Below are 72089 nucleotides of genomic sequence, written 5' to 3'. Positions count from 1 at the left end.
GGTAGACAGTGGAACGGGCACCAGGGATCCCACGGCAAGCCCACGCACTCCCTTGGCGCGTGGTGGTGGCACGGCGGGCATGTTTGTGACCCCGCGGCCTATGTCAGTTGTTTTTGAATGCTTCTATATGTCAAACTTCCGCCGATTTTTTTCTAGATTTTTGTAAGCTAATAAAAATGTTTTTTTTCTAAATAAGCAAAATCATAGTGAAAATAGCAAGTGACACTGGGCGCCGAATTAATATGTTAATCTAGAAAAATGACATAAATTGGTTCCCAAACTGTGTCAAAATGATATACATGGCATGAAACGATAAAAAATCATTGACATGTTTCATTACAAAAAACTCCTATGTTGCAACAACAAAATTGAGATACCAAAATATTTGCCTTTGAGCCTTTGCATCGAACACCTAGTGTGCACAGAGGTGGATTCTGATCGACTGCTCATTGGGCCGGGGTGGTCACCATGACGGGTTGGAATGGCCTTGGGATGTCCTCGTTGACACCGTGTAGGTCGAGGTTGCAGTAATAGTTGTCATCGTCGCGCCGGCTAAGAGCTCCGAAGGAGTAGTAGATTGACTCAGTCGTGGTCGTCACATGGTTACCAGCAGCGCCACGAGGGCAAGTAGTCACCCTCAACGGCCAACAGTGGCACTGTTGCGGTCTTTACGTGCAGCAACATAAGGGGAATTTTGCAGGGCTGAAATTCAGGCCGAAAGATATTTCGATTCGTAACGCAGAGGCTGGGGAGCGAGAATTTGAAGGTTTCTGTGCTTAAGTGGGAATTTTGCAAATAAGTGTCACCATTTTGTTTCTTTGGTATGCTTAATATGCCTACCGCACACGCGCAACACCACCACGACACGAGCTTGCTCCGCTGTTGGGTGTGCTTCCATTTGGAAATGCAAACAAATCTTTTGCTTAGTTGGCAAACGAATCTTTTTGTTTAGTTAGCAAAGGAATCTATATGTATTATTATTTTTCAAAAAAAAAGAATCTATATGTATTACATGCTTGTATTTCCAGTCAAATACATGGTCGTTCGGGAAAATAATAATTGATTTACCATGAGTTTTTGAATGAGAGAGTGATTGTGTGATATAGTTATTTCCAATTCTAACTTGAATTTCACGTTTCATGATATCCACATTAAGTTATGTCAGAAAATTCAAATGTATATGATAACCCCTAGGGTGGCTAGAAAAACTTTGTATGTATTCATGCATATGACCGCCCACATACATACATCACAACAACTGAATCAATATAGATTCTTGTTTGACACGAATTCAAAAGTTCAAATCGTGCCATCTAGATATGAATTACGAAAGCCATGCATGGCCCCACTTCATATTTTACAATCCCCACTAAATTGAGGCATGGATATTAAGTCTAGTACTATCTACATGGAATGTTCCAATCTCCATTGAATTCAATATATACACACGCACTCTCTGTGTTTAGGTCTCTCAATCGATCTCCGAATCGGCGCCGCTGCCCGAGTCGGGGCTTAGCGCGGAGGCGTTGGTGGCGAAGAATCCACCAACCACGATCGGGAGGGGGGGGGGGGGGGGGGGGGGGGGGGGGGGGGGCAGCTGTCCTATTTTGCATCATCTGTTAGAGATGCTCTAACAGAGAAAGAAGAATCATGTTTGTAATGTGGTGAATACAACATATTGACTTCCCTGGCTGTCCATAATAATTGCCACATATACAAACTTTGAAGATCATCTTTACCCTTTTTATGGGGCGCTCACAGATGCACGTTAATTATGTCACCAAATATTGATTCTCATCACAATTAAGTACATCCAGCGCTCATGTAGTCATGTTCTCGAGATTGGTCTACCTTAAAGAAACCAAAATCTTCACACGATCATGAAAGGTGGACTCTCACGACACAGATCATCAGTTTCAACAAACACGCTCGAGACGCATTTATCCAATCTGCTCCACTATTTTAATTCGCCATCGGTAGTTCTGCTCCAAGGATGTCCTGTCATAGTACTAAACAAGAACCTAAACCATAAACAATCACCCTGCGATAGGATTATATTAGCATTGATGGATGCTTGGCCAGTCCTGCGTCGACAGCTATCGGTCTGACCCGGTCGACGGGCCCTCGCCGTGCCCCGTTCCACGAACCACCGCAAATTATCTTCTGGGGCAGTAGAACTGTGCACAGGAGTATGCTCTACTGCTAGCGCCATGTGAGCGAAGTGATACTTAAATCTCTCCACCAGGAACGGACCAAAAGAGGAAAGCCTAGAGAAAACAGAAGGGTAAGACACTAGCAGTTTCCGGCCACTCTTGGAACTCAAGGAAATGTACTACTGTAGCAAAATTCTGGAGCTGCTACCAAACAGCGTGTGGGTCCTGCTGCTCTGGCTAGCTGTTAAATGGAAAAACAGAATGCAGAACACTAGAAATGGTGATGACTGTCTAGGATGAGCTTAGCTGAGGTTGGTGCAGATCCCTGGTCAGCTTTGCAAGAACAGTCCTTTAGAGCATCTACAGTCTGACCTAAGTGGTCCGGTCATTGACCAGTCAAAAAAACATGACCCAAGCAGACCCCTTAAGCCACCTCTATACGTCCGAATTGACCGGTAGCCTCCATATCCAGCCCATTTATGGGCTGCACATGAGATGGCTCGGACGAGCACGAATGTTTCTGCCACGTTAGACGGGCCCATGCTGGGCCACCCCGTTCCCACATATACCCCATCCCGGATGAACCTTACACCCCAGTCAACACTCTTGGACTCTCAAAATTCCGTCTTGCCTCTCCCCTCTCCATGTCAAGCTCAAGTTGCGCGCCCGACAGTGGATTCGACAGCGAGGTAGACACCGTCGACTACGGCGCCCTGCTATGCGAGGAGGACGACGAGAACCTCGCCCTTCACGTCGCACATGTGCGGTCGCGAGTAGGCAGGGCGGGCACTCGAGCTCCGCATAGTCCCCGGTCACCCGACAACACAATGGGGACGAGGGCACCGGCTCGTTGCACTGCGCATGCTCCGCGTTGGTCCAAATATCCCTCCCCTGCGCGCCACTCTCCCATCCCTCCATCTGCTCCTCCTCCTAGCCAGCGGTGGGTACTCGTGCTCGTGCCAACCGAGATCAAGGATTCCAAGCACCTCATGGAGGAGAGGGTAGCCGATGACGCAAAAGCAGCTTCGGGAGCAGGCTCGCACCGCCCGTCGTCTCGTAGGCCTCATCTTGCTCTCCTTCGACAATGGCATGGCAAGCACTGAAGATGACGATGATCCTCCGGTCATCGACGCCTATGAGGGCTACTACCGCCGGTCCAGTGACCGCAAGGGGAAGGGGCCGACGAGGAAATGATGAAGTCCGGCGCCTCACCCTGTGTGTAGTTTATGTTTATATAGATTATAATCTATCAATTAGGCTAAGTCCGGTTGATTAACATTTTGCGTTCAGCGATATGCTGAACATGTTGTGTTTGTTGATGTGATGAACCTGCTATCGCCCCAATAAATATGTGTTCTCTATTGCTATGTTCTTGTTCCTACATAAAATATTGATCATGTTGCACGGGTTGCATGGATTTGAGGTTCCGAATTTGAGGATGATGTGATGAAGGCAGTCTCGAAGTCCAACCAGGTGTGGATGGAGCTGGGCAGAAGCCCGTTGAGCCACGTAGGTGTTGAACCCATGAGGCACATGGGTATGTTGTAGAGGGTGTTTCCTATGTTGTCGTTTTCCATGTCGACCGCTATGAGGTAGTCGTCGAGCAAGTGGTCTAGCTCGGATTCCCCGAAGTAGTTTTGGATCCTATATTGCAAGTTGTATGCACTTATTATGTGTTATGATCCCATAGTCCCCAAGGCGACAATAATTGGGATTCACTCTGATGATGACCGTATTATTAGGAGTTCATGTATTCACCATGTGTTATTTCTTTTTTTTATGTTTCTCCATTAAAAGGAGGCCTTAATATCCCTTAGATTTCCTTATGTACCCCGCTGCCATGGGAGGATAGGACAAAATATGTTATCCAAGTTCTTACTATAAGCACGTATGACTATATATGAAATACACGCCTACGTTGAATTGATGAATTTGAGCTATTGTGTATCGCTCTAGGTTGTGACCGTTTTATGATGAATGTTATCCAACAAAAATATCCATTGTTCATCCAATGCCTATGATTTTCTCATATTGATCTTTCCTAAGTTACTACTGTTGATGTTATTGTTACAATCACTACAAAACTGCTATTGTTACTGTTACTACTGTTACCACTACTATCAAACTATCAAACTACTGCGCTAATAAATACTTTGTTGCAGATATTTAGGTCTGCAGGTGTTGTTGAATTGAAAACTCAACTGCTAAGCTCGTAAATATTATTTGGCTCCCCTTGTGTCGAATCAATAAATTTGGGTGAACTACTACCCTCGGAGACACGTACTTATTGTAAAAGTTTATTAGCCCTCGAAGCAAAGTATTACTACACATGCACCTTGGGGGTAGATTGGTAGGAAAGACCATCGCTCGTCCCCGACCATCGTTCATAAGGAAGACACTTAATAATAAATCATGTTCCAACTTCATAGCATAACTAGAGACTGTACGTGCATGCTTCGGGAATCACAAACCTTAACACCAATATTCTTACTAAACCACAATCATTCACTAGTACCTCCCACATATCACCATCTCAATATCGCAAAATCTATTGCAAGGCATCAAACTTATCATATTTAGTGACCTACATGAAAGTTTTTATTATATATCTCTTGAATACCTAGAATATCAGGACCAATTTCACAACATGTGCATATTGCCATTACCATTTATTAGACTATCAAAAAGATATAATTGAAGCATGAGAGTGCAACTATTTCTTTAAAATATAACCAACACCGTGTTCTAAAAGATATAAGTGAAGCATTAGGGCAACTACCTAGTTCAAAATATATAAGTGAAGCACATAGAGTATTTTAACAAATCGCGAATAAATGTGTGTCCCTCTCAAAAGATGCATGCAGCAAACAATGATTGTGGAAAACTAAAAATCAAACAATGCAAGGACTACTATGAAACAAGATGCTCCAAAGAAAATTCATATCATGTGATGAATAAAAATATAGCTCCAAGTAGTATACATATGTATTGTAGACGAAACAGGGGATGCCATCCGGGGCATCCCGAAGCAGGAAACTTGCACTAGATTAAGGTGAATGCAATTATGTAAATAATTAATAGCACATGGACAAGCAGATTGTTTGAAGTTCACTACTAGGAAAAGGCTTATTAGTGGCGCACCTGTTTTGGCCATTAATGGCGCACTACAGGTGCGCCACTATCATCACGCCACTAGTAACATATACTAATGGCGCACCCCTGGTGCGCCATTAGTATACCAGACTATAGTGGCGCACGAGGCAGTGCGCCATTAGTAAGTCACACGGTGCGCCATTAGTATGCCTCCCAGGGGGCCATATTTACCTTGTGCTCTGGGTTACTAATGGCGCACTAACAGATAATGTGCCACTAGTATTTTTTATAGCAGTGCACCACTAATGTGTTGTATGGTGCGCCACTAGTATGAATATTAGGAATTTTCTTTTCTTTTCTGATATTTGCACAGGTTACAAAATATATTACTGCATAAAATATAGACATCACAACATATAAACAACAGATTCATCAAATACAATAGAAGATTAGTCTCCGAATACAATTCATCATATTAGTCTCCGAATTCAAAAGACAGAACAAAATTAGAACATTACAAGTCTCGAGACCGCGAGTAGCGAGTTTGTCGAAAGTAATACTGCATTCGGAGATAATTGAGAGATGTGTCCTCTCTTATCTCCGTGCTACTGCTATGCCTAAACATGACTTAGATTGAACTGAGGCAACATGTGGTGCATGTCGAAAGTAATATTAATCCTAACTTGATCAAGTTTGCATTGTACTACTTTCGACATGCACCACATGCATGTTGCCTTCACTTCAATCCAATCTATGTTCATTTCATCCATAGATATATAATAACTCTTCATGCTCGCATCATGTATCATCATAATAACATGTCCTACTAATCATCATCATACAACTTCTACTCGTTATTAATAACAAGTCATACGATCATCATCCTAATAGTCATCGAACCAACCCTACTTAATTGTTCTTAGCACATGTTCATCAGTATTAGGTAGGACCTAAATACCCTCTTTAAGGTAAAATAGCATAAAACAATATAGACCCTGACTCTCCATTATGGAGAATGGAGATCATCCTGTCTCCAATTCTTGCGCTTCGCTTCCTTTTGCTTCCAAGAACCTCCTTACGACTGTCCATACATTCTTTCCATCCTTTGATTTGCATGTCTCCATTCCTTTTAGAAATGACCTGGCTATATGTTGAGATTTGTAGGATGACCTGGCTATATGTTCAAAACATTAAGACTACCTTTCTGATACATCAAATGAGGCACACAATTCTCTGGGATTATCTATTGAAAAACATAGTAATAACTTCATAGTTAGCAATGATGTACTACTTTTAGAAGTATGCAAAAGATGCAGGTATGTCGTAATAGTAAAAAATCTTACCAGGGTATCTTCATGGTAGTGACCGTAGTTCAACACATGCACTAGTGGCACGTATTGACCATAATGTTGAGGAGTTTGATTGTAGATATTGTAATTCTCAATGTCAGTACAAAATCCTACCAGATGATTTTTCTCCTTGTAAGTTAATTCGGAGCCATCGGTGTAGTGGGTTTTGTCTACCATCTCCCGCACATTCTTTGAAGAATGAAAATAAGTTGTCAATGGAAATAAGCTGTCAACTATTTTTAAATAAACAATATAAACTAGTTAATAATTAACTATGTTTGAGAAACTCACATAGCGGTAGAACTGGAAGCGTATCAACAAGGACCCAAATATCCATATTGTCTTGGTCAATGTCAGGATCACCAAGATCCATGGTGACAAGCATACCCTCATCAAAACCATACATCTTGCAAAATGCTTCCCAATTTTTGCAACCAAAATGGGTTATGCTCCCAGAATTATACATATTAACTTCAAAATGCACACCATGATGAGTCCTTAGGTGAATTTTCTTTGTTTCATAATAATTTTCATGGTCTGCAAAATCCATCCTCTCCAAGACATAGCGTCTTGCATGTCATGGGATAAGCTATACACGAATTCTAAAAGATGAAAATTACACGTTGAAATAGTTGAAGTCATGCTTAATTATGAAAAAACACTTGTCGTCGTTGCGTACTGTTTCAACTTCGAAGGTCTCCTCGAGCTTAATGTTGAAGCACCGATCATCATCCAGGTGAGGCCTGTCGCACAGACCTCGATCGTCGTGGCACCAGCCGCACTCCCCCGGGAGACTTTCGTCGTCCGATGACGACATTTCATACGTCCATAATTCAAAACTACATCATCTCTTGTGTCTGTACATCGTCGAATATTACCACTAATACACCTCGAATACTATCATACATATAGCATCGCTAGTACAGCTAGAACTGTAGCGCCAGACGGGTATCTAATTAGAAATGGAGGGTGGAGAAATGGAGAAATGGAACTGGTTAAGAGTTGAAAGAAAGGTATCTAATTAGAAACGCAGGTGGAGGGTCTTGTAGAGGATAGATAGGTAGCAGAATCCATTCAGATGGAAAGCCTTAATGAGGATGAATCAAGATTTGGATAATTCATGCCTTTAGGTGAATAGGAAGTTACTTCTGCAAATATCTGTTGGGTCCAATAAGATAATCCACAGTGTGGTGAAAACACGCCCTTCGAACTGGTTTGAGCTATTGGTGAATGGAGATGGTCTGAGATTTTCAGTAATGAGAAGGGAAGTGATAATTTTGAGAGCAAATGGTTAGGATGAGTGGTTCCTCTTTCCTGTTTAGCTTTACAATAGAATATTGTTAGTCATGCACATTTGTGCATTTTTAGCCAGGCCTAGTGGAGTTGGCCTAAAAACATTTCTTTCTTTAAGCCTGCTACATCCATCTAAAGTATTTATGGTCAAGGGTTAGCAGGGCCATCCCAATAGAATATGTGGTATGGGCTTTTTTAGTAGGTCATCCTACCATATTAGGGTTTATCGATGATGAGCAACTGACATTAGTAATAACTATGAGTTGATATCACACTTCTATATGTATAACACAAGAGGCAGTTGATCCTACTTAATTAAGTACTAAGATACCTCGGCCCATGCATTAGTCACAAGTACCCCATATGTCCTATTTTTAGCAAAGTCATGCTAAAATTCACGGAAAATTTCAACATGACCTTTGCTGAAAATAGGACATATGGAGTACTCGAATTTGCCGAAACGGAAGTTAATCGACATTCCGGCAAACTCTAGGGCCTTTCGGGGTACCTGCAAAATCATTATCCCACCCCGCCCGCCGCAACCCCACAACATCCCACAATATCATCATGACACGGTGGTCGGAGACAAAACCCCCCAATATCATCACGACACAATGGTCGGAGACAAAACCTATTAATATATCTTCTAGCCATGAAACCTTACCCTGATTCTCCTTTCTTCCTGGTTTCACTTAAACCTACAAACATGTAGGGAAAGCAATTACTACAAGGCACAAAAAATGGCATGCTATGTAGCCTTAATGCTACAGAACATATGAAATACATGCCAGCAATATATATGATATAAACTCCAATAATTTTTGAATAAAAATAGTAGCTAAAAACAATAGCAAGAAAGCAATTCATTTGACTAACTATTTAAAACAGTAGCAAGCAAGCTGTTTTCATGGCTGTGCATGGCTCACTTGATACCATGCACGGTTTATTAATTCATGGTCAATCAAGTGTTACTCCGGGAACAGTTATTGAATGACCTGCATCATCAACCCCATCATTTTCAAAGGCTGCTATCGAACAACTCATCCAAGCAAAAGTTGGGCATGGCCATCACAGGGAGCAACACAATGATTGAGTTGTTTTTTATCGATATACTGTTCTGATGCCTTTTTGCAACTTCCTCAACCAAATACTACTATACCAAACAAGAAATGCATTTTTTAATTACAACGCTAATACCTCCTATATTCTGGTTCCAGTTGTTCCACCAAAGTTCAACCAGACTATAAGAATGTTTAGTTTGGTCTTTTCACACATGTGCGAGGTCTACCGCTTGAAATGTGCTTGCATTTTTTAGATAGATTTCAATATGATTCCACTTGCGCTACCGAAGTTCAACCAACCAGTTCTACCGCTTGAAATGCACGGATAACAGATTTTCAAAAGAAATAGTATTAAGCAAGACAGTTAGAGCAAATATCACCAACAATCTTAAGTATACAGGAATATACCACTTTTGATCATTTAAACAACACAACTGAATATGACAGTTCATATTCAAATTGCAATAATATCCAAATTTTGTCTTAACGAACTCAAGAAAATAGCTCCACATAAATAGTTGTCTTAGTTGACAGCATGACTACAGATAACACCAACAGCTTAGCCAATCATTTGAGTAGACAAATTTTTTTTTTGTCTAAGATATCTTGATGCCACATTTTCTACTAATTTCACTACTACCACTTTTCAGTCTCACTATCCACCAGGGACAGACATTCAAAGTGGGTTTGAACCTAATTTGACCTAAATTTGAGAGGAATTTGACCTAAACCTAGCAAAAGAGAGAAGAAGAGGGCATGGCCGGGAGGGAGGAGAGGAGGAAGAGAGGAGAAGAGAGGCAGAGGGAGGAGGGCAATGAATATTACCTGACCACGATGAGGTGGTGGCCAGAGCAGAGACGACGGAGGGCGGAGATGACGAGCTTGGGGGAGGCGAGGATAGACGGCGGGGAGGTCTTGCGGCTCGGTTGCACAATGGCGGTGACCTATGGGAAAGAGAGAAGTGAGGCGGCGACCTACGGCGGATAACAGGGGAAATTAGATGAAGGAAAGGTGAGCCAGCTGGAGCGCGTGGCGGCGGTGTACCTCGAGGCGGCGGAGACTGCAGGTGCTGCTCGCCAGCGATGAAGATGGGGCAGCACGTGGGATCTGACGCGTGAGACGAGCACGGGTGCCTCCGATGGCAGTGGAGAAGAAGGGGGGTTGGTGGAGTAGAAGGCGCTGGAGATGCGGCGACACAGTGGGTCGGGGCGGCGCAGGTAGGGGCGGCGGCGCAATAGGTCGGGGCGGCAGCGCAGGTCGGGGGCAGCAGGTCGATCGAGGGTTGTGTGAGATTTGGGATCGATTGGGGATTGGAGATTTTAGTGGGGGGGCAGAGGGTTAGCAATGGCACACAATCTAATGGTGCGCCATAAACACAGTGATAGCAATGGCACACCTTCCCCTGGTGCGTCATTACTAACTTTTTTATTTTTAGTTGCATCTAATAATTTTTTAGAAAATGACGATTGAAAACATTTATGAATGTGAAAAAATATCATCAAATTTGTTTTTTGAAAATATTTATGAATATGAAAAAATATCATCAAATTTCTTATTTGAAAATATTTGAAAAAATATCATAAAAATTCGTATACCAATGGCGCACCTCCTAGGGGTTCGCCATAAGTACCTTGATAGCAATGGCGCACCTTCTCCTGGTGCGCCATTACTAACTTTTTATTATTATTTTTGTTGCATCTAATAATTTTTTAGAAAATGACGATCAAATTTGAAAACATTTATGAATGTGAAAAAATATCATCAAATTTGAAAAATATTCATGCATTCAAAAAGTGCCCATGAAATTTAAAAATATTCATGAGTTCAGAAAATATTAACAAATTCAATACTTTTTCTGAGTTAGAAATTCAATACAGAATAAACACATAAATAAATATTCATGAGGACTAGAACAGAAGAAATATCATTACTAGTTATGCAAAACAAAAAAATTATAATTGTTAGTAGTGGCACACCTTGATTGTGGTGCGCCATTACTAGTTTGAACTAGTAATGGCGCACTGTACCCTGGTGCGTCATTACTTGTTTTGGAAAAAATTTTGTTAATAATGGCGCATCGTGTGTGTGGTGCGCTATTACTAGTTAAAAACTATTAATGGCACACTATGCACTGATGCACCATTAATAGTTTTGGAAAAATAAAAATAAAATAAAATTTGTTAGTAATGACGCACCATGTGTGTGGTGCGCCATTAGTAATGAGGACACTAATGGCGCACCTGTATCTGGTGCGCCACTGCTATGTCCATATTGGCTATAGCCCTTTTCCTAGTAGTGGTTGTTTGGTCATATAGAAATAAAAGTAAGTATGTTAATAATTTTGCCCCAATGAAGCTATTAATGTAATATTTTTGTGCTATGTAGATACAGTTGACATGAACAATTGCAACAATAATGGACCCTCTTCATCACTCATTCAATCACAAATCATAGATCCCAAAGAGCAGAAGAGGCAGCGGGGAAAGGAACGATATGCACATATGAGTATGGACAAGAAAAATGAACTACTAATAAGAAAGCATGTCATGTATCAACAAAGAAAATCATTGACAGGTATCGATTGCACATTTAAAGAAACAAAATATATCAATAATAACATGTAGCAATATTTTTATGATGTCTTTACACGTACATTAATGGACTATTATTTCATACCATTATCATGTCATTTTATTAGAACAAATTGAAACTAGGTGTTCAAAAGATAGAGCACGGTGTGCCAATATGACTCATGTGCAAAAGTGTTCAAAGAAGGCTCTTCACGGGTTAAGGCGCAGCACTTTGAACCAAGAGTCGATGGCCATGGAGAACCCATCATGGATCCCTGTGGATGCATGTGTTCCTCCTGAATCCATACCCACACGTGGTTGGTCTATTCTCGAGGTCAACGGGGCCGCCATTTATATCCATTCTGCTTCAGAGCAAATATCAGGTGTGGAAACCCTAGCTATGGATGTTAGTAATATATCACGAAGAAAACATGTAACACCTGGAGAAAAGCATGCGTTGATAGGTCTTTGAAATGAAACATTCTATCCAAATAGCAAGAAGCATGTGGCTACATCGGCAGATGGAAACCCATCGATGACCATGGAAGGCTGTAATGTTTCTGTATGACCAACACAATTAGTCACAAGTACAATGGTAACATTCATATCTTCACTGTTATAACGCTCTAATATATGTGGTTAACAATTCTAATGACCATTCTTTCATGTTGTATTCATAGGAACTATGTCTCCAACGCCCGAGTCTAGTCAAATACATCAAACAAGCTCACAAGCCAATGATGATGGTATTTTTTCTTGATTCGATTCAACCCACCTGCGCCGCCACCTCGCGTCCCTCCTGTCTCCTTGCGCCGCCGTGGCCCGCCCAGGCCAGGGGCAAGCCCGCGGAGCCCATCGGGGCCCGCCCGGGACCGGAACCGCGCCGCCCCGCTCCCCGAGCTCCAGATCGGGAGAGGAGCTCCCGATCCGAGCTCCGCCGCTTGCCTGCTCTCCGCGCCGCCTCGCCCGAGCTGGCATCGTCGCCGGTGATGAGGACCTCCACCCAGGGTCTCCCATCGCCTTCTCCTCTCCTCCCCATCTCTCTTTCTCTCCCTAACCTCTCTGCTCTCCTCCTTGGTCAGCGCCGTGCGAGGCTTCCTCGCCGTCGCCCCACGACGAGCCGCCGTCGGAACTGGCCATCTTCGGTCTCATCCCCGCCAGATCCAAGGGATCCGGTCCATCGCATGCCGCCATGCCCCTCGCCTCGCCGGTTCCAGGAGGCTGCGCCGCCCTGCCTTCCCTCGATCCCCTCTGGATTGAGGAGGAGGACGACGACAGGCGCGCCAGCCGAGTGGGCCGCATCCAGCGCCGAGCCGGCCCACTGCTCCTCCAACCTGGGCCAAAGCCCACTGGGTGAGAGCACCCCCCTGAGCGCCTTCTTTTTTCCCCTGCTGTTGGGCCATGCTCTGTACGCCCAGTTTCGGCCCGATAAGTTTTTTTCTGGTCGAGATAATTTGTCTAATTTTCCAGAGACAACGGTTTTACAGAAACACCCTTGCACATCATGCATATCATAACTCACCGACCGTGCATCGGATCTAAATAAATTATATATGCAACTTGCTTAGAATTTTGTGTAGATTAATAATTTGCAACTTCCATCTATGTTTAAAATGTTTAAAATGATGTTTACTTATATTTTGCTTAATTTCCAAGTTAAAATGCTTTATTTCATAACTAATTAACCGTAGCTCCGAATTTAATAAACTTTCTATGTAAATGGGGTAGAAAAATGCCTAGTTTAACATGGTGTACTTGCTTTGGATGGTTAAAAACTCTAAAATTGTGTTTAGGGCAGAACAGTACCAAATCCATAATTTGCACATGGGGATCTTCCGGAATTGTTGTTTGTTGTGTCCGGCCTCATTAAACTTGCCTAGATAGGTAGTTTTCATATGATTCACCTCTTGCCATGTTTAAAAAGATTTAATATTGTTGGGTACATAAACACGAGAGAACTAAATAAGTCATGTGGTGTTTCGTCAACATGCAACTCGTTGCATATTGAGCTCCACTTAATTTGTAGTACTGTTTGTGCACTTTGCCCTGCCATGCCTCATTAAACCGGACATGCATCATACTTGTTTGCGCATCATGCCATGCTTATGTGATGGTTGCTTACTATGTTGCTTGCTTCTTTCCGGGTTGCTTCTCGCGTTAGCTTCGGTTTCGTTCCAGAGTTGTGAGGATTCGTTCGACTACGTCCGTTTGTCTTCTTCATGGACTTGTTCTTCTTCCTTGCGGGATTTCAAGCAAGGTGACTGTACCCTCGAAATCACTTCTATCTTTTCTTGCTAGTTGTTCGCTCTATTGCTATCCCGCGATACCTACCACTTGCTATATCATACCTCCCATATTGCCATGTCAAGCCTCTAACCCTCCTTTCCTAGCAAGCCGTTGTTTGGCTATGTTACCGCTTTGCTCAGCCCCTCTTATAGCGTTGTTAGTTGTAGGTGAAGATGAAGTTTGTTCCATGTTGGAACATGAATGTGTTGGGATATCAATATTATATCTTACCAGCAAAAGAGCCCGTGCGTTGCAATGGCAGAGAAAACATAACACACGCTCTTAACTCAAATCACTCAAGACCGCAATAGGTCCATCTTCTTTATTTTTGCGAGGCATCATATTTGTGTTGCCGCTTATCCTCCTTCTCACCCTCGCCGGCGATGGCCTCGGTGTTCACACAAAACAACAAAAAACGTGTGTTGAATATGGTTAATCCTAAGGCTCTCTCTCCCTCTCTCCTCCCTCTCGCCACGAGAAACTAATCTAGACCCTGTTCCGGCACTCCACTGGAGGGGGGAATCATCATCGATGGCCATCTTCATCATCCTGGCAGCCACCACAATGAGGAGGGAGTAGTCCACCCTCGGGGCTGAGGGTTTGTACCAGTAGCTATGTGTTTAATCTCTCTCTCTCTCTTTCTCTCTCTCTCTCTCTCGCTTTCTCTCACCCTCGCGATGAGAAATCTGTTGTTTTCCCCTGCAACATTTTTCAGAGGTATGCATGTGTAGTTATTGATGTTTTGTTTTCCCAATATGGTTATAGTGGGGTGTTTATTTGCAATCTGGATCGCTGCCGGTATGAAAAAAGGATCTTGCGCTATAAATTATAAGTTTGCTTCCAGAACAATATTTTAAAAATATTTAACAGGTAAAATTAACATCATATTTATATTCCACACATTTTTCTAATAAAATTTCATATATAATATGTTAAAATCGAAGTTACGATTTAAAAGATACAGATAATTTAGAAAATCATTTGCTTTGACTCAAATATATTCCAACATAATATTTAAAAATAATTAACAGGTAAAAATAATCTCATATTCATATTCTCATATTTTTCTAATCAAATTTCATATATAACATGTTCAAATCGGAGTTACGGTTTAAAAGATATGGATGATTTTAAAAAGCATTTGTTTGAATTAAATATGATCCGCGGATGAATTACCTAAAACATAAGGGGGGTTTTCGAAAAATGTAAAATAACAGTTCAGGTGTGACTTAAATCCGGACGACGGGTTGATTTCAAGAGAAGACAGGGACTTTTGTGTAAAATACAAAAATAATGATTCGTTTTAACTTAAAACAGGATTGCGGGTTGAATTCTCTGAAATAGAGGGACTTTTCTGAAAAATGCCATGACGGACGAAAGAAACCCAATTTGCTTTATTATTAGGTAAAGATTTACTTTAATGCATCTATATACTTGGTAAAGGGTGGAAGGCTCGGCCTTATGCCTGGTGTTTTATTCCACTCTAGCCGCACTAGTTTCCGTCACACCGGTGTTGTGTTCCTTGATTTTGCGTTCCTTACATGGTTGGGTGTTATGGGGACCCCTTGACAGTTCACGTTCAATAAAACTCCTCCATCAAGGCCTAGCCTTGGTTTTACCATTTGCCTCACCACCACCTACTTTTCCCTTGGGAGTCATGCTCCCGAGGGTCATCTTTATTTTAACCCCCCAAGCCAGGCTTCTCTAAGTGTTGGTCCGAACCGAGCTGCCTGCGGGGCCACCTCGGGGAAACTCGAGGGCTGGTTTGACTCATAGCCTGTCTTATCCGGTATTGCCCTGAGAAAGAGATACATGCGACTCCTATCGGGATTGTCGGCACATCGGGTGGCTTTGCTGGTATTGTTTTTACCATTGTCGAAATGTCTTGTAACCAGGATTCCGAGACTGATCGGGTCTTCCTGGGAGAAGGAATATCCTTCATTGACCGTGAGAGCTTGTGATGGGATAAGTTGGGACACCCCTGCAGGGTTTGAACTTTCGAAATCCGTGCTCGCGGTTATGTGGCATACGGGAATTTGTTAATATCCGGTTGTAGAGAACTTGACACTTAACTTAATTAAAATGCATCAACCGTGTGTGTAGCCGTGATGGTCTCTTTCCGGTAGAGTCCGAGAAGTGAACACAGTTTTGGGGTTATGGTTGTGCGTAAGTAGTTTCAGGATCACTTCTAGTTTACGACCGTTGCGATGCTTCTCTTCTCGCTCTTATTTGCGTATATTAGCCACCATATATGCTTAGTGCTTGTTGCAGCCCCACCTCATTACCTTATCCTACCCATAAGCTTAAATAGGCTTGATCTCACGGGTGTGAGATTGCTGAGTCCTCTTGACTCACAGATACTTCCAAACAGTTGTAGGTGACGCAACCCAGCTCAAGTGGGAGCTCGATGAAGATCTTGATCGTTGTTTTGTTTCGTTTCCCGTTGATCAGTAGTGGAGCCCAGTTGAGTCGATCGGGGATCTAGCATTTGGGGTTTTCTTCTTTACTTTGGTTCCGTAGTCGGACCTTGATTGTAATCTGGATGATGTATGTTTAACTTGTATTTGTGTGAAGTGGCGATTGTAAGCCGAGTCTTTATCCCTTTCTTATGCAGTACATGGGATTGTGTGAAGATTACCCCTCTTGCGACAAACCTACCATGCGGCTATGCCTCTAAATCGTGCCCCGACACATGGGAGATATAGCCTCATTATTTTCGATTGTGAGAATTCTTTTCACCCATTCGGAGCATTTCATGAGTTGTTTCCATTTCTTTCCCCCGAAAACCATCTTTTCAAATATTATTCATTCCAGCTTTCAGCTCTCGTTCTCCAAATCATACCGGTGCATGATTCAAGTATTCTCTTATCAGCTCGTGACCTCTTCGTTCTCATGTATCTAAATTCTCTCAAGTATCTTCATTCGTTCTCTAATTCTTTCCAGTGTTTCTTTATCTTTTCTTCGTTCATTTTCAATTCTTACGGTGTTTTGCTCAAGATTCTCTTCCATGGTTATCATATTAATTCATTCGTTGTTTCAATCCTACCAGTGTTTCGTTGAAGACCTTATCAAGTAATTGATATCTCTCTTAATCCTTTCAACCGGAATAAGTTGTATGCAATCTGTTGATTGTCATCAATTTAAATTGGTGAAGGATATGCATAACATAATTCTTATTCTTGCTTCATCCAAATGATGGATTCATTCTCCCAGAGTTTGTTCACGATGAGTAAATTCTCGGTTCAAGTGCTTCATACTTTTCTCGGAGTTCGAAGATCTCTCAACTATATCACTGCGAAGATTCATCTAAATCTTTGCAAGGATTCACCTTGTGTTCTCAACTTCTTTTTCTTTCTATCATCCTTTTATTACCGGAGTTCTTCATGGAGGCTCTACATGGTGGTTCATAAAGGATTCCTTTCATTCTTCAATTGTTCTTCAAGATTTCGCTCGAAGTTTTGATCCGCCAAGCTATACTCTAAAATAAACACGGTTTTAAACAAATGTCTTGTTTTGAGGACCTCAAGCATTCTTCATCTTGCATTCCAAAGTGCAATTCTTTCTATCTTGTCTCTTGCGGTGGTGTTATGTCATTGTGGGTGTTACAATATAACATAATATTTTTACACAAAGTGTACTCCAAGATGATATAAAACTTATGTGCACAAATAAAAATGTAGCTTATGATTACAAATGTGTAGATGATAATATATGGTACCTGAATAAGTGTGGAGCAAAACACCAACTTGTGATAATTAAACGGATCACAAATTACACCCAAGGTCTCTAGTTTGGGCGCAGAGACGACAGATATTTGCGAAGGTATATAACAATAATGAAGGAGAAAACTTCGAAGTGAAGGGGTATCTTCGATGATGAGTTGTTGTCCTTCAAAACAAATCCCAATGCTTTTAAGGTGAGGCGAGTTTATTTGGAGACAACTAATACGGATTTATATTCCCAAAACAAACAGCAAGCGCACAAGAGCAGGGCAACTGGAGTGAATGATGTGTGAGGCCTCCGAGAGAGAAACCACCACAAGCAGAAGTTTTTTTAGCAGTGTGAGTCAAAGCATTTCTACCAGATCATCCGGTAGATGGCATCGGGCGAAGGTGGTGGTGTGGAGAGAGAGGAGGAAAACCACGATATGGACAACGGTGGTGTGGGCACAAATTCTTGGTGTTCGGTTCGTGGTATGTAACTTTCGTGGTAATGGTAGAACCCAAACTTCTAGAGTTTTTCGAATTCAGGGGATGTCAGCCAGACATCCACCATGTAGGGTATGGACATCAGGTAGCATGTCGGGATGCAGAGGCGTTGAACGGAGCCCTGGTGGGAGGAGATGGTGGCTCTGAGGAGTTCAAAATTATGAACGACAGATAGCTAACGACAGTCGAGATTAAGGGGCGTGGCGTGCCATAGAGGGCGCCACCGAGTTGAGAGGACTTGGGTGTGGCGGCAATCCTTGGTGGGAGAAGTGAAGATCTCCCCAAGGATGTCGTTCGGGAGATCGCTGATGCTACCCACGTGAGATTCTACGGGTTCCTCAGATCCGGTGGGGGGCAAGCCGCTTCTCTCTGCGCTACTGGGTGCGGGATCTACAACCGGCATCGCTGCTGGCGGGAGCCTCATCTTCTTGGCTCTGGGGCCAGCCGACTCCATTTTCCTTGTGGGCGTCGCGCCAAGCTCACAGATTTGAGCAGAGTAGCCAGAGACAAGCCTAGTGGCAATGTGAGTGGGGAAGAAGGAGGGCTTGGGTTTTCTGTAGGAGTGGAAGAAAAGGAGCAGGCGTTTTCTATACGAGTGAGGAAGAAGGTGAGCGGGGGTTTTCTATACGAGTGAGGAAGATGGGAAGCGGGGGGAATTGGGGGGCGGCGACAAAAGCGGAAGAGTCCAGCGAGCTGCAGTATAAGTGGAAGCGAGGAGGATGGAGGGTTTTTCTGGGATCGCTCCCTCTTCAAGAAATATGGGCTTTTCCTTGCAAAAAAAACAAAAGGGCTTTAATATGGATAGGCTTTTGTATCAGCCTAGTCGGCTCGCCGTGTTTCATACTGGAGGGCCTTAACACTAATGGCAACCCATTAGAGACACTCTCCAGCTTATTGCCCATTCAAAAGAAAAAAGAGATGCCTCCAGCTTAATTATGGCTCCTCATCAGTACCATTTTTTAACTCAAAAAAAGTTATAGTTCATTTTCAGGCCGCTTGGCACCAACAAATTAGAGGATGTTGTACTGCATGCAGACACTCACATTGGTCGTAGCGCGGCAGAGGGGTCAAATAACATGCCCACAATATACATAGATTGTAAAGGTTGACATGCTAACATTCACACTAAACTAAGCTTCACAAGATATGGTATGCATACTAGCTAACATTCATAAGCACTTAAGTTCAGCATGTTTACGCATCTAAATGATTCACAAGACTATAACCAAGACAAAGCTGTGAGAAGGTGTAGAAATAAATAAAAAATTATCGATGCTTCTCTGAGCAAAGGGCCTCCCTACGCACACATTAATTTCCTGGGCATGCTTCTTTCTACTCAATGTTGCATGCACTTTGAGCATGTTGGCAACTCCACAGCTAGCTTGATGACTCATCTTGCAATTTACGCCGACACATTGCAGCAAACAAGGGAGGCAATAGAGATCACTCAACATCAGACCATTTTGTGTAGTTTCACTGAAATCATCCTCATTGTCCTGAATGTGAAAAGATAGGAAAGTGCTTTACTTAAACGGTGTTGTAAAATAGCCGCACATATCAATAGCTCGGCATGAAAAAACACGATCATATGGACGAAGGGGATACTGACCCGCATGAGGAAGACTATGCATAATTTTATAGGTGGTTAGTTGATTTCCACCTGGGGATCTCCTATGATGGCACAGAGGAAATTCTATGCAATTGATGAGTGCAATTCCTTCCATGTGGCTGTAGAAAATTTGTCCGACTAACCCCAATATCTTTTTTGTGCAGTTCCACTAAAATAATGCACCATTGTTTGCACGACCCCTACTCGCCGGTGAGGCCATCAATGACTCGGTCTCTTTTTCTTGCATTGACGGTGCGGTTACAGTGCTTGTTTGCTCCTCCACACAGGACAAGCTCGTTCCACACTATAAACAGCAAGTCAATGTACGAATAAGCTTATTTCATCTTGCGCTGGTCATTCTACCTAGTTACGAATGTAGGAATACCTGGAGCGCCGTGAGGTCAGCTGATAGCAGGTTCCACTAAAATTGAGGTTTGTGCTTCCGTTTGCACAAATAGACAATATATGGAGATAGACAACCCTGTTTGCACAAATATGTAACAGGGTTATTTAAGCAGTGTCATTTTTTGTAGTGGCATATGATTAACAGCAACATCTCATATGTTATCAATGGCATTACAATGACAGTATGAAAAAGTCCGATTAACTAATAAGTGCCATCACATCAAATCAACACTGGCACTAGATTAACGGGGACTTACATTAACACGCATAACAATTGCATTATGACTATGTGATGACAAATTGGGAGTAGCACTTGATTAGTACATACGTGCATGGTTAGCAGGAACAATCGTTCTAACAAAGGGTGATACAAAAAGGAGAAACACAATATCTTTCAACCATTGTGTGATTAAATTTTGTGTGGTTCAACGGAGATGCAACTATGTTACCGGTGTCAGAGTTTAGTGTAATGGCCCAAAATACTCTTTATGAGAAATAAAGCAAGACATAAGCATTTCATAAAATGGCGGTGGCATTGATTCATTTTATCAATGGCAATAGATTGACAATAGCATTAGTTAACAGCAACATCACATTAACAGTGGCATTGTTTCATTTTACCTGTGATGTTAGATAAACAGTAGCAGTAAGGGCATAGGGACAGGGGAGACACACACACGTTTTACATCCACCGAGGCATAAAGTGGTGAGGCAGAGGTGTTGCCGAGTGCGGCAAACATGCAAAGCATGTCTGGATTTGTGCATTTTTTGTTCTCGTCAGTGGCCTTTCCTATGTCACCAAAAGACGTCTAGATGTGCTCATTCTCGGTTGCATTGTCGACCCAACACCCCCCACTTTATGTCCTTTTTCGACCAAGAGACCGATCAGGCCAACATCTTTATTTCCGTTTCCAACCAAGAGATCAGTTCGTTGGCCAGTATCTGCAGTACCTTTTTTCCTCTAATAGTAAAAATTTAGGTGGTGTTCGAGTGTTTGACAAGCTGATGGAGCTAGCTACATGGGGAGCTTTGTAATACGAGAAGAATATCCACATACATGATGCAGTGATGTGGGGAGCAATCCTAACTTGATGAAAAATTAAAGGGATGCAGCGATGAGGGGAGCTGGGCCATTAGAACAAGCTCGGTTCTAAAATAAGTTATACCTCCAATCGGCGGGATGTGGCGAGGCAGGCGGCAGGATCCGCCAACTCGACGACAGGGAGCAAGGGTGAGGAGGACCTCCAACGCCGACGCCAGGTCATAGAAGATGGCGCGCGTTGGCTTCCTCCCTCGCCACCGGCGACCACCTGCGGAAGGTATCCGTCTGGATATGTGTCAACCGGTGAGAAGAGAGAGAGAGAGAGGTCACCGCCGTCTTGTTGAGATCTGGAGAGGGTGAGAGAGTGAGAAGAAGAGAGCAACCCTAGAAAGCAAGTCCCAAAGTGGACTAGTGGAATAGTAATTGTTTTTCTCTCCGTAGCGATCCTTTTAAATTGAATATGCATGAAGCCATATTTTAATTTAACGTACGAGTAAAAAGAAACTTGATTAATAACCGTGCCACCGCATTTAGGTCGCATTTGGTATGGCTGACATTTGGTCCCAGACGCCACATTAAGTGGACGACTAGATGTCTCAAATTGCCATGTTACCTACCTTTTCGTGTGCAAATGTACTCCACCGTGAGTGTACCCGCGCGTGTGCGCGAGGGGAGAGTGAAGTCTAATTTATAAACCTTGAGGTTGTAGAGCTAGTCGAAAACAAACCTCACCTTTAAATCCTAGAAGTTTGTACCCTGTCCTCTGTAATCCCGGTCATTTTTAACCTTAAGGGCATGTGCGGTTCAAGGAATTTTAACGGGGATCAATAGGGATTGTGTCGGATTAAATCATGTACAAGACAAATTCCCCTCCATCCCTCTCCAAACCCCTTGGGAGGAGGTTGAACTGAACAAGGCCTAAGACTAACCACAGTGGGAGTAACTTCAAGAGTAACATCGGGTCCAACTCAGCAAATTCACCTATGTGGCAAATAGTTAATGAGGAGAGAGGTAAATTGAGTAACTTATAGATAGTTACTCATTCTATGAGTAACATCACACATACCAAAACAAAATGACTCTATAACCTGCTAAATGAAGCTTTGCATGACAATACATGTGTGATGACCACTGGAGCAATCCACTCAGCTTGTACGTAAACATGTTTATACTCTTCATTCATGATGTTTAGTACAAATAGGATGCACATGGCGATGTCATCTCATACCATCCACTATTGATGGATGGCCACGCAGCGTCATCGTGCTCACATACATCTGCATCCAGAGTTGCGCATGTAGCAACTACGGCTTCAATGGAGTACTAGAGGCACAAGGCATGTTGTTGGTGCTGCTTCATGAGCTACCGAGCCGTCTAGACAAGTGCATGGTAATGGCCATCACCTGCGGAATGAAGGACGTCGTTCTTTCATCGCGTCCTGGCCATCAAAAAGGTGGTGATGCACTTTGTAGGGTTGTCAGAGACGGAGTCCGTCGTCCCACTCCAACGATGCACAACGCTCACCGGAGAGCGTGAAAGTGGACGCAAATTCATGCAAACATGACTGGATTTCATAGAAACATGACAGATTTCATTACACTTACAATAAATAAGAAGTGCTAGTCTGAATCTAAAGATAGAATTAATATAGTTAATCTAAATGGTCACCGGCCGATTTCATTGTCCTCCTCCAGCATCCTGATACGTCTCCAATGTATCTACTTTTTCTCACGCTTTTCCTCTTGTTTTGGACTCTAATTTGCATGATTTGAATGAAACTAACCCCGGACTGACGTTGTTTTCAGCAAAACGTCCATGGTGTTGTTTTTGTGCAGAAATAAAACTTCTCAGAATGGAACAAAACTTTTTGAGGATTTTTTATACCAATAATAAGAATTTCTAGATCCAAGACCCACCGGAGAGGGGCCCCTGGGTGGGCACAACCCACCAAGGCGCCCCCCTCTCCTAGCGTGCCCAAGTGGGTTGTACCCACCTGGTGACCCCGCTGATGACCCCCTGATACTATAAATTCACATTATTCCAGAAGAAAAATCAGGGAGAAAGAATTATCGCGATCCATGAGAGGGAGCCGCCGCCAAGCCCTGTTCTTCCTCGGGAGGGCAGATATGGAGTCTGTTTGGGGCTCCGGAGAGGGGGATCTTCGTTCTTCGTCATCACCAACCCTTCTCCATTGCCAATTACATGATGTTCCCCACCGGGAGTGAGTAATTCCTTCGTAGGCTTGCTGGTCGGTGAGGAGTTGGATGAGATTCGTCATGTAATCGAGTTAGTTTTGCTAGGGCCTAGTACCTAGTATCCACTATGTTCTTAGATTGATGTTCTACGACTTTGCCATGCTTATTGCTTATCACTTTGGGCCCGGGTGCCATGATTTCAGATCTGAACCGTTTATGAATTCATCATTATATCCATGTTTTAGATCCAATCTTGCAAGTTATAGTCACCTACTACGGTTATGATCCAGCAACCCCGGAGTGACAACAACCGGGCCCACTCCCGGTGATGACCGTAGTTTGAGGAGTTCATGTATTCACTATGTGTTAACGCTTTGTTCCGGTTCTCTATTAAAAGGAGGCCTTAATATCCCTTAATTTCTAATATGGACCCCGCTGCCACGGGAGGGTTGGACAAAAGATGTCATGCAAGTTCTTTTAATAAAGCACATATGACTATTTACGGAATACGTGCCTACATTATATCGATGAATTGGAGCTAGTGACGTATAGCCCTAGGTTATAACTGTCTCATGATGAATATCATCCAACAAGTCACCAATCCGATGCTTACAAATTTATCCTTACTGTTTCTGCTAAGTTACTACTGCTATCATCACTGTTACACTTGTTACAACCTACTGCTATCACTGTTACTGTTACCGTTGCTACTGTCACTACTATCAAAACTGTCAAACTACTTTGCTACTAATAACTTTGCTGCAAATAATTAATCTCCAGGTGTGGTTGAATTGACAACTCAGCTGCTAATACCTTCAAATATTCTTTGGCTCCCCTTGTGTCGAATCTATGAATTTGGGTTGAATACTCTACCCTCGAAAACTGTTCCGATCCCCTATACTTTGGGTTATCAAGACCTTTTTCTGGTGCCGTTGCCGGGGAGCATAGCTATATTTGTTGAGTCACTTGGGATTATTATCATATTATCACTATGAAGAATCTGAAGGATCCAAAGACCAAGATTTATCCCTCTAAGACGAGGGGAGGTAAGGAACTGCCATCCAGTTTTGCTTTAGATTCACCTTCTGTTATGAGTAAAGTTGCAACACCACCACATGCTATTAATTCTGATATGTCGCAAGTTATTGATGATGCTACTTCTACTATGAATGATGCTAGTACCTTGCTTGATAATGATGATGTCCCACTTGGTTAATTTCTTGATAAACAAATTGCTAGAGTAATACAACATGATGCTGTTGAATCTGATGACGAGCTTGAAACTGAAACTCCTAAAACACCTGCTAAAACTAGCCTTCCTAGATATGAATTTCCTAAGATACCGGAAGGTTATGTTATGAGTGAAGAAGCAACTAGAGATATTCTTGCTTGTAATGATAGAGATGATCTAGAGAAATTACTACAAAAGTATAAAGAAAAATCTCTAAATGCTACAATGAAATGTGATCCTAAGTTTGCTACTTCACCTATCTTTATTGATGATAAGGATTATGAATTCTCTATCGACCCAGAGCTAGTTACTCTGTTTGAATCTGATCCTTTCCATGGTTATGAAACTGAAACTGTTGTGGCACATCTTATTAAGTTGAATGATATAGCCACCCTTTTTACTAATGATGAGAAAACTCGCTATTAGTTTATTCTCAAATTATTTCCTTTCTCATTAAAGGGTGATGCTAAAGCTTGGTACAATACTCTTGCTCCTGGTTGTCTGCATAGTCCCCAGGATATGGTTTATTACTTCTCTGAAAAATATTTTCCTGCTCATATGAAACAAGCTGTCTTATAGGAAATATTTATCTTTGTGCAAACTAAAGAAGAGAGTCTCCCACAAGCTTGGGGGAGGCTTTGCGAGTTGCTTAATGCTTTGCCTGATCATCCTCTTAAGAAAAATGAAATACTTGATATCTTCTATAATGGAGTAACCGATGCTTCTAGGGACTTCCTAGATAGTTGTGCTGGTTGTGTTTTCAGGGAATGAACTATTGCTCAAGCTGAAGAATTATTGAGTAACATATTGAAAAACTATGATGATTGGACTATTCCTGAACCACCGCCTAAACCCAATCTGAAGAAGAGGGGTATATTATATCTCAGTCCTGAAGATATGCAAGAGCAAAGAAATCTATGAAGGAAAAAGGTATTAAAGCTGAGGATGTTAAAAATTTACCTCCTATTGAAGAAATACATGGGCTTAATACACCACCAATGCCTAAGGTGGTAGAGGTAAATTCTCTTATGAATTTTAATGATAATGATAATCCTCACAATATGCATCCTAGTCAATGCCTTTATGAGTTTGAAAACTACATTAGGAAACAACATCACTTCAATGCAAATGTTATGAAACAATTGAAATATAATTCTGATATGATTGCTCGCTTGAGTGATTTGTTATTTAGAATATCAAATGATGTTAGAGGTGTTGGAAAACACACTTCTATGGTTCAAACTTAGTTAGAACAAGTTGCTAAATCTCAAAGAGAATTGCTTGATGAAATGAATCATAATATGCATGACTTTGCTGTTAGAGTTGCAACTAGAGGAAGTAAAATGACTCAGGAACCACTTTATCCTAAGGGACACCCTAAAAGAATTGAACAAGATTCACAAAGAGCTAACACTAGTGCACCTAGTCCTTCTAGGAATAAAAAGAAAAAGAAAAATGATAGGACTTTGCACACTTCTAGTGAACCTGAAATAGAGAAACATCCTGATAATGAAAATGAAGTTTCTATCTCAGATGTTGAAACTCAATATCGTAATGAACACTCACCTAATGATAATGACAAAGATTATGATGAGGTTCATGAAGACTCTCAACCAACCAATGATAAAGAACGAGATAATGATGTTGAGATAGAACCACATGTTGATCTTGATAACCCACAACCTAAAAATAAAAGATATGACAAAAGAGACTTTGTTGCTACAAAACACGGTAAAGAAAGAGAACCTTGGGTTCAAAAACCTATGCCTTTTCCACCCAAGTCAACTAAAAATAACGATGATGAAGAATTTGAACGCTTTGCTGAAATGCTGAGGCCAGTATTTTGCGTACTCGCTTGACTGATATCCTGAAAAGGCCTCCTTATGCAAAGTATATTAAAGACATCATCACAAATAAAAGAAAAATACCAGAAGCTGAAATCTCCACTATGCTTGCTAATTATACTTTTAAAGATGGAGTACCTAAAAAACTTGGAGATCCAAGAATACCGACTATACCTTGCTCTATCAAAAAGAATTATGTGAAAACTGCTTTGTGTGATTTAGGAGCTAGTGTTAGTGTCATGACTTCCTCTTTATATAAAAGAGTTGACTTGAATAAACTCACACCTACTAAAATATCTTTGCAAATGGCTGACAAATCAACTGCCATACCTATCGGTATCTATGAGGATGTGCCTGTTGTTGTTGTTGCTAATGTAACTATTTTGACTGACTTTGTTATACTTGAGATGCTCGAGGATGACCACATATCGATTATCCTTGGTAGACCCTTCTTGAACACTTCAGGGGCTGTTATTGATTGCAATAAAAGCAAGATCACTTTTCATATCAATGGTAATGAGCATACGATGCACTTTCCGAAGAAACAATTCCAAGTGAATTGTATTAATGTTATTGAAAAATCTCTGACAATCACTATTGGAAGTTTTCAAATACCTCTACCTACTGTCAAAACCAAATAAGAAATACTTATTGTTGGGGAAATGCATATCCCCATTGAGGTAACTTAGTGATTTACGAAAGTTCGTCGGTTTCATACTAATCGAAAGTGGTTGTTAATAAGACTTGATCAACCTTATTAATGAATCATTTTGAACGGTATGAAGTTGATGAATTTAATAAGCACTACTTTCTGTCCCTACTTTTTATTCTCTGTTTTTATTAGTTAAATAAAATAAAATGCGATGTTTTGTGTGTTTTCTGAATTTCCTGTGCAATAAAAAAATAACCCAAAACAAAATTTCTCAGAATGCCCTGAAAATTTTATATGATTTTTTCCTGAATATTTAAGAATTTTTGGTGCAAAAATAACTAGAGGGGGTGCACCAGGTGGGCTATAGCGATCTGACCTCAGATGGCCAAATCTCTGTGTATAAGTGTCATCCCTGGATCGGTAATGCTGACACACACAGTACTCGAGGATTTATAACAGAGTGCAATCACACACTTATTACACCGAATGTGTCAAAGAGAGTACTTATTACAATAATATGGCTGAAAGCCATTGAAATAAGATAACTGCGGAAGCTTCGAAGGTAAATGAGTCCATCAACTCCAACGGCATAGCTGAGTGCACGACAACGACCACTACAAAAAAAAGACACATCCGTGACATTTTGGGCCAAACGAATTTTTTTCTGTCGTACTTACGACACTTCTATGACGATAATTGTGACAAAACCCGGTATCATCATAGATGTGGTGGGGTCCTACTTCCATGACAAAAAATCATGACAGAAAATGGGCTTTTCGTCCTTGGCGGGCCGGAGACGCAGCTGCATGACATTCTTTGGGCCGTCCATGACAGAAAAAACCATGGTAGAAGCATGGGTGAGGAAAATATCAGGGTGTTCCTGTTTACGGTGGGTGGTTGGGGCCGAGCGATGCGCGTTTCTCTCTCGTACGCGCACGCGCGTGGGTGCGAGGCGCTGGGCTCTAACTGAACCCGAGTGAGGCGTTGGGCTCTAACTGAACCCGAGCGATTGCACTATAAGCTACGCGTTACTAAACCCGAGCGATCGATCGATGGCTGTTAACTGAAGCCGATCGAGCGATTCCTTCGCTACTACTTCTAACGGAAGCCGATCGATGCTGCCTCTGGATGAATAGTGAGCGTTGGTGGGGGGGTTTGGATGAACAGTTCCCGGTGGGGTGGATGAACAGGACCCCGTGGTGTTGCCTCTAGATGAACAGTGAGTGTTGCTGGGGGTTTGGCTGAACAGTTCCCAGTGGGGGTGGATGAACAGGACCCCGTGGTGTTGCCCCTGGATGAACAGGACCCCAATCGATCGAGCCGGTTGGGGCTGGATGAACAGGACCCCATGGAGGGCTGGATGAACACGACCACCCTGTGGAGGGCAGGATGAACAGTAGATGGTGGAGGGCTGGATGAACAGTAGCACGTGGAGGGGTGGTCGAACAGGAGCACGTGGAGAGGGCTGGTTGAACAGTAGCCGGTGGAGTAGCGCGCGGTGGAGGCTGGATGAACAGTAGCTCGTGGAGGGGTGGTTGAACAGGAGCACATGGAGAGGGCTGGTTGAACAGTAGCCGGTGGAGTAGCGCGCGGTGGAGGCTGGATGAACAGGAGCCCGTGGATGAACAGTCGTAGGTGGGGGCTGGAGGAGGTCGACGGTGGATGAATGGTAGCCCGTGGAGGCTGGAGGGGGCCGACGGTGGAGATGAACAATATCCCGTGGAGTTCCATTTTGTGGTACGCCACACCCCTCCTGATGAACAGGACCCCCGTTTCAACCGTAGCGCTCCAACACAAGTCCGTTTCCTCCGTTTTGCGGTACGCCACACCCCTCCCGATCAACAGGACCCACGTTTCGACCGTAGGAGGTCCGTTTCCTCCGTTTTGCAGTACGCCAGACCCCTCCTGATGAACAGGATCCCATTTTGAACGTGGCCGGTCGAACACAAGGCTGTTTCCTCTGTTCTGCGGTATGCCATGCCTCGTTTCCATCGGCTGTTCCATCCAAGCCGGTTGGCTCCCACGCGTTCCGTTGCCTCCCGATGAACACGCCGCTTTCCGTTGCCTCCCCATGAACACGACGACAATGCAGTTTCTTCGTTCCGACCCAGCGATGTACACGAGCCCTGGCCGTACGTACGCGCGACTAGGTGTTCGAGACTCCGCCTGTATGTACGTACATGGCCATATTTACTTTCTTGCACCCTAGCCGATGTACGTACGTGAACATGCTACGTGCGCGCCTCTACATCGACCAGTATGTACGTACACGTTCGCGACCAGAATGACAATGCTACTTACGCTTCCACTAGGTGGGTCCCGACTGTCAGGCACTTCCTTGCGTGTGAAGATGTAGCTGGTGGGTCCCAGCAGTCAGGGGGGCGAATCGTTTTTTTTTGCCCGGACGCACTTCCTTGCGTGCGAAGATGTAGCTGGTGGGTCCCAGCAGTCAGGGGGAACGTTTTTTTCCACGAAATACGGTGGCCCGTTCGGTGGGTCCCCGCTGTCACGTGGAGGAATAATTATTTTGCGCGTAATAAGGAGGCACTTCCTTGCTGCAGCCGTGGACCCAGCTGTCAACCTCTCCACGTCTAGTACTCTTCCGATGGAAGTCGTTCCTTGACCACGTTGACCACGCCGCGCCGAGAGCACCACGGCGGTGGACGATGGCAAGGCCTAGGAAGGGGACAACGCGGAGCCGGGGAAGACGGGACAGTGGAAACCCGCGCGGAGAGGAGTACGAGGGTTCACTGGTTCGGCTGCGGTGTGAGGCTGCCGTCACCGTAGGGCCTGGCCAGCGGTGGGAATAGTAGGGGGCGGTGAGGCCTCCGTGGCAGCACAGCCGGTCACGGGAGGCAGGAGCATGCGGTATGACCGGCGTTGCTTTGGGCGGCTGGAGCAAGAAGACCAGAGGTTGAAGAAGCACTACGGCCGTTGGATGCACATCGTACAGTCACTGGAGCTAGAATCGTTCATATTGACTAAGTTGAGAAGGACTCCGTCCCTTTCAACTTAGTAGGCCCACAAGTCAGCCACCCACCAAGGTGGGTCCCAACTAGCAGGGGGAGTATTCATTTTTTGTGCATAATAAGGCGACAGTTCCGGTGGGTCCGAGCTGACAGCGGGGGCAATGTTTTTTCGCGAAATACGGTGGCCCGTCTGGTGGGTCCCAGCAGTCAAGGGGGAAACGTTTTTTTCGCCAAATACGGTGGCCCATCCGGTGGGTCCCTGCTGTCAGGTAGAGGAATAATTATTTTCCGCATAATAAGGAGGCACTGCCTTGCGGCTGCCGTGCACCCAGCTGTCAGCCTCTCCACATACAGTACTCTTCCAATGGAAGTCGTTCCTTGACCACGTTGACCACGTCGCACCGAGAGCACTAGGGCGGTGGACGACGGCGAGGCCTAGGAAGGGGACAACGCGGAGGCGGGGAAGACGCGACAGTGGATGCCCACACGTAGAGGAGTATCAGGGTTCACTGGTTCGCTGCAGTATAAGGTTGTCGTCGCCGCAGAATAACAGGGGGTGCGGGTGAGTAGAGGGATGGCCTGGCCAGCGGTGGGAGTAGTAGGGGCGGTGAGGCCTACGCCGCATCATAGCCGGCCACGGGAGGCAGGAGCGCGAGGCACGACCGGTGCTGGTTTGGGAGGCTGGAGCAAGAAGACCAGAGGTTGAAGAAGCACTACGGCTGTTGGATGGATATCGTACGGTCACTAGAGCTAGAATCGTGCATATTGACTAAGTTGACAAAGCCCTCCGTCCCCGTCAACTTAGTAGGCCCATAAGTCAGCCTGCTACTATACTGAGTCCCAGCTAGCAGGGGGAGTATTCATTTTTTGTGCGTAATAAGGACGCACTTCCTTGCGTGCGAAGATATAGCTGGTTGGTCCGAGCTGTCAGCGGCGGTAACGTTTTTTTCGCAAAATACAGAGGCCCTTTTGATGGGTCCCAGATGTCAGGTGGAGGAATCGTTATTTTGCGCGTAATAAGGAGGCATTTCCTTGCGTGCGTCCATGGACCCAGCTGTCAGCCTCTCCACGTACAGTCCACTTGAGATGCATCTAGGTCATTGACCACGTTGACCAGGCTGCGCCGAGAGCACCAGGGCGGTGGACGACGGCGAGGCCTAGGAAGGGAATGACACGGAGGCAGGGAAGACTCGGCAGTTGTTTCCCACACAGAGGGGAGTACGACTATACGAGGGTTTACTAGTTCGTCTGCCGTCGCCGGAGAATAACAGCAGGTGTGGGTGAGTAGAGGGATGGCTTGGCCAGCGATGGGAGTACGGTGGGGCGGTGAGGCCTGCGCGGTAGCACAGCCGGCCGCAGGGAGGAGAGAGAGCAGGCAGTCCCGCCGGCGCTTGTATGAGTGGCTGGAGCAGGAAGAGTAGAGATTGAAGAAGCACGACGGCCGTTGGATGGACATCCAACAGTCATTGCTTGTGCGTTAACCTTTTTTTAGGAAAGCCTCAAATCTATGGAAAACATCATACAGCCCATCTGCCATTATTTCTAATAATTTACAGCCCATTTGCTAATTCTTAAGGTTTTTTTGGATCCCATATTCTTTTTATTAGCATTACAGCCCATATTGTGGCCATTGTTAAAAAACTTATACGAAATTTTGCATATTTCGGTGCGGTCCGAACTGTTTTTAATCCCGAAATTTTGAGTCACATTCAAACTGATTTTAAAAATAAATGTATATCAACATAAAATCCAACAAATTGTCCATGCATAAAAATTAATGCAATTTAAAATCTCAAAATGAAAAAAAGAAATTTGAAACTAATTGCTGATTTGATGTGTTTTAAAAATGTACAACCCATTTCTCATTACTGATAGGCCATTTTCTCGTCCAGCTGAATGAAGCTCTCCTCGTCTTGAAAGATTTGCAGCCCAACAGGACTGACAAAGCGACTTACTTGGCAAATCACAAAAAAACTGGGCCAGCCATTTTCAGAAAGAAAAAAACTACTCGGCTGGTCTCTGGTAAACATAAAAGAGAAGGCTGTCTAGATAGGCCAGAGTGCCCCGCATAGCCCAGTTGACACCCTGCTTCCGTCTCAAAAAAAATTAGATAAATGACACTCCAATTATGGCGATTCATGAAAATGCCACTGCAATTTCCAAACATTGAAAAATGCCACTACAATTTTTGCAAACTTTGGAAAACGCCACTGCAATTTGCAAACTTTGAAAAACGCCACTCGAGACTTTGAAAAATGCCACTGGAATTGGCATGAAATGGCATTTTACAAAGTCTGGAAATTGCAGTGGAATTTCTCAGGAACACCAGATTTGGAGTGACATTTATCAAATTAACCCAAAACAAAAATAACTGGGCGAGCTGCTGGGTCCCTGGTGTCAGCCGCTCATTGTGCAATTCTCTTGTTTATTGACTATGTTGACAATGGTATGGGACCGAGATGTCAAAAATCCATTAGGAGGAGCCATTTTTTATTGGCTTGAAATAAGTAGGCACTTGCTTGCTTACTGCCATGACCTTGGCGGGTCCCTGCTGTCATCCTGATTGTGTTCGCGTCCACTTGGTAGGCCCACAAGTCAGCCTCTAAACCCGTGGAGGAAAAATACAACCCATTTGAAAAAATAACAGCCCATTACATACATTCAAACGGAAAGTTCAACATTCAGAGCAAAGTAACAGGTCTGACCCACATATAGAGTACTGAACTTCCACGTTGACAACCATCATCGCCAAGTTAACTATCAACTCCCACTAATACTCTAGTAGTGTACAAGTACTAACTTACTCTTAGCTAACTAGACGATGCCGGCCGCCATCTGCGGTACACGCTAAACACCGGCACCGGTGTCCTCCGCCTCGCCTCGGACTTGCCAGAGGTGCGATAGGGCGCGTTGTGCACGCGCGTTGGCCCTTTCCATGCCGGCATGGTCCACCGAAGCTTTGGCTTCTAAGCGGGAAACCCACTTGATGAGCTGGTAGTAAAAATCAGCGTCGCGAACGCGTGCGTGCTCGACAGCCTCGAGGGTTATTTGCCGGGCACCGGCCTCCATGTAGTCGGCCCAGTCGCGGGCGCTCTGCTCGCGAATCAGAGCGTTGGTGCGCTGCTGCTCCATGTCCCGCTAGCGGCGCAAATCGGCGATACACTGCTCCTCCGCCAAGCGATCGCGCTCCAACAACTCCTGCTCCTCCGCCAGTCGGTCGCGCTCCAAGAAGTCCTCGATCTCCGCATTGCCATCTAAAGACCGCTAGAATGCCTCCTCCCTCCGTTTGCCTTCTAGTGAAAACTCGAACACTAGTTTCGGCGGTGACCGCCTCCGGCCTCGCCTATCGCGGATGGGCGGGGGCATGGCGGACGTGGCGAGATCCAGGATAAGTGGCGAGCGACGTTGGGCCGGTGGGGGCTTATGAGGATAGGGCGAGTTGGGTCATGGTGCCACCATAGAAGGCCGGGAAACAGTACTTGTAGGTGGAAGGTAGCGCGACGGTCATCGGAATTCAATGCATAATTAAGCACGCATGGCTTAGCGCGCCAGCTTGCCGTGGAAAACTAGAGAAACTGAAATTCTGGCTGTGTCATCCCATTCCGTCCGTGCTGGGTCGCATGCCGGCATGGCAGTCAAATGAGTGCACTGGAATCATCTCCCTCCTTGTTAATAATGATTCCACGGATTTAAAAGGCCCGCAACAATTAAAGCACATCTTTTTCGCATTAGTTAGCTGCCTTAATTACGGCCGGCTGCATGCAGGCACTCAAAATCGCTCGCAGCCAGTACGCGGAGCAGCATGCAACGAGTCGCAGCCGAGGGCATTAGTTGATCAACTTTAGCTGGGAGATAAGGCATTTGCGAACGTTTTCGTTGGCAGTTTCTTCAGATTCGCATGGCATTTTCTTCAGAGCAGCTTGTCAGTTTCTTTAGAGGTAGGCATTTTTATTCAACAAATTGCCACTTCGGATCTTGCGTCGCAACTAAAACTTCCAGGAGCGCATTAGTATGCTAGCTAGTGATCGATCAGTAACTTGTAAACACCGAGTGAACAGATATAAGGAACTATTAATGCATATCAATGATTTACAGATCATATACAAATATGTAGCTCCAAAAGCAAAGATCAACCACAACTAAAACCAACTAGTACGATTCCCATACATAAGATCAACATGTTAATGCATCGCAATGATTCACAGATCATATACAAATATGTAGCTCCAAAAGCAAAGATCTAGAAAAAACATATGTTCTTCCTACTAACATGGATGCTTCTCTTGGCCAACATTCAGTACAGACTAAAAGACAAATTTGTTTGTGAAGTCTACAATTCCTCTTGCAAACGTAGGTGGTTTCACCAAAAGCTGGAACCATGAGAATGAACCACACATGATGGAGGAACATCCACTACAATATGATTTGGTCTTCTCTCGATCACACGGTGAGACTATTTTCGGAATACAAACTTTAACTTGGGCATAATAATGCCGATTGTATAATCAGACCAAAGCAATGAAGCACCTAGTGTTGGCCAATAAATAGTACAATACTACTTTTCCGCAGTCCATGAAGTTACTATCCAATCTTTCTGTGTCTATTTTCAAATGGCACTGCATGCAGTGACTATACTATTCTCTTGTGCAGTTCAACCAAAATTGCGGTCACTTTGTGTGTTTGCCAAATAGCAACGGGCAGACATCTCTGTCTGCACAAATATCAAGCAGCTAGTAAACATATACCCCACCTTGTATTTTCAGTTTAAATGTGTCTCTTCTGCTTGGCATATGTCATGTTTTGCACTGGACAATTTGATACAGTCCTGTTTTGCCCTAGACAATTTCATACTGAATTGATTTGCTTGTTCAGAGCAGAAATATAGTGCCTATTCTTCATCAGACCAAGGATATCCATGTTCGCAGTGATGGAAGAGGTGAAATCGATACAACTGAAATTGAGCATCCAATCATTGAATCATGTCCTACACCTCCAATGTAGGTCCACCCTGCCAATAAATTCACATGCAAACCACTAGTATTACTATCTAATGACAATACAAAAAGAGTAGCAAGATAGTAGCAAACCATGTACCTTCTTAATGAATAGCTCATAGTGCCACCAATTGGATATAAAGGTTTGGAAGAAAATATGCTCCTAATGTTGAACCAGTTGGACTTTTTGTGCAATTCCACTAAAATCGAGCATCCTTTTTGCATAGATATTGAATGTGTGATTACTATAAAAGTGGTACTAGTTGAAGCATAAACTCACAAATATAAGCATCCCAATTTCTTAATGGGAAAAGGTAGCAAGACTGTTTCTAACCACCTGTTTGAAGGAATAGATAAGGCAATAGCGGCTGATGTCAGAAAGGAATATTTAGTTCTTTCTGAAAGAATGATCGATTCCTGACCTTTCCTCTTCTTTTAAGCATATTTTGTGCAGTTCAACTAAAATAAAATGCCATCACTGCCTTGACAATTCAGTGACACTATACAAAAGGAAATGACTTAATATTACATCATGATGTCAGGTATGTAGTCGATAGGCATTAGAGACAAACTTACAGACCTCCTCTGATAACATAATGAACATTAATTTTAACAAAGGTGTGACTAGCTTTACCTGGATAATTTGAGTGAACTCTACACCCTCTGTTCCTTAATATAAGACGTTTTCGCGGTTCAGTTTAAAGTACCCAAACGTCTAGTATTTAGACAAAAAGGTAGTAGTTTTCTTGAGAACATTTCTGGGAAATCTTGCCACACTTTATTTATGTCCATACGCTAATGCAACACCATTCGAAATTTCGAATACTACAAATACACACTAATCCAGTGGCTAGTGCAACAGTAGAGTAGTTATTTTATTACAGGGTACATTACAATGGTTTTACTGAACAGATTTGAATAAACTCTGGCACTGGAAGATTTCTATAAGAATTAACAATACAAAATGTAAAGGTAACACGTTTCAGCATTGGTATACTAGTTGTGCACGAGCATTAAACCAAATACAAAAGACTGAAGGTAACTAGCATTATTAACTAATGACAGTATAAAAAAATTGCAAACCATGTACCTCCATGGTAAATATCATTTCGAACTCGGGGGTGGGGGCTTAAAAATTGCTATCCCAATCTTGATAATCAATCAAACATAAAAACTTGATCGAACGAATCAAGAGAACAGCCGGAGGAGGAGGTGACCACTCTTGACCTTTCCTCTTGTCTTCATAATTTTTTGTGGAGTTTAACCAAAATAAAATAACATCAATGCCTTGGCATTTTGGTGACACTGTACAAAAAATTAACTTATCTCATGAAAGTGAGGTATGTAATCTATAAGCATTAACAGTGCAAAAATCTGAAGGTACTAACAAGTTTTATCGTTGGTATACTGGCTGTGCAAGAGCATTAGAATGCCTTAGCTGAAAAATCTTTAATACATCCACAATCAACAGCTAACCCTGAAATAATCCAGTGACCTTAAATGGCATTGCTTAAATTTATCGGTGGCATTAGACTGAGTGCGGCATTAGTTAAATGTGGCATCACTTTAGTAGTAGCATTGCTTGACTTGACTGATGGCGTTATACTAACAGCAAAAAGGTGGCAATAAGAGCATGGGAGGCCTATTCAGACAATGGGCGCACCAGTACGATGTACCTCCATGGACGCATAGAGTGGTGAGGGAGGTATGGTTGCCCAAAGCAACAAATATCCAGGCACCATATGTGGATTATGTCCCATTTTTTTATGTTTAGCCACTTTTTTCCTATGTGAGGACAACAAACCGATCGACTTGGTCATTCTCTATTGCGTTGTCATGCCTTTCTACCCTTCTTCAACCAAGAGACACGAGACTCATTCCTTAGCTACTGATTTTCCCCTTTTCAACCAAGATGTGGGTTCGGTGCCTACTCTCTTGGAGAGTACAGTCTCCCTTCCTTTCCGTATTCAACCCAGACATGGATTAGTCTGCATGAAGTAGGGTTTCCTATAATAGTGCAAATTAAGGTTTTCGCCTGCGTGACCAGCAGAGCAGAGGATAGCAAATTGGGAAGATGGTGGAGTGGAAAAAGATCCACATGCAGCGACATGGCAGATGGGGGCAATAGAACAAGGGTATGGTTCGAAAAGAGATAGCATACCTGAGGGTCGGTGGGAAGTGGCTTCGCTCGTGGTCGTCGTCCTTCGCACGCACTACGGCAACGAGCTTGGGGACAGAGGCCATCCCGCGCGGGCGCTAGGTCTGAGAGGACGGCCTTGTCGTCAATGCGCGACCTCGCTCACCGCCGACGAGTGCGTCAACGCTGCACGTCCTTTTCTTCCTCGACGGATCTGTGACCACTGGTGAGGAGGGAGAGAGAGGCCGTCTTTTTTAGATCTGGAGAGAGGGTGATAGTGTGAGAAGCAAGTGGGCAGCCCTTAGCAAGAAAGCTCTGAAGCTCCAGCCTATATATCGTTTTTATACTAGTAGTACTAGAGGTGGAGTAGTGGTAGACTAGTTTATATTTTCTCTGCAAATAGTACCAATTAGTCATGCTTCAAAACTGAACGGTAAGCCATTAAAAAAATAAAGTCGAGAAATAATACGGCACTTCGGGCCAACACGGCCAGATCGCATTTTGCACGAGAAATTACACACCATGTTTCGTTGACATGTGGTCCCGTTCCAACATGTCAGTGAGACGACGGCGAGTCCTTTTGTAAAATTTCGGAAAGGACGTGAAGGCTGGGGCGCCTCTTCGTGTACCGTGGCAAACTGGCAACCGTCCACCGACTCTTCGCCTTTCCCTCTTGATTTGGAACTGTTGTCGCACGCTCTTCCTCCCTCCTCCATTTGCCTTCACCCTTCCTTCTGCCATTGTTCGATCGTCTTCTCCATGGAGGGAACAAGTCGGAAACGACCCCGTTATTCTTGCCCCGATCCGAAAGATGACGTGGTGGGGGAACTCATTCATCGGTGCGACATTATCACCTCGGCTAGCATGGCAGGTTCATTCAAGAACATTCTCGACTCAACTAATAACATCATTACAAGGAACCCAAGGGTCCAGGAGAGGTTTGATCTCCCTTATCTTCTTCGCTATAAGCCTGTTCGCATTGGCGTGGACGACGGAGGCCTTGCCTTGTGTAAGTTGATGCCGCTTGATAATGATACGTGTGATGTCAAGATGTCATCGCTTAAGGGTAAGGCCTGGGCTGGCGCAAATGGAGATTGGGTTGTTTATATTGGTTACAATTGTGAGTGGGAACTTGTGAATGTGTACACTCGTCAGCGGATTCCACTTCCAAAAATCTCAGAGTGCCCTGAGGTTGAGCACACAGATGATCTACGTACGTTCAAATATGATCATGGTGGCTATCCTCTACGGAAGATAGCAATTTGTCGAGTTCCCAACCGCTCTTGGAATTACTAGAACTATGAAGTTGTTTCTATATTCGACAAGCTTGTTGCCATCGTTACAGATTCCACGGTTCGTCCATGGATATTGCTCAAAAATTAGTTTCTGTACATGGATGATGAGTACTATTATGCAATTAAATACGAGGATCTTGTGTTTGCTTCCAGCACTCGTGGCATTGTTTTTGCATGGGATCCTCGTTGTTTCGGTATGTTTGTCTTCCACTGTAATTATAATTGTTTCATCCACATGCATGCGGGTTAGCAAGTTTCCCTTTACTAATTAACCTTCTTCTTGTGTTTCCAAGGTCCTGTGAACATTCCACCACCTGTACTTGAAAAATTTTATAACCAAGGGGGAGATGACGATGGTGATGATCATGATCATGAGGACGAGAGGGACTTATATACTCAGTGGCGGCTGGCAACTAATTCCGATGGATCACCTCTTCTTGTCTGTATACAGTGCACTGAGATTGTTACTACTGAGGGAGCACGTGTTGTCTCCCATGGTCGCCCTCTCCAGACCTATTCCAACACCCGTTGCAGGGTATTCGGGATGGATACTAGTGTGCTAGCGCCAACACCTTCTCCCTGGTACAGTATTGATAGTCTTGGAGCAAACTTGCTCTTCCTTGGACCAAACTATCCAATGATGGTTAAAGGCGATCCAGCTGCTATTGACACAACGTTACTACCATTTATGAGAAGCAACTATATCTATACCTCGGACATTGCGGTGGTTTAAAACCCTGCTCCTGATATATGCCGCTTCAGCCTGGATGATCAGTCATGCATTGCTCTCGATATTGACAATAGTCGACCCTTCCCAGAGCACCTATGGTTCAAAGCAAGAGTTTCCGACGCCAAGGATTGGTTGAGTTGAAGTTCATTTCATTGCTTGTTATTTGTTGTGTGATGAAAACTTCAGTATTTACTAGAATGTTTTGTTGGAAATAATCCATAATCCAACATGTATCATCGTTGTCATTGTGTGTTGATGACTTGTTGTATGTAATGAATGGTACATTTTCAAATGCGTGTCATAGACTCAATTTATGAATGGTTTTTGAGTCACTTCTTGGAGTGTGAGTACCGTAGTAGTATAGCCAGCATCTGGTTAGTATATGAAGTTGCCACATCACATAGAGCCAACCTAATATTGGAGTACCAGATCTGAGATGCCACATGTACCAGATGAATGACTCCAAGTTCGACCACCGTGATGCTAGGTGGGAGCCGAGGAACACTGTTGGAGAGACCCCCCTCATAATTTTCCTACATTGGTCGTTTGATTCATAGGATAGAATGCTATAGGATTTTTTTCCTATGTAATCATGTTTTAATTAGCAATCTAGCAACCACTCAAACTTTTGTTTCACTTCCTTTGATCCTACAAAGAGAGTACTTGCTCTAAATGATGTGCCGCTGCAAGAGCCGCCTATGTTAATTAACCATGCTCTAAAAAGGTGGACCAGCTTTGGCTATAGTAGTATTGTACTACGTTAGTAGGTGACCTTGCGCTTGGCTCTTCTCCTCTTCCGGAAGTCGAACACTAATGATGGTACTACTTCTGGCAATCTGACACCAAATGAACTGCTGCACGTCCACCGCTTGTAAGCAAAAGTTTCTTCTCGTGCTACGAGCCACCGCGCACGCGTTGGCGAGGGAGAAGGCGTAGTAAGCAAGCTTCTCCTCGTTCTGCGAGTTGACGGGACACATCAAAGTTACATATTTATTAGTACTCTCTTCAAAAAGGGCCGACCATGTCCATGGCTACCATCCTGTGCTCTGTCATTGAGTACTTGCACTATTCACGTGCCATCAAGGAGAAAAAATATTGCGTAGTACTAGGTACCATCGAAGTGCACGACTCACTTATGCACTGCATATCTCCATTTTCTTGCATGACACGCCACCTTGATGCTAGATTTCCCGCATGTCATGGAGGCATATAGTATGATTTTGTAAAATGGAGGCATATAGATGTCCCGCGTGCCGGCAACAGGATGAACAAAGCTCATGTCTTAAACGAAAGAGTGGAAGAACATAGATTCCCGACGACCGAGAAGGAGCTACAAACCTCGGGGTGGAGCGTCTGCACTCATAATATTTTATATTATTCAGCGATATAAAATCAACCAAATCTATCCACGTTCCTATACCATTCGATAGTACTATGAGAATAACTTTGAACGTAAGCCATTGATTCACTCTATCCAATGGTCATAGTTGGAAAATCCAAACAAAACCAAGCATTGGGCCAACTATTTTTTCGAGATCAACTCTTTTAGCACTTAGATTGTTGCCGCCTGCCCACCTAGCCCACCTATATATCCGCTCACGTGTGATGACCATAGGAGCTATCCACTCAGATTATATGTTAAAAAATAAAGGTCGATAACTAATGCGGCACCTTGGGCCAACGCGGCAACATCGCATTTTGCACGAGAAATTACACGCCTTGTTTCGTTGACATGTGTTCCCATTCCAACATGTCAGTGAGACGACGGCGAGTCCTTTTGTACAATTTCCTAAAGGACGTGTAGGCCGGGGCGCCTCTTTGTGTACCATGGCAAACTAGCAACCGTCCACTGACTCTTCGCCTTTCCCTCTCGATTTGGAACTGATGTCGCACGCTATTCCCCCCTCCTCAATTTTCCTTCACCCTTCCTTCTGCCATTGTTCGATCGTCTTCTCCATGGAGGGAACAAGCCGGAAACCACCCCGTTATTCTTGCCCCGATCTGAAAGATGATGTGGTGGGGGAACTCATTCATCGGTGCAACGTCATCACATCGGCTAGCATGGCATGTTCATTCAAGAACATTCTCGACTCAACTAATAACATCATTACAAGGAACTCAAGGGTCCAAGAGCGGTTTGATCTCCCCTATCTTCTTCATCGTGACCCTGCCGACTGGCACGGGGACGAGGGAAGCCTCGCCTTGTGCAAGTTGATGCCGCTTGATAATGATACGTATGATGTTAAGATGCCGTCGCTTGAGGGCAAGGCTTCGGCAGGCGCAAATGGAGATTGGGTTGTTTATATTGGGTACAATTGTGAGTGGGAACTTGTGAATGTGAACACTCGTCAGCGGATTCCACTTCCAAAAATCTTCGAGTGCCCTGAAGTTGATCACACAGATGATCTACGTATGTTCAAATATGATCATGGTGACTGTCGTCTACGGAAGATAGCAATTTGTCGAGTTCCCAACCACTCTTGGAATTACAAGAACTATCATGTTGTTGCTATCTTCAACAAGTTTGTTGTCGTCCTTCGTGGTTCGACTGGATGGATATTGCTCAAAAATCAATTTCTATGCACGGATGTGTACTATGATGCAATTGAATATGAGGGTCTTGTGTTTGCTGCCACCACTCGTGGCACTGCTTTTGCGTGGGATCCTCGTAGTTTCGGTACGCTTGTCTTCCACCGTAATTATAATTGTTTCATCCACATGCATGCGAGTTAGCAAGTTTCCCTTCTCTACTAATTAACCTTCTTCTTGTGTTTCCAAGGTCCTGTGAACATTCCACCACCTATACTTGAAATTTTTTATAACCAAGGGGGAGATGACGATGGTGATGATCACGAGCATGAGCATGAGGACGAGGAGGGCCCATATACTAAGTGGCGCCTGGCAACTTCCGATGGATCACCCCTTCTTGTCTGTATACAGCCCACTGCTGGTGTTACTACTAAGGTGTTGTCTCCCATGGTCGCACTCTCCAGACCTATTCCAACACCCGTTGCATGGTATTCGGGATGGATACTACTGTGCTAGTGCCAACACCTTCTCCCTGGTATAGTATTGATAGTCTTAGAGGAAACTCGCTCTTCTTTGGACAAAACTATCCAATGATGGTGAAAGGTGGTCCAACTGTTGTTGCCACAACGTTACTACCATTTATGAGAAGCAATTGTATCTATACGTCGGACATTGCGGTGGTTCCCTACCCTGGTCGTGATATAGTATGTCACTTCAGCCTGGATGATCAGTCCTGCGTTGGTCTCGAGATTGACAGTAGCTGGCCATTCCCGGAGAATCACTTGTGGTTCAAAGCAAGCGTTTACAACGCCGAGGATTGGTTGAGTTGAAGTTCATTTCATTGCTTGTTATTTGTTGTGTGATGAAAACTTTAGTATTTATAATGTATCCTCGTTGTCTTTGTGGGTTGAGGACCTGTTGTATGTAATAAAATGATACGCCTATGATAAACTTACTAAATTTATGAATGGCTTTCGAGTCGCTTCTCTGTGTGGGTGTTGCGATGAGGCGAAAAAATATTTTCCGAATACATAATTGTACATGCAATGCAATAGGTTATCGGATGAGGCCAATCAACAATAGTACACTATTTGTACTAGCTTCACATGCTGCACTATCTCTACGTCTACGTACGTAATACAACAAGTTTTAAACTTGAGACCATCCACCCATCCTCACAAAGAACACTTTTTAACCTAGCACAGACTCCAGGAAATTTGGCCACAGTGTGAGGTGGGCCATATGTTAATGTGTGAGGTGGTACATTTTTCTTTGCAAACACATATCTTTTTTTCATCATTGATTTTTTGGTACATGGAAATACATCACCAAAATTTTGACTAGAAAAACAAAAACCACAAGAATACATTTTAGAAGATATCCAACTTCCATAACTGCTCCTGTAAGTTGGATTAGTGCCTTCTCGATGCATTCATTGTTGATCTGCGGAGGCTCGATCCTGCGTGCTTCTTTCTTCTTCAAGTGTAAAGAAGTAGACGTGTCTAGCCTCTATTCTATCAACAAGTGCACTAGTTTCATCTCTAGCCTCTATGCTAGCTAAAAGTGCTGGAACATCTACTAAATTGCGCTCTATCAATATATCGTTGTACTCTTCTTCCCAATACCAAAACTTGCATCCATTCTACAAAATAAAATTTTAAGTATGCACAACTAGTCTAATCCGAGGGCACAACCGAAGATTTGGTCGAGTTCTTCCTCCTTTTGCCGACACATGGGACATCCAGCATCCAGGTCGTGTCATGCAAGAAAATAGAGTGGTAGTTGAAGCCAAGTGATGTGCATCTTCGGTTAAACTGTAAATAGAATCTTATTACTCTTGAGTAACTCCAAAAGCGGCCACCCAAGATCTTTATTGGATTTGTTTTTCATCACCAGCACGTCGAGGTGAAAGATGTGCAGGTTCAGTGGGTCCTCTTGCGTTTTCACTGACATGTGGGACCGCATAAGAGCAAACAAACGATGGGCTCCGTGCGTCTGCTGGCTGGCTGAGAAGAGAGATAGAGGAGGGGTGAGCACGGACTCCAGGAAATTTGTTCTACGTAACCAGCACCTCGATATAGTGGGGTGGCATGGGCCATAACTAGCATTCATGTCTAGCAGTACGACATACGCCACCCAGACGAGTCCTGTCCGACACCAATTTTCTTGAAGTCCGTGCTACAACCATCTCTTCTCCCTCCTGTTTTCTTAGCCATCACGCGGTGGGCGGGGTGGCGGTTTGCTGATAGTCGGTTTGCTCAACTACGGTCCAACTTGTAAGTGAAAATGCAACACAGCACGCATTCCCCCTTGAGCGGTGTGCCGGACCAACCGTGTGGGGGTGCGACACAAACACGGCAGGCTTTTCCTTTTGAACTTCTAACTTGTAAAATTTGGTTCTGCTCCATGGCGCGACCGATAGATAGAAATAACGATTTTCCCTAGAGTAATGAGAAGTTTGGTTTTGGCGTGGTTCATTCATGAAGTACGTAGGAAAATTATGAAGTTGATGCGAAAGGTAAGATAATTACTAGTAGTACCATATAGTACTACATGGATTTGACGTGAAGATAAAGATACATATGGATCCATCAATGACATCCCCATGCCCTAGTGCACCGGGTCACCAACCCACGTGTGAGGAGCAGCTGCGTTGGAGGCAAGCTCAACGTGCTTCTAAACAATGCCGTCCAAGGTTGCCCTACGGTCTGAGAAGGCCAGTGTCCTATCGTCCTCCTCTTGCATGTAGCAGTCCTTGTGGACGATTTGCGTGTAGGCGTGGGTGATTATGTCGATGGTGTCTTGCTGCACCAGGCGCTACGCGACGAGCGCAACCTCGAGGTGGACATTCTCGGGCGCGACGGCGGGCAGTCGCAGGGCCACCAGTGCATCAAAGAGGTTGTCACCATAGAGGCCGTTGAGGGTGGCAGGCATCGCAGAGCCTGGGCGCGTGGGCTGGAGGCGTACGTCAAGGTCGTCCCCGAGCTTCTTGACGACGGTGAACTTGTCGAAGAAGCCGACGAGGACCTCATCGAACAAGGAGGCGAAGCTGTTGTCCAAGCGCCCCCTCGCCCTGGCGGCCTCAAACACTACCTAGAGACATTCCTCGGTGCCGAGCCGCAGGCCGGCGTCGTGGACCATCTGGCACAGCCGGCTGATGCTCGCGCTCATCGCCTCCATGTTTCTAGCTTCTAGTCAACTGATCATGCGATTGGAGTGATCACTCTTTCCCTTGGGTGTGTAGGTGCGTAGGATTTCGTAGATTGGACTGGCGAGAGCCTTTATATGAGAAGTGCAGGCTGCGTTGAATTCACATGCATGTTGGCCATCTACTCCTCGCCCCTCTACTACACCTGCCTTTGGCTGTATGACAGGTTGGCCAGCCACCCGTTGGGCCTACGTGTCATACACCCAAAGGCAGGTGCAATAAGTCAATGAAGTTGTGTCCCCCTTTGTGCCCGTGCATGCTTTCAGTGACTTGAGACTACCAAACATCACATGCAGTGGTTAGTGTCGTGGTTCTAAGTCTGGCAGTAGAATGGGGGGTAGGGATGTAGAGGCAAGATCCTAGCTATGGAGGAGTTGTACACGCAAGTTTTATGAGTTCAGGCCCTTCTTAGAGGAAGTAACAGCCCTACGTCACGGAGTCCAGAGGCGGTTGACTGGATTATATGCGTGTGTGTTACAGGGGGTGTGAACCCTTGTGCTTGTGGAGGGGGTGGCTTATATAGAGTGCGCCAAGACCCCAGCCAGCCCATGACACAGAGGGTTTAAGGTACATTATAGAGAGAACGTTACTGGTAATGCCCACACTAAAGTGCTGTAAATGTCAATTAAGTCTATAAGTAAATGCTCGACCATTGCATATGCAGAGTGGCTTTAGCTCTTCTGCCCGTTGAGTGACTTCTGCGACGGTCGAGTGACATCGATTCTTCCGAGTGGAACATTCCTAGTCGAGTGGATGATGGTACCCTTTGGATAATCCTGTCTTTGGGATGCTGCCCTAGGGGAGGATGTCTAGGTCAAGTCTATGACCCTACCCTTGGTACGTAGCTTCATCATTAGCCCCCGAATGGTTCGGGGTTCGAGTGGAGAAGGAGTTGATGATCCTTCTGATTCACCTTTTGCGCTTTGAGAGCGTCTCACCCAGAGGTCGAATGAACTTTCATGATGGCTTCGACTGCTTGTTCAGTCGCCTTGATCCATTCTTGGTTTTGTCGAGTGAACTTTCGTTGTTAAGTTTCGAGTGTTGATATGGGAAAAATCTTCCGTCTGACGGGTTGTTCTGCCGTCTGCGGATTTCACGAGATTCGAATTTTGCAAAGCGCGCCGGGCGGGGGAGGCCGCGGTAATCGGGACGGATTAGGCAGACCGCCTCGATCTCCGCGCCACCTTTTTTGCCATGTATCACGCGCGCGACTGTTGCAGGATTTGATAAGATCGTTCGGGCCTACAAGTCAGTCACTCGGAAGTGACCTTATATAAGGCGCCGGACCGGCGTTTTTGAACAGTGCGCCCCCATTCTTCCTCCTCTTCCTCAGATTTCTCCGCTGCGTCTGATTCTTCTTTCGGCGTCGCCGCCCCACTCGAACTCGATTCACTGCCATGGGGAAGGAGAAGACGGTGGCGTTGGAGCGTACGAAGAAGGCGACGGTGAAGGCGAAAGGAAAGAAGACCAGACGGGGCAGATCTTCATCGATATCCGGCCTGCCACCAGGCTGGATCCTGGGCGACTGGATCCGCTTGACAATCAGTCAAGACGACATCGACGACCTGGTTGAGGGGGGACTGATCCCCCACCAATCGGTGCGGCTCCCGGGGAACGAGACCGAGCCGCGGCCGCAGGAGGGTGAGTGGGTCCTCCTCGCCACTCATGTCGACCGCGGGTTTTCTCTGCCTCCCCAACCTTTCTTTCGCGGTTTCTTGAACGTCTTCGGGGCTCAACTCCACCACTTTACTCCAAACACCATCGTGTACCTCTCTGCTTTCGTGTCTATGTGCGAGAGTTTCTTGGGTTGTCGACCACACCGGGGTCTCTTCAAGCACATATTCACATGTTGCTCCCAGACGGTCAAGAAGGCCAACCTGAGTGACGAGAGGACGCACGTGATATACATGTTCGGGGGTCTTGGAATCCAGATGAGGAACAATAGCACCTTCCCAGCTATGATCCTTCCCGACTCGGTCCGGGGCTGGCAGTCGACCTGGTTTTACTGCAAGGACCAGCCGACCCTGGGTCAGTCGACTGTACTTACCCCCTTTTCCATGGCTCGAGTGGAGAAGCCTTCCTCCTTGAAAGTGGTCCCGGAAGAGAAGGCGCAGGTGAAGGTGTTGGTCAAGCGGGTCGTCCAACTTGTCCGCGACGGAGTGACTGGCATGGACCTGCTAGAGGTCTTCGTCAGTCAACGCATCCAACCACTCCAAGCTCGTGACCATCCGATGTGGATGTATTCGGGACTCGATGATTCCACTCGGATCCACCCAGAGGATGTTAGTGAGGACAAAGTGGAGAAGTGGCTGAGAGGTATTACCGGCAACAAGGATAATCCCCGGGGGTCCAGGAGGGTGGTTCCATTTGACCATTTGCGCCAGCTGAAACAGTTACGATTCTGCATTGTCGAGTGTCTTCTTGATTTACTATGTAACATCTTGTTGACGGTCAACTGTCTTTCTTTTGTTCATTGTCTTTTCAGGCTCTTATTGATATGTACTCGATGCCCAATGGAGTGCAGGAGCAAAATGTCGAGGAAGAGGCGAGCGGGGCCGAGAGTGGCGAGTGGCACTCAAATGCAGAGGAGGACAAGGAGAGAGATGACCCGAGTGATGAAGAAGAGGTCGACTCGCCTCCTCGCAGAGAAAGGAGGTCCAAGCACACCCACGACCCGGCAAACACCCCTGACCTTGTGGCCGCACCGACTGGGCAGTCTTCAAAGCACCCTCGGACGTCTTCTCCGGTGCCGACTGAGAAGGGACCGAAACAGCTCAAGACTGCGCCGCCTCCTGCGCCGAAACCATTGAAGGCCACATCCTCCAAACCGCCGAAGGCTTTGCCCAGAATCAAAGTGACCATTCCCACCATCTCCGGGTAATCATCTGACCCGATCTTTTGGTCGACCCAAGCAACAGAACATAACTGACTGAAAGTTGACATTTGCAGTGCTGCTACCTCTGGAACTTCTTCCGGCCAATACCGTGACGAGGAAATGGAAGATGTGGTTACCTCCAACCCAGGTAAAATTCTCGTGATATTGTTCTTGATTACTTGGTCGATCAAATTCTAGCGATTTACCTGGGGTTGACTGATTTATTTGCAGCCCCACCCAACGTTATCGAGCTTCTAGGTGATGATGAATATGTGGCCCCGAGGTCCAGAAAGAACAAAAAAGTAGCGGCTAGCAAGACATCTCAGCCGGAACTGACGACGGAACCAGCTGTCCAACAACCTAAAGATGCAGGTGGGGCCTCTGTAACTTTCGCTGTCCCATTGTCGAGTGAGTGCCCTACACCGTCGATTGTACCAGTGTTTCCTTCAGCCACCCAAACCCATGCCTCAGAACTCCAAGCTGCCGCATCTGGGCCGTCTGCCCCTTTCTTCACCAACTATCATGTTCTGGAAAGCTAGTCGGACGCCACTGCGGAGGCTATCCGTTAGGCTAACATGATGATGGAGCGGATGAATACGGTGCACGAGAACAGCCAGGCTGCTTACGATGCCAGCGCGGCTCTTCGGGCCAATGTCCAGGTAAGTTGGCTTTCAAATGACCTTGTTCTATTAGGATATGCTACCTAAAATATTTTCTTTCATATAATCTCTAATTGTTTGCGTCGAATCTGTACACCCACTGGGTGTTTTGTTGTCTATAGTATTTGCGCTCTTCCACTCGACCTGGGCGAGTGGGATCTGAACCGGTGGGGGCACGCTAAGTGCACCCACTTGGTGTAGTCCCCGAGACCGCAATTGACTGCGGGTCGTCGACTGGGGTCTGAGTACTTTTCACTTTCCTTTCTTCGACTCGACCCGGGCGGACCGGCCGAGTGGGATCTGAACCAGTGGGGGCATGTCAAGTGCACCCACTGGGTGTAGTCCTCGAGACCGCTGTCGACTGCTGGCAGTTGGCCAGGGTCTGAATAGTTCTTCTCTCTTTCTTTTTTTTCCTCGACCCGGGCGGACCGGTCGAGTGGGGTCTGAATTAGTCGGGGCACGCCAAGTGCACCCACTGGGTGTAGTCCCCGGCTGGGATCTGAGTAAACTTTTAAGTTTTATCCAGTCGGAAGTAAATAATATTTGATCTTGTCGATTGACATGTCTTTTACCTTTTGCAGAAATCTTGTACTCTCATTTCCAAGTTCGCCGAATTTGAGGAGAAGCAGAGGCAACTCAACCTTGACTTGGAGCTGGCCCAACAAAAACTGAAGAAAGCTCAAGACGAAGCTGCTGGTATGGAAGGTAACTGCCTGTCGATTGCTCACGTCGACCGTCCTTTAAAATATTTCTTCGATCTCTTGTGCGATCCGATTGCTTATTTTGCAGAGAAAATGAGGTTGGCTCTGGAGAAGAAGTACTTGGACCTTGCAGCTACGCAGAAGGAGGCTCAAGATAAGACTGCCCTTGCAGACCAGAAGCTGGCTTCGGTCGGAGTGCTGGAAGAAGAAGTAAGCAAGCTAAAGTCCTCTCTCACTGAATCCAACCGAGAGGTAACTCGTCTGAAGAAGGACAAGATGTCTCTGAATGAGAAGCTGGAATCCGCGACTCGCAAGAGAAATGACGTGGAAGCTTATCTGATAACTCTTGCCAAGAAGCTCTTTCTTATGCTGGAAGGTACTCCTTTTAATCCGACTGCTCTACTGCTTGCGAGTTAGTCTAGTCCAGTCGACTCACTAACTCCTTGACTGCAGAATTCTGCCAAAACTTCGACGAGGAGACTGGACGGATCGAGATGGGTTTGGACCCTATTGCTTCTCCAGTCGGAGACGAGGCTGCCATGAATGTGCTTCGACTGGAATCTCGTGTCGCTAGTGTGACAAGTTACCTCGCTCGTCTGAAGGTGGCAGTTTCACGGATCTACTCATCACTCCGGCCAAGGGCGACGCTTCAAAATGACCTCGAGTCTCTGATGGCTCGCCTGAACGAGGTCCCTGGTCGAGTGCAAGAATGGAAGAAGTCCTCTGCCCGGTGTGGTGCTGACGTGGCGTTGTCGTTGGTAAGAGTCCACTTCAAGGAAGCCCGCAAAGATAAGCTGGCGGCGATCAAGGTCGCCAACACCAAAAGACACGATTTCTAGTCCTTCATGGAGACTTTCATAGCCGCCGCCACTCAGATTGCAGATGGAATCGACTTGGACGAATTCGTTGAACCTGCCAGCCCTCCTCCTGCCGAATGAACAAACTTTGAGATTTAAACTTGCCTTAAATTTGCCTCGGGATGCCGAGTGGTAGCTGTAACCATTAAACTCCTTCGGGCTTGATGCTCGAATACTTTTGATCCGTCGCCTGGAATTTTTAGGATCTATCTGAACTTGTCTGATTTCTGAATATGTTCGTATTTGCCTTCGCATGGAATTTGCTCTTTGGGATGTGGCCCTGAAGTGGAGAGTCCAATCGACCTGCGCCTTGGCGTCCCTGCGGGCAGGGAAGGGTTGCATGTTGTATTTGTGGCGTAGCTCAGAGAAGAAGGTCGTGGTCGACCTGCACCTCGTCGTCCTTGTGGATGGGGTTGGAGCATACATTGTACTTGTGGCGTAGCTCAGAGTAGAAGGCCGCGGTCGACCCACACCTCGTCGTCCTTGCAGATAGGGATGGAGCGTACGTTGTACTTGTGGCGCAGCTCCTAAGGGGAAGGTTGCAGTCGACCTGTACCTCGTCGTCCTTGCAGATAGGGACAAATTTTAAACCTTAGGCGAATACTGGACTGCAGCTAAGCCTCCGAGTGGGAGGGTTGATCACCACTCGGTAGGATTTTTTAAACTTAGGCAAGTACTGGACTGCAGCTAAGCCTCCGAGTGGGAGGGTTGCTCACCACTCGGTAGGATTTTTTAAACTTAGGCGAGTACTGGACTACAGCTAAGCCTCCGAGTGAGAGGGTTGCTCACTACTCGGTAGGATTTTTTAAACTTAGGCGAGTACTGGACTGCAGCTAAGCCCCCGAGTGGGAGGGTTGCTCACCATTCGGTAGGATTTTTTAAACTTAGGCTACTGCAGCTAAGCCCCCGAGTGGGAGGGTTTCTCACCACTCGGTACGATTTTTTAAACTTAGGCGAGTACTGGACTGCAGGTAAGCCTCTGAGTGGGAGGGTTGCTCACCACTCGGTAGGATTTTTTAAACTTAGGCGAGTACTGTAATGCAGCTAAGCCCCTGAGTGGGAGGGTTGCTCACCACTCGGTAGGATTTTTTAAACTTAGGAGAGTACTGGACTGCAGCTAAGCCCCCGAGTGAGAGGCTTGCTCACCACTCGGTAGGATTTTACAAACTTAGGCGAGTACTGGACTGCAGCTAAGCCCCCGAGTGAGAGGCTTGCTCACCACTCGGCAGGATTTTACAAAGTTAGGCGAGTACTGGACTGCAGCTAAGCCCCCGAGTGAGAGGCTTGCTCACCCCTCGGTAGGATTTTACAAACTTAGGCGAGTACTGGACTGCAGCTAAGCCCCCGAGTGAGAGGCTTCCTCACCACTCGGTAGGATTTTACAAACTTAGGCGAGTACTGGACTGCAGCTAAGCCCCCGAGTGAGAGGCTTACTCACCACTCGGTAGGATTTTTTAAACTTAGGCGAAACAGATTCGCAGCTAAGCCCCCAAGTGAGAGGCTTGCTCACCACTCGGTAGGATTTTCTTTTGAACTTAGGCGAAATGGATTCGCAGCTAAGTCTCCCACTGGGGGGATTTTAGACGAAAATAAAAGCAACAACAATTGTTCAAGAGGACTGTAAAGCTCTTGTCTTGGATAAACAAGTTACAAAGGTATTTATTATTACATTTTATTCGAACGAGTACTTAAGTATAAAAGGGGCGGAGAAGCTCCGCATTCCAAGCCCGTGGCTCGTCATTCTTATGCTCGACATTGCAAAGGTGGTATGCTCCATTGTGGAGCACTCTGGTGACAATGAAGGGACCTTCCCAAGCTGGGGCGAGCTTGTGTGGTTTTTGCTGGTCCACTTGAAGAACCAAGTCTCCCTCTTGAAAGGCTCGACCCTTCACGTGTCTAGCATGGAATCAACGCAAGTCTTGCTGATAAATAGTCGACCGGATCAAGGCCATCTCTCTTTCCTCCTCTAGGAGGTCGACTGCGTCTTGCCGTGCTTGTTCTGCTTCATCTTCAGAGAAGAGCTCAACTCATGGTGCATTATGAAGCAAGTCACTCAGTAGAACAGCTTCAGCCCCATAGACCAAGAAGAATGGAGTTCGGCCAGTTGACCGATTGGGAGTTGTCCTCAGTCCCCAGAGAACTGATGGAAGTTCATCAACCCAGGCGCCCGCTACTTGCTTGAGATCTTGCATCAGTCGAGGTTTCAGTCCTTTGAGAATCAGGCCATTTGCTCTTTCTTCTTGTCCATTCTACTGGGGATGGGCGACTGAAGCGTAGTCGACTCGTGTGCATAGTGAGGCGCAGAAGGTTTTGAACTCATCAGAATCAAAGTTCGATCCGTTGTCAGTGATGATGCTGTGCGGAACACTATATCTGAATATCAACTCTCTGATGAAGCTAACAGCAGTACTACCTTCAAGATTCTTAATAGGCTTGGCTTCGATCTATTTGGTAAACTTGTCGACTGCTACAAGCACATGAGTGAAACCACTCCTACCAGTCCTCAGTGGACCAACCATGTCCAATCCCCAAATAGCAAAGGGCCAGACGAGTGGAATGGTCTTCAGGGCTGATGCAGGTTTGTGTGACATATTGGAGTAGAACTGGCAACCTTCACATCTGTCGACTATATCTTTCGCCATTTATTTACTCATGGCCAATAAAATCCAGCTCGGTATGTTTTAGCCACAATGGTCCGAGAGGACGCATGGTGACCACAGGTCCCCGAATGGATGTCGTGGAGGATCACTCGGCCTTCTTCTGGTGTTATGCATTTCTGGCTGACCCTAGTCGCACTTTCTCTGAACAGTTGTCCTCTTATTACAGTAAAGGCCTTGGATCGATGGACGATATGTCGAGCCTCTTCTTCATCCTCTGGGAGCTCTTTCCTAAGGATATATGGAATGTATGGCACTGTCCAGTCGGGAGTGATGACCAACACCTCCATGATCAAGTCGACCATGGCTGGGACCTCGACTTCAGTCGGATCAGTGGCACCCTTAGGCCGTGGGGGCTCTTCAGCGAAGGGATCTTCTTGAACTGAAGGTGCATGAATATGCTCCAGGAACACATTACTGGGAATAGCTTCTCTCTTGGAGCCTATCTTTGCTAAATCATCTGCTGCTTGATTTTTCAGTTGGGGTACATGATGGAGCTCTAACCCCTCAAACTTCTTTTCCAACTTCCTCACCGCGTTGTAGTAACCAGTCATGGCTGGGCTTCTGACGTCCCACTCCTTCATCACATGATTGACTATGAAATCTGAGTCGTCATAAACCATGAGGCGACAGACGCCGAGTGAGACGGCCATACGCAACCCATACAAGAGTGCTTCATATTCTGCTTCGTTATTGGAGGAATCAAAGTGAATTTGGAGGATATATCTGAGCTTGTCTCCTTGGGGGGATACCAGTACCACCCCAGCACCAGAACCATTCAACATCTTGGAACCATCAAAGAACATGGTCCAGTGCTCTGAGTGAACTTGAGTCGGCATTTGTTGTTCAATCCACTCGGCGAGGAAATCTGCTATTGCTTGGGACTTGATAGCTTTCTTTGCCTCGAACTTGATATCTAAGGGAAGGAGTTCAATCGCCCACTTTGCCACTCGACCATTTGCATCTCTATTGTTCAGAATCTCTGATAATGGAGCGTCGCTGACGACTATAATGGAGTGATCAGAGAAGTAATGTGCAACCTTCTTCGTGGTCATATAAATCCCATAAACAAGCTTCTGATAATATGGATATCTTTGGTTTGATGGAGGCAAAACTTCAAAGACATACTAAACCAGGCGCTGAACTTTGTAGGCTTTTCCTTCTTCTTCCCGCTCGACCGTAATTACTGTACTGACGACTTGTCCAGTGGCCGCAATGTAAAGCAGTAAAGGCTCTTCGCTGATTGGAGCAGCAAGCACCGGCTGGGTGGAAAGCAGGGCTTTAAGCTCTGCAAATGCTGCATCAGCTTCAGGAGTCCACTCGAACTTATTTGACTTCTTCATCAGTCGGGAAAGAGGCAGTGCCTTTTCACCGAGGCAAGAAATGAATTGACTTAGGGCGGCCAAACAACCACTAAGCTTCTGGACATCATGCACACGCACAGGGCGTTTCATCCGGAGTATGGTAGCCACTTTCTCTGGGTTAGCGTCGATCCCTCGTTCGGAAACGAGAAAACCGAGTAATTTTCCGCGTGGAACTCCAAACATGCACTTTGATGGATTAAGCTTGATATCATACCTTCTGAGGTTGGCGAAGGTTTCAGCAAGGTCAGCCAGTAGGTCGGAACCTTTACGTGACTTGACCACAATGTCGTCCATGTATGCTTCCACATTCCGACTGATCTGAGTTAGCAAGCACTTCGGAATCATCCGCATGAATATGGCTCCAGCGTTCTTCAAACCGAATGGCATAGTGACATAACAGAAGCACCCAAATGGGGTGATGAAAGCTATTTTTATCTCATCGGGTCCATACAGACGGATCTGATGATACCCGGAATAAGCATCCAGAAGGACAAACGCTCACACCCTGCAGTCGAGTTGACTATTTGGTCGATGCGAGGGAGAGGGTTTGATCTTTCGGGCAGGCCCGATTGTTATGTTTGAAGTCGATGCACATGCCAAGTGAGTCATCCTTCTTTGGGACCATGAAAACATTAGCTAACCACTCGGAGTGGTAAATCTCTCGGATAAACTCTGCTGCCAGAAGCCGAGCAACTTCTTCACCGATTGCCTTCCTCTTCTGTACGGTGGACCGTCGAAGATGTTCTTTGACTGGTTTCACCTTTGGGTTGACTCGCAAACGATGCTCAGCTAGTCCCCTGGGAACACATGGCATGTCAGAAGGTTTCCATGCAAAGATGTCCCAGTTCTCACGGAGGAACTGGATGAGCGCTTCTTCCTATTTGGACTCGAGTGTTGTTGAAATGTCAGTCGGAGCATCATTGGGATCCGTTGGATGAATATGAATCGGCTTCGTTTCACCAGACGACTGGAATGCTGAATCCGTGGCAGGCTTCTTAGCTTGCAACAAATCACTTGGATCTGCATTTTTTTATACTCCTGCAACTCCACTACTGCCATCTGTGTATCGACGATCTTTGAGCCCTTCTGGAAGCACTCTTCTGCCTTCTTTTGACTGCCAGTGATAGTGATCACCCCTTTAGGACCAGGCATCTTCAATTTGAGGTACACGTAACATGGTCGAGCCATAAAACGTGCATAAGCTGGCCTGCCTAGAATAGCATGATAAGCACTATGGAAATCCACAACTTCAAATGTCAACTTTTCTTTGCGGTAATTCTTGGAATCACCAAAAACTACATCAAGGGCGATCTGACCGAGTGACGCAGCCTTCTTGCCAGGAATAACTCCATGGAAACTCATATTACTTTCACTGAGTCTGGACATCGGAATGCCCATTCCTTTCAACGTCTCTGCATATAGTATACTCAGACCACTGCCACCATCCATCAGAACCTTAGTCAATCGAGTGCCTTCGACTACTGGGTCGACCACCAGCGCTTGCCTCCCAGGGGTGGCTATGTGCGCTGGGTGATCGGACTGGTCGAAGGTATTGGCAGTCTGAGACCACTTCAAATAACTAGGTGTCACCGGAGCAACCATGTTCACTTCTCTGTTGATGACTTTCAGTCGACTCTTACTCTCAACATCATAGAAAATCATCAGAGTGGAATTGATGTTGGGGTAACCATCGTTTTCCTCCTCCTCGTCCTCAACTTTGTCCGCTTCCTTCTCCTTTTCCTTGGGCTATTTATCTCGGAATTGCTGGATTAGGAGTCGACACTGTCGAGTGGTATGCTTCGGGTAAATGGAATTACCTTCTTCATCTTTTTTGGTGTGAATGTGGCATGGCAAATCTAGCACATCATTTCCATCTTGATCTTTTACTTTCTTGGGGTTCCACGGCCCTTTAGGTTTCCCTTTGAACTTTCCTTGAGTCACGGCTAAGGCTTCACCAGGTGCGGCTGGCTCGGCTTTGCGCTTCTGCTTCCGACTGGAGTTCCCTCCTCCGGTTTCGTGGGCGACTGTTTTGTGCTTGCCACTCCGGAGTCGGTCTTCTTCTTCACCATTGGCATACTTGGTGGCGATCTCCATCATCCGAGTCAGAGTCATATCTCCTGTCCGACCGAATTTTAGATTGAACTCCCGATATTTAACGCCTTCTTTGAAGGCATAAATTGCCTGGTGATCCGACACATTCTCCACTGTGTGGTGCAACATGATCCATCTCTGGATATAATCTCTCAAAGTTTCATTTGGTTTCTGAACGCAACACTGCAATTCTGTAAGCCCTGCTGGCCGTTTGCAAGTACCTTCAAATGTTCTGACAAATACTCGGGCAAGATCTTCCCAAGTATAAATACTAGCAGGCGCTAACTGATTCAGCCACGCTCTGGCCGAGCCCTCCAACATCAAAGGAAGGTGCTTCATGGCCACTTCATCGTTTCCATCACCAATTTGTACATCCACTCCGTAATCCTCAAGCCAGGTGTTAGGCTTGGACTCGCCAGTGAACTTACTGACTCCAGTCGCCAACCTGAAGTTGGGAGGAATCACCGCAGCCCTGATGGCTCTGCTGAAATACTCTGGACCTGAGACATGTACCCTGCTGCTGGTTGGGAAATCTCTGTCATGACCTTCTCTGCGAGCTCTGCTTCTGTCGACCAGACCCTAAACGAGAATAGATCTCGAATCAAAGCCCGGCTCCCTGGGGTCGACTGGAATCCTTCACCCACCATTGTGAGGACGTCTGTCATCATGCTGCCGAGGCACGTATGACCCACTCCTTGGGGAGGCGTGGGCACTCGACGACGATCATCGTGATCGAGTCGGTGATCATATTGCTCGCGATTTCTGTACTGATCTTGCCGGTCCTCACGTCCTTCACGTCTCGAGGGTGATCTCGGGATGTGAGCCGACTGGACTGTGTCTGCAACCATAGATCTGCTATGGATCCTATTCCGCGACTGAGATACTGTTGTATTCTGCTCTCCCGCCGGACGGAGCAAAGCCCGAATCTGCACCAAACCTCGACCAGCTTCTGACTGGGAAGGTTGGATTGACTCTGCTATTCGGGACGCAGCTGCGAGATTCTGGATCGGAGTTCGGTATACCTGAGTCAGAGGCACAAAAAGTTGGCGTCGACTGGACTCGGGGATACACTACCGAGCACGCTCGTCGAGTGCGCGCTGGAGGTTCTCCAGTCGAGTGCGCTTAGCCAAGTTGGCCAGGTGCGCCTCCTCCAAGGCCTGGGCCTCAGGGGTTTCTCCAACGATAGGAGTGTGAAGCGCATCCATGTTACGGCGGGAAAGTTCTTCCCTTCGCTGCGAAGAGAGGGGTTCGGGGCGGTACTCTTCGTGAACACGCGACGGATCACCGTCCCCATCGCCTCCGTCTTCACGGGTGAAGCTAGGAGGACTGTGTGGTCCATTGACCATCAAAACCTCTGCCGCAGGGTCGCTGCTGTCGCACTCGGACGCAGTCTCTACGGAGCCAGTCGAACGGGCCGTGGAGAGTTTCGTCTGGCTCAATCGCTGCGACTTGGGGGGGGGGGTGGACGACTAGCGAGCCACCGCATGCCTCACCCACCGCTGAAACCTCGATCGACCGGAACGCTTGCTCCGGCGGGCTGCAAGGAGGGAGGTCAGCACAGGAGCCGACCGATACGGAGTCGACGGCTTCCGTAGGAGGACGCCACAGACGCACGCGCGAAAGTGTGTTGCCCCGCGGACGGGGAGCGCCTCGACGTCAAGTGGCGCTTCTTGGAGCCAAGCGGAGTCGTCGGCGACGAACACGAGCGCGCCGAGAAGGATCTCGCGGCCTTCGGCCAAACCTCCGCCTGAAACAATGTTGATGGGGATCGGGAAAATCGCAACTTCTCCAACAAGTCGCTAAGACACCTGCCCCACGGTGGGCGCCAACTGTCGTGGTTCTAAGTCTGACAGTAGAATGGGGGGGTAGGGATGTAGAGGCAAGATCCTAATTATGGAGGAGTTGTACACGCAAGTTTTACGAGTTTAGGCCCTTCTTAGAGGAAGTAACAGCCCTATGTCTCGGAGCCCGGAGGCGGTCGACTGGATTATATGCATGTGTGTTACAGGGGGTGCGAACCCTTGTGCCTGTGGAGGGGGTGGCTTATATAGAGTGCGCCAAGACCCCAGCCATCCCACGACACAGAGGGTTTAAGGTACATTGAAGAGAGAACGTTACTGGTAACTCTCACATTAAAGTGCTGTAAATGTCAATTAAGTCTATAAGTAAATGCTCGACCGTTGCGTATGCAGAGTGGCTTTAGCTCTTCTGCCCGTCGAGTGACTTCTGCGACGGTCGAGTGACATCGATTCTTCCGACTGGAACGTTCCTAGTCGAGTGGATGATGGTACCCTTTGGATGATCCTGGCTTTGGGGTGCTACCCTAGGGGAGGATGTCTAGGTCAGGTCTATGACCCTACCCTAGGTACGTAGCTTCATCAATTAGTTCATTGCATGTAATCCTATTACGTAGCAAAAATACATTAAGTTATCTCGCCGATAGGAATAAAACAATACACAATGTATTTATTTACAGAGGGAGTTGTACATTTTTGTCACGTGCATTACTCGGTATTGCTAGCCAAATACTAAATCTAGATGGACGTGGTAGTACTACTAAATCCAGATGGTGGTGCTAGTACTAGTAGTAGTACTACCAATGTAGTAGCACAGTACTACCCGTTGGTCAAATTATTACGTGTTGTTCCTCACAGTGAAGTGACAAGACCCTATGCCGGAGATGACACCTGAGTATAGGCGCCGTGTTCGGCATACCATAGTCAGCCTCACCATCTGTAGTTACTATCATCATGGTTGTAGACCTAGCCTACTTACAACTAGCCGTGTTCGACATAATTTCCCATGCGTAGATGCACGTGCATTGCACGGAACACCAAGATTGGGAGGTGGACGGTGCCGGCAGCGGCCATCGCGCCAGATTTTTCCATGGCCTTCTAGATGTGGTGGGGAGGAGATAAGGCTGATTGTGAGAGACAAGGAGTTGTTTGTAAGTAGGGAACAAGTGTGGGCATCTTTTTGCAAAACTGGAGAAGTTTGGTTTGTATGCGTCAGATCTAGATCCGACGGTTATTGGTGAAAGATGGCAGGCACAACATCATCACCAACTCAGGACCTGTTTTATTCGCAGGATTTTGAAAAAGTAGGAATAGGACACGACAATGTTACAAGTTTCAAACTGATATTACAAATGTTAGGAGTAATGTTGCACCTACGAAGAGGTAATTTCTTGGAAGTTTACGTAAGAACTTTCGTTACTTTATGTGGATGCAGCATTATCGTACAAACTAAAATCCACCGCCATGACAAGTCACTAATGGGAAAATAAGTTTTTGAGTCTCTGGCCACTTGATGTTTCAAAAACAAATTCAGCTTCTGCGGAGACTTTGTCATTTACGCTTAGATGCTTGCGGTGATCAGCACACCATTCATTGTTGCGCCAGAGAACGCCAAACCTCATTACCTTGAGTACACTTGCCTCCAGAACAAAGAACCTGGACAATTTAATCTCAGATGTGCTACCTCGGTAGTCGATCAAATCAATTTCTGTAAGATGGAGATCAAGGCATTCGATGAGATTGTTATCGTGCAGCACATTTTTCACTTTTGGGTCTTTTCTTATCTGCAAAAGAAGAGAACATATTAGAGCAACTGGCTATATAAGATTGCCGTGTCATCAAGAGGTACCAATATCATTCGCTCATACGATAGGGTTGGCTGGCTAGTGATATTTTTTCACTCTCTCTTTCTCTTTCCTCTCATTTATCTAGGAGTACGTGAAGAGCTTGGGCATTTGTTGCCTTCCACTATGTGGCCGATGCCATATTTCGCAAAAGTATGCCACATAATACGCATCGATCTCAAATCAAAAGATTTTGGCACTGCTCTCGCAATGTGAGAGAGTTGGCACTGCTGTGCACATAGACCCACATGTATAAACAAATCAATCAAACCAACTACACCAGCCTCTCACTCTCCCAAACAAGTGTTTTTTAATGCCTCAGTCCTCTCTCTCTCTCTCTCTCTCCCACGCAAGTGTTTTTTCATTCCTTGAGTTAATTTGGCACTGGAGCAAAGTAGGTGATCCAGATTGGGGCACCAGGTGAGCAATGGAGGGGCATCGATGCCAAATGCATCACAAGTGAATTTGGCACGTGTTTTGGCCTACATAGTGGAGGGCTGTTATAGCCCACTTTTGTACTACCTCTTATTTAGTATAAGATTTTGACCATAAATTTACATAAGAACATGCCAATGCATGTCACTAAAAATTACACCATTTCAAATTATGTTCAAATACGAATCCAACGATATAGTTCTTAGTGACATGCATTAACATTTTTTCAGTTAAATCTATGGTCAAATTTTTATACTACAAAATAGGAAGAGTAAACCAGGACGGAGGTTGTACTTGCTCTTAGGGTAACCATAGAGTTACTGGAGTAGTCTAAGTTACTTTCCACTATGCCTAGCCTAGGCTACTATAGTAGTACAACAACAAAACGATGCAGGTGATCATGTGAGAAAAAAATACTAAAAACGTTTCTTTCGGTGCAGTGCGTAGATGCAGTTTTGAACACTACACTTGTCATCGTAATTTGGGAAAATTAAGAAAAATTTGAGCTACGTTGTGATTAGATTTTACTAATATGAAAGAAGTTTAGACTCAATGAGTAGCTTCTCCGTGCACGGAAAGCATGTAAGGAATCCAACAACTTGATCTAGATTGGGGCCGATAGATTTTATTGCCAAGATCTTCACTGTGCGCATAGACTGGTTCAAGCTTGTGGGAATCATTTTCTGGAAGATGGTCATAAATACATCAAGAAGAAATTTAAAAAGTTGAATTTCAAGAAGACGGAGAAGAAGATGAGTGTTCTACCTGAACGATTACGGATCCAATAAAGAATTCGGATAATTTGGCAGATGAGTGCACCAACGCTGTCAATTTTGGCGCGTCAATGACCCTGATTTTTGTTGGACCTTCTAGATCCGACACAAGCAATCTCTCAAGCAAAGGCGCATTCTCAATGACCATAACGTGGAACAGCTGGAGTGATCTCTTGCCAATTGATGTCTTGTTGCGGGGCCAGCAAGACACATAAATCCATCAGAGATTCGTCGAGGTGATGTGGAGGCTAATGAACCCGTGGATCTGCTCAAGACGAAGGTACTCGAGTGCAGTACATCTGCGGAGCAGGTGATCCATAGCCTTCTTCGAGATGACAACGTCGAAGAGGTCGAGCTGCTTGAGTTGAGGGAGAAGAAGGGCAGGCGCGGCATTAATCTGGGGAAGATAGCAGGAGCTGAAGCTGGCGCGGCGCAGCGTTGGCGCGAGGCGGAGCGCGGACGGCGGCAGAGAGCGACATCGGCCAGCTTCAAAGCTGAGCTCCTCGAGCTGATCTAGGGCAGGCGATAAGAATCACTCGTCGAACTTGGGTTGGACCTTGTAGTTGGTACTGAACATGCGGATGTCAAGGCTTCCTGCTAGCCCAGGGTGCGATGAAAGGATCTTGGAGACTGCGGCCATGCGTTTGGAATCCCCATCGCAGAGCCAGCTATCGGCAGTGAGGTTGAGGGGGACGCGGCGCCAGAGGGGGCGCCACCACCGGGAGAGCAGGGCGGGCTGCATGGCAGATTTGGTGGGGAGGAGGCCGATGATGACGAGCAGCATGTCGTCGGGGAGGCTACTGATGAAGTCCAGTCTCGCCGGATGCGGTTTTGGCTCGAGCCGCCTCCGCTTGTTGGCTGCCTCACCGTCCATCTCAACCTGCGGCGACGCTGGTGTACACGTGTGCTGGTGTGTGTTGTGTGCTGGGTGTGCGCGAGTGCGTCCTTCCGTGCATGCCGTCGCGCAGTGGTGAATTATGCGCGAGTGCGTCCTCCACGTAGAAGAAGTGTGTCCTCAATGCGCCCTCAATTTACTAGCGTGTGGGGTGCTACCCCGAGTGGTTTCAACTTTGTTTACTTTACCACGTGTCAGATGGGCCTCTAGTTTACTTATTTTCACCCACTGCCACATGGGCCAGCACACGAAGATACAGAACATGAGCTGAGAAGGCAGCATGTGGACTGGTTGACCTGTCAACTAAACAATATATGGAGCTATACGCTGACACAATGAGCGTATAATCCATGGGTATAGAGTGTTCGTGTGAGAGGGGAGGCTCGTGAGAGAGAGAGAGAGCTACTCCCTCCGTTTGATAATGTAGTTCCAACATTTTTTTAAAAGTCAAACTTTTGAAACTTTGACCAAGTTTATAAATAAATTACTTATATCTACAATACCAAAGATAAATGATAGTATGAAGTAAGTACATGTTGTGATGAATCTAATGCTCTTTCCAGATGTAAACGTTTTTCTCCACATATACCGGGTCAAACTTTTCTGAGGTTTGACTTTTCAAAACATCCATATGCTTATGGACGTGAGAGAGTCCCTAACTAGAGAGAGAGAGAGAGTGAAATAGAAATAGTGAGTGAAAAAGTGTGTGTGCGTGTGTGAAAGAGACATGGACAACACTCGATAAAAGTCGAGAAAAAACGTGTGTGTCTTATGCAAACATATCACACATGCATCTTCGACAACGGAAGCAAGGTGAGGAGATAGCGTGTGGTTGTTTGCAACCGAGAGCAAGACCCCTAGCACGTGGCCAAGAGGGGTCTGACAAACAAGGGAGAGAGTTCGAGAGAGACGTATGGAGAAAATGCAGACACGGGGAGGAGAGAGTGTATGTTTGTCATAGAGAGTTCCCCTGGAGATCATGATCGGGCTACATGGGTGGGAGTTCGAGTGACAAGGTGTGTGCGCGATAGAAGATACCCCGAGAGATATCGAGAGAGACGTATGGATGGAAGAAGACAATATGTGTATTCCTGATGGCTAGTGAGAGATAATCATACTTAGGGGGGAGTGCTTGCGCCTATGATGGAGTGAGGGATTATGGTACTTATTAGGGGGGTGCGTGTCACATAGAGAGAGAAAAAGGGTGGAGAGTGTTGCATGGGTCTATATGTGTAGCGCGAGCGAGACATGTGTATGTGTGAACCTGGGAGATATAAAGTTTGAGAGATATTGAGGAGCCCTGATAAGGCTGAGTGGTGCGTTAGATAGCTGAGAGGAGGAAAGAGATATTCCATCCGCTTGATAATGCAGTGCATGTAATTGTTTTAGAAGTCAAACTTTGGAAACTTTGATCGGGTTTACACAAGTGTTATTTATATCTTCAATACCAAAGATACATCATACGAAACTACATCTCATGGTGAATATAATGGTATATGTTTGCTGTTCCAGATGTAATTGTTTTTCTCCACGTACATGGTCAAACTTTGTGATGTTTGACTTTTCACTAAATCAATATTCTATGGACCAAGGAGAGTTCCTAAGTCAAGAGGGATCAAGTGCGTGTGAAGGACAATGAGTAAGTGTGCAAAAAGAGTATGTGTATGAAAGAGAAAGTGACAACAAATGATAAATTAGAGAGAGAGAGTGTGTGTGTTTTTGTTTCTTAGGCGAACATATCATGCATGCATCTCTGAGATAGAAAAGCAAGGTGAGGAGATACACGAAGATAGCTAGTGTGTGATTTTTGCAACGGAGAGAGACACCCCTATAGCACATGTCCAATAGAGGTTTGGCCAACAAGGAAGAAAGGTCGAGAGGGACACATGGAGAACATGGATGCATGGGGAGGGCGAGAGGGTGTGTTTGTTATAGAGAGACCCCCTCGAGATCGTCAGGGGACTATATGGGTGGGAGATCGAGGGAGGTGCGTGCGCGATAGAAAAATGCCCCGAGAGAAATCGAGATAGACCATGCACATGTTTGTGATGGAGACTAAGATTAGCTAGTCATATACATATAGGGGGAACTGTGTGTACCTACAATTGAGTGAGAGGCCATCATGCTTGGCTAGCTAGGCATGAGATTGTGTGTGTGTGCGTGTGAGATGGAGAGAGAACGAGGGAGAGAGACAGAGTTTTAGATGGGCCTATCGAGTGCGAGTGAGATATGCATGTGTATGTGTGACCCAGGTAGATGGAAAGTTTGAGAAAGAGGGGGAAGAGCTTTGAGATGACAGAGTGGTGCGTGAGAGATTTACGGGCAACGAGCCAACGAATTTGTGTGCGTACGATGAGTGCACCCAAGATATCTAGCTTGGACTAGAGAATCATATATAGTGTGCGAGAGAAACCTATAGATGGAGTATATATGCATGCGAACTAGAAAGACCCCCCCCCTCCACGCACACACACAAAGAGAGTCATGGAGAGAAAGAGAGAGGACCAACAAGGTTTGTGTGTTGGATGCGTGCGACAGAATTGAAGATTGTCGGCAAGAGAGAGAGAGCAGGAGTCCGGGAGAGGGTGATACGTCTCCAACGTATCTATAATTTTTTATTGTTCCATGCTATATTATATCCTGTTTTGGACATTATTGGGCTTTATTATACACTTCTATATTATTTTTGGGACTAACCTATTAACCAGAGGTCCAGCCCAGAATTGCTGTTTTTTGCCTATTTCATAGTTCCGCAGAAAAAGAATATCAAACGGAGTCCAAACGGAATGAAACCTTTGGGAACATGATTTTTGGAATGAACATGATCTAGAGGACTTGGACCCTACGTCAAGACATCAACTAGGAAGGCACGAGGTAGGGGTGCGCCTAACCCCCCCCCCCCAGGCGCGCTCTCCACCCTCCTGGGGCCCATGTTGCTCCACCGACGTACTTCTTCCTCCTATCTATACCTACGTACCCCAAACTACTAGATACGGAGCCAAAACCCTAATTCCACCGCTGTAACTTTCTGTATCCGTGGGATCCCATCTTGGGGCCTTTTCTGGAGCTCTGCCTGAGGGGGCATTGATCACGGAGGGCTTCTAAATCAACACCATAGCATCTCCGATGAAGTGTGAGTAGTTTACTTCAGACCTTCGGGTCCATAGTTATTATCTAGATGGCTTCTTCTCTCTTTTTGGATCTCAATACAAAGTTCTCCCCCTCTCTTGTGGAGATCTATTTGATGTAATCTTCTTTTGTGGTGTGTTTGTTGAGACCGATGAATTATGGGTTTATGATCAAGTTTATCTATGAACAATATTTGAATCTTCTCTGAATTCTTTTATGTGTTGTTGGTTATCTTTGCAAGTCTCTTCGAATTATCAGTTTGGTTTGGCCTACTAGATTGATCTTTCTTGCAATGGGAGAAGTGCTTAGCTTTGGGTTCAATATTGTGGTGTCCTTTCCCAGTGACATCAGGGGCAGCAAGGCACGTATTGTATTGTTGCCATCGAGGATAACAAGATGGGGTTTATTTCATATTGCATGAGTTTATCCATGTACATCATCTCATCTTGCTTAAAGCGTTACTCTGTTCTTTTGAACTTAATACTATGGATGCATGCTGGATAGCGGTCGATGTGTGGAGTAATAGTTGTAGATGCAGGAAGGAGTCGGTCTACTTGTCTCGGACGTGATGCCTACATACATGATCATACCTAGATATTCTCATAACTATGCTCAATTCTGTCAATTGCTCAACAGTAATTTGTTTACCCACCGTAATACTTATGCTCTCGAGAGAAGCCACTTGTGAAACCTATGGCCCCTGGGTCTATTTTCTGTCATATTAATCTTCCATCAACAAGCTATTTCCTTTTCCGTTTTTTTGCTTTCTTTACTTTGCATCTTTATCATAAAAATACCAAAAATATTATCTTATCATATCTATCAGATCTCACTTTCGTAAGTGACCATGAAGGGATTAACAACCCCTTTATTGTGTTGGTTGCGAGGATTTTTTTTGTTTGTGTAGGTGCAAGGGACTCGTGCGTGGCCTCCTACTGGATCGATACCTTGGTTCTCAAAAACTGAGGGAAATACTTACACTACTTTTATGCATCACCCTTTCCTCTTCGAGGGAAAACCAACGCAGTGCTCAAGAGGTAGCAGAGGGGGAGGTCGCGTTTTATGCATCAAAGACTGATATAAACCATGTTTTCATATAAACTTGCATTCAAATATTTAAATTGGAGAACATGTTGTCTGCATTCCACACATGAACGGATATATGTGTATATCAAACAAGTTCATTAATTTGACTTTCAACATGTTCATGGAGTACTATAATACTATACAACATGTTATTCGATTGAGGTGTTCAATTTTGGATTTAGTTCACTATTCTGACCTAGTGAACGAGCTATTTCATTGAATCGAGATATTTCATTTTGGGTTTGATTCCCGTTTCTAAGTGGGTCAAATATTTGTCATATAGTAAATCGCTAGCAACGAGCATGTAAAAACACATTACTCCCGAGCATCATCTCTCCATCTAAAAAAGAAGTGGCAAGCTAATATTTCTAAATTTGATTCGAATCGACTTGGTAAGGTAGACGTGGATGCTCGTTCTCCCAAATTTTGAATGAACCGTTAAACATCCTCTGCTCGGTGGAGTTCGGCTGAGCAAATAAATGGGAGACGCAAAATTACCGTCCTATGTGGGAGACGCATTAATTGGCCCGTTGTGCATCAAGGGTAGGTTCGTAACTTCATCCAAGCGTGCCTTCTCCTCGGCCGAAATGACATGTGCCGAATAATTCATAAACCATGGTCGGAAAAACACGCTCTCCTCGCCCAAAATACCTCGCGCCCACAATTTCAAAACACGCTCTCCTCGCCCGAAATCGCTTGCACCCACTATATTTAAAAACACGCCCTCCTCGCCTGAAATCGCTCCCGCCCACTATTTGGGGAGAAGCAAAGTTACTCTACTATCCCCAACCCTCAGTACACAGACCCAAGCCGAGAAGCCTAAAGGCAGGGGTAGAACTGTAACTCCCCCTCACATTTCAGACAAATGCGTCTGTAAAACATGGTTCCACTCCCCTCCCAATTCCCTCCCCCCCATTCATACCTCGTGGGCACCAAATCACCTTCTCCCCGAAAGCTCCCTTCTCCCGAGCCGCGAAACCTCAGCCCCTCCTCCATGGCACCCCCTCTGCACCAATTTCACAGTCGCCTTCCTCCCTAATGCCGGAGACGCTGTCCATTTGCCGTCGTGCACTGGATCGTGTGCCTCTTACTCCGTGTTGCTGGAGCTGCCTCGACGACGGCCGCGTGAACCATACCGTAGCCGATTCACCCCCACTGTTGTTCATGGCGCCAGAGCGGCCCCAACTTCAGATCCGTCCAGAGTCCCAGCGCTGCTTCCCCGTAGCCGTCGACTGTCGCGACATCGCTGTTTCCCTGCCGCCAGTGGCCACCGCAACCACACCGGCCTCACCGACTCGGCAGCTGGACCTGCCTACTTCGTCATGCCGCCAGATAGGTCGCACCCTCATCTCAAATCACTTTATTTAGGCGTCAGTTTTCTGAATTTTTATTCTGGGTCAATCGATTCCCAATGGGAAGCAGCACCCCTCGAGGCGGCGGAGCTCCTAGGCTGCCAGTTGGCTAGTGTCTAACGTAAGGGTGCGGGGCCGCAAGTTCGCCACAGAAGTAACACTTAGATGGCTATCTTAGAGTTGCGTAAGTTCAAGGTACTGCCGCCGCCGGATCTGGATCACGGGGAGTCTTTGTGGATTGGCCTGGGAGCAGCGCAACCACGGCAGTGCGGTGGCACGGGGAGCAGGGTTTTGGTCGGGGCCACATACGGTGGAGGCAAGCTGCTCTGCTGTTGGTCGCTGGCACTTCGGGGAAGATTCCTAACAGTGTCAGCCGGGAGGCACAAGTTGGCCATCAAGCCATCCGGCGTTGATCGGACAGTACCAAAATAAAATAAAATCGTGTGACCCTAATTTAGTCTCAGTCAACAGACGTGTGACCACTCTCGTACCTTGTTGTTGATCTCTTAGTGTATTTCTTCAGATCAAAGAGGTGTGTCGTTCTTAACATTATGCATTATCTGCATCTTCAGCCACACCGTATTCCGACTCACCGCAGCTGCTCCAACAAGGGAAGCATACACCAGAAGGGAGCTATAGTCCCCACTCAACAGTTCCCTGCATCGAATGCGCGTGCCCGACATGGACAGCCACAACAACTGCAGGGCCATCGACAAGTCAGCACATGACGCTCACTCCTATGGATGGCGGCCAGATAGGTTGTACCCTCATCTTAGTTGTGTGCAACATTTATGGCTTTGTTATTCATCTAAGCATGGAAAATATATTGTCACATTTCACTGTATATTCATGCTGATCTCTTACGGGTCTTGTTCAGGAGTTACCGTTGTTCCATACTTCAGCTAAGATACTTGTTCTTTAGGTAATGCTGTTCCATAGTTATCATCCATCAGCCAATGCTATCCCATAGGCTGGTGATTATAGTATTATACCACTTCTTGTATTACCTATGTTGTTCTTTAATACTTTTGTGTGCCATCTAGTTAATCTCAAGTACAAACGATACATATTTTGTAGCTTTCATCTCTGTTCTTCCTTTAGTTTTTGAGAGCTGTTGCTGCTAGTTAACCCCAGTCCTACTATTTATGTCGTCTCCTACAGGCACTCATTACATAAATCTAACTACTAGTTGTCTTCCATGCATGTTAGATATAATTGCACACACTGATATATCCACAAGAACCTCACGGAGCAATGTAAAGGCCAATAAACTTGATGTCAGTGATATCCAATATGATGGAACATATAAAGGCAGTTCTTCAGAAGACTTGCAAAAAGATGTTGAATCCTCTTCACCCCACAAGGTCCTTGCTCTAACTAGGCTCGTGATATGGGTACAACATGCATATAATGTCCTGGAGTGTATCTACTCTGTTGCAATGCCATGTGCTTAGCATGCTGACCATGCATGTAAATATGTCATGCCTTCCTGTTTTTCAGTACCTATTCCATTCATGATAACATGTTTTCAAATTCAAGTACTGTCATTCTACTCTATCATAATGCCATCTGCTTAATTTGGACATCATGCTTCTAAATATCTTATGCATTGTTATTCATCAGTATGTACTTCATCTTTCTACCATACCGTTTTTTTTACATTGAAGTGTTGTCCTAGTGCTCTATTGCAATGCCATTTTAGTTTCCCAATCATACACTTGTATGTTTCCTTAGAGCTTTTTGTACATATTCCGCTAGCATACAGTTTTACATTCAACTAGTGTTTTTTACTATGTTGTCCTATCGTATCCCTAGCTCTTACACCATACTCCCTCCGTTCGGATTACATGTTGCCGAAATGGATAAAAAAGGATGTATCTAGAACTAAAATACGCCTAGACCCATCCATTTTTTTCCAGATGGAGGGAATACATGTCAATATGTCATGCCTTTCTATTCTTCAGTACCTATTCCATCTCTTAGCTCTAGCATGTTTTATAATTGAAGCACCATTCTTCTAAACAAGGCATGCAAGGGGAAGATGAATATGCTAGAATCTAAAGGGTTACAAACCAGGTCTTTGCAAAAGATCCAAATGCCAGGAGATAATAAACCAACTCCAGTTTTTAAAGATACTGCTCCAGCACAGAGAACCCAACTCCTATTGATAATAAGCAGATTCCAGTGGCCAAAGAACTAGTCCGCTCCAGTCCAGCAAAAATATGTCAACTCCATTCTAAGAAGCATGTGCGTATCCTTGCATCATGAAATTTTATAGCATGCTGATCATATTATCTACATGTTTCTTACCCATCTCTCTTTTAGAAAATAAGCTTAACAGATAGAAGAATTTCTGCACTGGTATCATCTGCGAGGAACGATTCTTGCAGGAATTCTTTGTACTCCAATGCAGATGTAAGTACCTGTTGTATATCACTATATTTTTACATCGGCATGTATTTTTTTAATCGGCGTGAATCCAACCTTTATCTGATCTAAATTTAGTTGTAGCAAAATGTATGATTAAAGGCCACAATGTTGATTTTTGTAAGGAAAACTGCCTGGTAGTTTTCCTTCCTGAGCTGCATGAGTGTACTATCTCATATCAGTGGGTTTGATTACTTTGGTTCTGAAGTGGGTTTTCAGTGTTTTTTTACTGTGTTGTCCTGTTGTATCCCTAGCTCTTACATCATACTCCCTCCGTGCGGATTACATGTCGTAGAAATGGATAAAACTGGATGTAACTAGAACAGAAATATGCCTAGACCCATCCATTTATTTCCGGATGGAGGGAATACATGTTAATATGTCATGCCTTTCTATTCTTCAGTACCTATTCCATCTCTGTTGTAGCATGTTTTATAATTAAAGCACCATTCTTCTACATAAGGCATGCAAGGGGAAGACGGCTATGTTAGAATCTGAAGGGTTACAAACCAGGTCTTTGCAAAAGATCCAAACGCCAGGAGATAATAAACCAACTCCATTTTTCATAGATACTGGTCCAGCGCAGAGAAACCCAACTCCCACTGATAATAAGCAGATTCCAGTGGCCAAAGAACTAGTCCGCTCCAGTCCAGCAAAAGAATGTCAACTCCATTCTAAGAAGCGTGTGCGTATCCTCGCATCATGAAATTTTAGAGCATTCTCATCATATTTTCTACATGTTTCTTACCCATCTCTCTTTTAGAAAATAAGGTTAAATGATAGAAGATTTCATTCATTGGGATTGTATTCGTGGAAAATATCTTGCGGGAATTCTCTGTGCTCCAATGCTGATGTAAGTACCTGTTGTATATTACTATATTTTTACATCAGCATGTATTTTGTTAATCTGCATGAATCCTACCTTTGTCTGATCTAAAATTAGTTGTAGCAAAATGTTAAAGGCGCCAATGTTGATTTTTGTAAAGAAAACTGTGTGGTAGTTTTGCACACTGAGCTGCATGAGTGTACTATCTCATATCATGCACATTACTGAATTGTAGTGCTGCTCTGGTTGCCCATTCATTCATTGTGTCAATGTTGCTTTCGTATACCTTACCTGGCTGATGATAGCTGTGCCATATTGTGTTAATTTGGTGTTGGCTAGTTGCCCAAACGTTCGTTGTGCCAATGTTGTTTTCCTATTATCTGACTTGGCCAATGATAGCAATGCTAGTGTCTTAATTTGGTGCAGGCTGCTGAAGATAAGAAGAAAAACTCTGAAAACTGCAAGGCAACCCCATTGTTTCTTTCCAATATATCTAGGCCAGGTATATGCCAATAACTCATGATTAATCTGTTTGGTTCCCCTCCTAATTTATGTTATGATGGAGTGGTCGAGACACTGCCCACTATCAATAATACAAGCCTGCCAAAATCGCCATCTGAATCTGTCTAGTATCCTCTGTCTCGAGTGCAACGGAAAAAAATGTATGTTTGTGAACCAATTAATGGTTGAAGGAATGATGGAAATGGTGGAGGAATCAGAGGTGCAGAGTCGTGCGACACAACAACTGATCAATGTTTTCAGAGACAGTGTAGCAAAGCAGCAAGAAATTGCCCACATGCTTATGGGCGTCATCCGTGCTGAGGTTGTAGATTGTGACGTTGTAGATCGTTAGATTCTGTTCATTTATTTGCACTGGCATCAATCTTTGATTGCCAAGTGGATGTAATTTCCTGCAATATATGCTGGATGTGCAACGTTTTTCCCTGTATGCCATACCTTTGCTTGATCGGTTTTGGTCCTGTGCATAATTGCTCATCGTAATGGGCTCAAATTATCTAATTTGGCCTAAAGACATGTAAGAACTTTAGTGGGCCCATTGAGTTAATGGGTCTACCAGGCCGAAAGTTAATGGTCGGCCCTCTTAACTCCTGGGTCGTTAACAGGCTGACATCGAAGCGGGCAACAGGTGGGCCCAATTGATTTCACGGGCCGTTCACAGGCCATTACTAAGTTTGGGCTACATATGGCCCAACTATACTGTGGGCCTTTAGCAGGCCAAAAGAGACATCGTGCTTGTACTGGACCATGAAGAGCATGGGCCTCGAAGAGGCCGAAAGTCAGGTCGTATTGTAAATGGCCCAACTGTGTTGTGGGCCTTTAGCAGGCCAAAAGAGAAACCTGGCAGGTATTGGATCCTGAAGGGCATGGGCCATTAAAAGGCCAAAACTCAGGTCTGACTACAAATGGCCCAACTCATTTATGGTCCGTTAACAGGCTGAAAGGCACAT

The sequence above is a fragment of the Triticum urartu genome, chromosome 6 (assembly GCF_003073215.2).
Source record: "Triticum urartu cultivar G1812 chromosome 6, Tu2.1, whole genome shotgun sequence".
In the NCBI taxonomy this organism is placed as follows: Eukaryota; Viridiplantae; Streptophyta; class Magnoliopsida; order Poales; family Poaceae; genus Triticum; species Triticum urartu.
Note: the sequence above shows the minus strand (reverse complement) of the source record.